This window comes from Mobula hypostoma, chromosome 1 (assembly GCF_963921235.1).
Source record: "Mobula hypostoma chromosome 1, sMobHyp1.1, whole genome shotgun sequence".
Taxonomy (NCBI): domain Eukaryota; kingdom Metazoa; phylum Chordata; class Chondrichthyes; order Myliobatiformes; family Myliobatidae; genus Mobula; species Mobula hypostoma.
The window spans coordinates 136,140,812-136,212,900 of record NC_086097.1 but is presented as its reverse complement, the minus strand read 5'-3'; the positions used below and the strand labels follow the sequence as shown (position 1 = coordinate 136,212,900).

Here is a 72,089-nt window from a genome sequence, read left to right as displayed (position 1 = left end):
GTCCTCTGAATTTTTAAACAAGTGACTTCATTCCTTCTCGACGAAGGCAAAAATCTCACATGCCAAGTCCCATCTGGAGTCTTGTGATATGAGATATTACAAGAATATGAGCTTTTGTTCCAACAAGTGTTTACCAAAGCAGAGTATTCAGCCAACATGATGAAAAGAAAGGAAAGGTCATGATGATTGCATTTAGGGCAGAGCTACAACATGGCCATGCCAACTCACAGAGCAGAGATGGGAGGCTCCCTGTTGTTGGCACTCTTGCACCACACTTGTGTTTTCTGGCTGCTGAGCACAAATTCACTCCCATGGTTGAATTATCTGCCTCCAACTCTGCTATCGCAAATGTTGTTTTGAATGCTGAAAGAAAGTTTGACAGCTGGCAGACAGAGTATCTCTACAACATCTTAATTACAGAGAAACAATGTCGCAGTTCTCTTCCTTTTCATGTTTTTCCTTATGACATAGAAAGTGGACATTCAATCCATATAGTTTGTTCTGACTCTTAAGGCATTCACATGTGACAATAATGAACCATTTCCAATTCCAATTCCATTCCCTCACTTATTTCCCTGTCACCATTCAGTTCTCAAACCAAGTATCCAAACCCTAACCACGCAGTTTAGTAACACGATAACCGCTTCGATCACTTTGCACTAAAATGGGCTTTTTTGTTGTAAATGTACTTCATCTTGTAACAAATTGTGTATAATTTACTGCTTATTTATTTTTTATTGTGAGTGCTGCTTGTATTATGCCATGTGCCGATGGTGCTGGTGCAAGCAAGTTTTTCAGTGAGCAAACCACACAAAGTGCTGAAAGAACTCAGCAAGTCAGGCAGCATCTATGGAGAGGAATAAACAGTCGGTGTTTTGTGCCGAGACCCTTCATCAGGACTGGAAAGAAGAGGGGAAAGGCAGAATATGAATTTGGCAGGAGTGGAAGGAGTATAAGCTGGCAGATGATAGGTGAGACCAGGTGAGGGGGAAGGCGGATGGGTTGGGGGTGGGGGGCCACTGGTTATGAAGTAAGAAACTTGGAGAGGATAGGTGGAAGAGGTAAAGGGTTGAAGAAGAAGGAATCTAATTGGAGATGAACCAGGGAAGATTGGGGCACTGCTTTGCCAAGCACCTTTGTCTGCCAAAAAGGCAGGATCTCCCAGTGGCTACCGATTTCAGTTTGACTTTCCGTTCCCATTCTGACATGTCTGTCCATGGCCTCCTCTAATACCACGATGTGGACAAATTCAGGTACGAGCAGCACCTCATATTCTGCCAGCACTGCCTCGCAGCCTGATTGCAGTAAATTCGATTTTTCTAACTTCCACTAATTTCTCCCCCTCCCTCCTTCCCTCTTTTCCTATTCCCCATTCTAAAATAGGGGACAAGCTCTCCTCTACAATCACTCTGAGCACCGGTGCCCCACAAGGCTATGTACTCAGCCCCCTGCTGTACTCACTGTACACCCATGATTGTGAGCCAAGTTTCCATCAAACCCAATATATAGGTTTGCTGATGGCACAACAATTGTAAGCTGTATCTCAGGTAAAGATGAGTTTGCGTACAGAGAGGAAATTAAGAACCTGGTGGCATGGTACGAAGACAATAACCTATCCCTCAACGTCAGCAAGACGAAGGAATTGGTTGTTGACTTCAGAAGGAGTAGCGGACCACACGACCCAATTTACATCGGTGGTGCGCATGGAACAGGTCAAAAGCTTTAAGTTCCTCGGGGTCAATATCACAAATAACCTGACTTGGTCCAACCAAGCAGAGTCCACTGCCAAGAAGGCCCACCAGTGCCTTTACTTCCTGAGAAAACGAAAGAAATTTGGCCTGTCCCCTAAAACTCTCACCCTTTTTATAGATGCACAGTAGAAAGCATTCTTCTCGGGTGCATCACAACCTGGTATAGACAGGAAGAAGCTGCAGAAGATCGTGAACACGGCGCAGCACATCACACAAACCAATCTTGCATCCTTGGACTCACTTTACACCGCATGCTGTCGGAGCAGTGCTGCCAGGATAATCAAGGACACGACCCACCCAGCCAACACACTTTCCGTCCCTCTTCCCTCCGGGAGAAGGCTCAGGAGCTTGAAGACTCGTACGGCCAGATTTGGGAACAGCTTCTTTCCAACTGTGATAAGACTGCTGAACGGATCCTGACCTGGATCTGGGCCGTACCCTCCAAATATCCGGACCTGCCTCTCAGTTTTTTTGCACCACCTTACTTTCCATTTTTCTATTTTCTATTTATGATTTATAATTTAAATTTTTAATATTTACTATTGATTTGTAATCCAGGGAGTGGGAAGCGCAGAATCAAATATTGCTGTGATGATTGTACATTCTAGTATCAATTGTTTGGCGACAATAAAGTATAAAGTAAAGTAGTTACCCTCTCACCTTTATCTTCTCCTCACCAGCCCAGCACCTCCTTTTGGTTCCCCTCCTCCTTACATTTTTGTTCCATGGTCCACTGTCCTCTCCTATCATATCCCTTCTTCTTCAGCCATTTAACTTTTCCACCTATCACCACCCAGCAGAGATTCATTGCTTCTTGATTGATGAGGTGGTTAAGGGTTATGGGGAGAAAGCAGAAGAATGGGGTTGATATAAAAATAAGCAGAAATGAACAAATGGTAGAACAGATTTGATGGGCTGATTCTGCTCCTATATCTTATGGCCTTATGGGAGAATTTGCAAACGCTGCGGAGACAGTGTCCAGGGTCAGGATTGAAACTGACCTGCTAGAGCTTTGAGGCAGCCGCACTAACTGCTGCACTGCTGGACCACCAGGTACAATCAGATCAAATTTATGGCCAACCTCGCCAAAAAGAGGGGGCTTTTAAGAAAGGTCCTTAAGCTGTGTTCTCCTTTAGTAATAACAGAGCATAGGACCCAGACTGTGGAAAGGACCCCTGTCAGTGAAGGGAAAATAAAATTCCAGGGATTGTTGGAGTGCAGAGAACAACAATCGAGTCTCACGTAGACAAGACAAAAAAGATGATTGTGGACTTCAGGAAGGCACAGATTGACCACTCTCCATTGCATATCAATGACTCTGCCGTGGACAGAGTGAAGAGCACGAAGTTCATTAGTGTGCATATAACAGACAAACAAACCTGGACCCACAGCACCTCCTCATTAGGTGAGAAGGCACAGCAGTATCTCTACTTTTGGTGGAAATTGAGGCCTGCAAGGGTCCCCCCCCCCCCATTCTAACAACTCTCTACAGGAGCACCATCAAGCCTGTTCTGTCTGGGTGCATCATTGTGTGGTACGGAAGCTGCAAGGCATCAGATCTCAAAAACCTGCCACCACCAAGGTCTCGTCACGAGGGCAACAAGCTTTTCACTGTTTACAGCTTACCTGTGCTATGCATTTCACATGCATTTTGAACTATATTTCAATGATATTTGTGGTAATATTTTGCTTTCTATGCTGTGTGTGATATATGTATTGTGGGTACTCTGGGGTCCCGAGGAACTTTGTTTCATTTGGTTGTGTATATGCACAGTCAGATGATAATAAACTTAAGCTTGATTTTGAGATCCTGGAAAGCTGGGAGTAAAGTAGATTACAGATATAGGTAGAGAGACAATCAGGATTAAACATTGAAAATGCTGGAAACCCTCAAAGGGTCAGGCATCTGCAGAGAGAAAACATCGGTGTCTCCAGTCATTTCAGAAGATTTGATGAAAGATTGCGAGTCTGAAGAGTTAATTTTGTTTCTGTTGCTGCAGATCCTGCCTGAACTGATGAATCGATGCTGTTCTTCAGTATCTGTAGTTTTTGTTTTTGTTTTTCAGAAAGAATTATTAGCTCAGTTTGAAGAAACATCTGCCCCACTTCACATGTTACCTTTGGTCGTTACCAATTCTTCCATCTGGTTAATGAATCCAAGGTACAAAATTCCACATTACAAAACCCTTCTCACACATGCATAAGAAAAATGATGTGAGGGGTGGTCTAAAAAAAACTGCAAAGAGCTCTAAATCAGAGAAATAGGCCCTTCATGCCATCTAATCTGTGTTGGCCTGGTCCACCTAGACCCATCTTGTGGATTCCACCTTTCCTCCCAAATTGGCTTTTTTTTCAATTCTTTCAATTTTTCTCAATCTTTTTTTTTTGAGATTTTAATCAATAGTCAGGAACAACCTGGTTATTTCCCAGGTACAGTTCAGAGATCAGAAGCTTTTTGTTGTGAGGAGAGACTGATAGACAGTTTGTTTTCCTGGGAGCAGAAGAGGGAGAGGGGATATTCAAAACTATGAAGGGCAATAGATGAGAGAAGACGTTGCCAGAGGACCATAAGACATGGAGCAGAATTAGGCCATTTGGCCCATTCCATTCCTCTGCCATCCTATCATGTCTGATTTATTATGCCTCTCAACCCCATTCTCCTGCCTTCTCCCCATAACCTTTGATGCCCGTACTAATCAAGGACCTATTCACCTCCGCCTTAAATATACACAATGACTTGGCGTCCACAATCATCTGTGGTAATGAATACCACAGATTCACCACCTCCTGGCTAAAGAAATTCCTTCTCGAAGGAATTTTCGTTGCAGAGGTATCTAAAATGAGAAGGAATAGGTTTAAGGTGATGGGAAAAGGGTTAGAGAGCTCTTAAGAAGGAATTTCTTTCTCTCAGAGGCTGGTTGGAACCTGAAGCACACTGCTCAAGAAGGTAGTGGAGGCAAAGACTTTCACAATGTTTATCAAGTACCTGGATATACCCTCTTTTTGATACTAGCACCTGGAAGGAGGTATAGGAGCTGGAAGAAGTATACGATTCAGAAACAGTTTTATTCCCATACACCATCAGATTTCAAAATGAACCATGTTCTGTACCAATGAACACTACCTCGTTATTCAATTTTTGCAAAAGTGTATTTTGAAATTTATAATTGTCATATCTTTGCACTATACTGCTGCCACAAAACAATACATTTTATGTCATATAAGTCAGTGACAATAAATCAGATTCTCGATGAACAGTAGAATTACCAAGACAGAGAAGGCTTTGAATCAACTGCTTGCTGGTAAGTGCGATTAGTATGGTTTGGTACCATGGACACGGTGGCCAAAGGGCATGTTTCTATGTAAAGGACTTTTTATACTGTAAGAGTTGTCATGGGGACCTCAGCTGGTATAAAGCATCTGCTCACATTATGGAGTACTATCTTCAGTGCATAAGACAAGTAGTATGTAAGCTTTCATATCCTGCAGTCTATTTTCTTTCAGCTCTGTTGCTATTGTCACATACACTCAGTGATCACTTTAATAGATACAGGAATTAACTAATGAAGTGACCCCGGAGTAAATGTTCATGGTCTTCTGCTGCTGTAGCCCATCCCAAGGTTTGGTGTGTTGTGCATTCAGAGACGGTCTTCTGCACACCACTGTTGTGACACAAAGTTATTTGAGTTACTATCACTTTCCTGTTAGCTTGAACCAGTCTGAGCATTCTCTTCTGACCTCTCTCATTAACAAGGCATTTTCACCCACAGAACTACCACTCACTGGATGCTTTTTGCTTCTCGAACCATTCTCTGTAAACTTTAGAGATTGTTATGTGTGAAAATCCCAGGAGATCAGCAGTTTCTGAGATACTCAAACCAACCTGTCTGGCACCAACAATCATTCCATGGTCAAAGTCACTTAGATGTTCCCTATTCTGATGTTTGGTCTGAACAACATCTGAATCTCTTGACCATGTCCGCATGATTTTATGTATTGAGCTGCTGTCACATGACTGGCTGATTAGATATTTGCATTAACGAGCAGGTGTACAGGTATACTTAAGAAAGTGGCCACAGAGTGCACTTTCCACAAAGAATGTGCAATTATCATTTCCAACAATTGTTCAGAAATTAGTTATTCAAAGCATGGAAATAAAAGAATTCTCTCCAAAGTCTGTGTTTCTCTATCTTACCAGCATATAACAGATTTTATTCTGACTGAAGTAATGTACGCACATGCACGCACGCACGCGCGCACACAGACACACACACACACACACACACACACACAGAGTAAACACACTACACTACACATACACACACTGTACACACACAAACACGCGCGCACACACTACGCACACACACATGCACACACTACACATATACACTACACACACACACACACACACACACACACACACACACACACACACACTACACACGCACACACACCACACACGCATCAGTCTCATTTAGTTATAGCTGGTGAGATGGGAGTTTTCTTAATATTTGTAAAAAGCACTTTCATTTATTTTTTATTGTGGCCTGGGAGACTTGCCAAAGTCTGAAGTTTCCATCACAGAGATGATGTACTCTAATCCAGCTGGACTTTATCAATGCTGAGTAATATTTCAGCTCTGCAGAGTCTACTCATCACAGAACTGGGACCACCACAGAGCCTGATACACAGGCTACATTCTGAAAACCAGATGTCACAAACAGTCGAAACACCATTGGGTTATATGGAAATCTTTAAGTATATGCCTATGTATTGGCAAGGAAGGAACAATTTAATTACAGCCCAAACCAGCAAAGCCTTGACCTGCTTACAATGAACTGTCTCTGTGTTACAGAGGCAGTTCATTCAATTGAAACTTTGGAATTTGAAAGTTTTAAACTTAAGCCAACGGAACTGTGTTACATAGAAACATAGAAACATAGAAAATAGGTGCAGGAGTAGGCCATTCAGCCCTTTGAGCCTGCACCGCCATTTATTATGATCATGGCTGATCATCCAACTCAGAACCCTGCACCAGCCTTCCCTCCATACCCCCTGATCCCCGTAGCCACAAGGGCCATATCTAACTCCCTCTTAAATATAGCCAATGAACTGGCCTCAACTGTTTCCTGTGGCAGAGAATTCCACAGATTCACCACTCTCTGTGTGAAGAAGTTTTTCCTAATCTCAGTCCTAAAAGGCTTCCCCTTTATCCTCAAACTGTGACCCCTCATTCTGGACTTCCCCAACATCGGGAACAATCTTCCTGCATCTAGCCTGTCCAATCCCTTTAGGATTTTATATGTTTCAATCAGATCCCCCCTCAATCTTCTAAATTCCAACGAGTACAAGCCTAGTTCATCCAGTCTTTCTTCATATGAAAGTCCTGCCATCCCAGGAATCAATCTGGTGAACCTTCTTTGTACTCCCTCTACGGCAAGGATGTCTTTCCTCAGATTAGGGGACCAAAACTGCACACAATACTCCAGGTGTGGTCTCACCAAGGCCTTGTACAACTGCAGTAGTACCTCCCTGCTCCTGTACTAAATCCTCTCGCTATAAGTGCCAGCATACCATTCGCCTTTTTCACCGCCTGCTATACCTGCATGCCCACTTTCAATGACTGGTGTATAATGACACCCAGGTCTCGTTGCACCTCCCCTTTTCCTAATCGGCCACCATTCAGATAATAATCTGTTTTCCTATTTTTGCCACCAAAGTGGATAACTTCACATTTATCCACATTAAATTGCATCTGCCATGAGTTTGCCCACTCACCCAACCTATCCAAGTCACCCTGCATCCTCTTAGCATCCTCCTCACAGCTAACACTGCCGCCCAGCTTCGTGTCATCCGCAAACTTGGAGATGCTGCATTTAATTCCCTCATCCAAGTCATTAATATATATTGTAAACAACTGGGGTCCCAGCACTGAGCCTTGCGGTACCCCACTAGTCACTGCCTGCCATTCTGAAAAGGTCCCGTTTATTCCCACTCTTTGCTTCCTGTCTGCTTACCAATTCTCTATCCACATCAATACCCTACCCCCAATACCATGTGCTTTAAGTTTGCACACTAATCTCCTGTGTGGGACCTTGTCAAAAGCCTTTTGAAAATCCAAATCTACCACATCCACTGGTTCTCCCCTATCCACTCTACCAGCTACATCCTCAAAAAATTCTATGAGATTCGTCAGACATGATTTTCCTTTCACAAATCCATGCTGACTTTGTCCGATGATTTCACTGCTTTCCAAATGTGCTGTTATCACATCCTTGATAACTGACTCCAGCAGTTTCCCCACCACCGACGTTAGGCTAACCAGTCTATAATTCCCCAGTTTCTCTCTCCCTCCTTTTTTAAAAAGTGGGGTTACATTAGCCACCCTCCAATCCTCAGGAACTAGTCCAGAATCTAACGAGTTTTGAAAAATTATCACTAATGCATCCACTATTTCTTGGGCTACTTCCTTAAGCACTCTGGGATGCAGACCATCTGACCCTGGGAATTTATCTGCCTTTAATCCCTTCAATTTACCTAACACCACTTCCCTACTAACATGTATTTCACTCAGTTCCTCCATCTCACTGGACCCTCTGTCCCCTACTATTTCTGGAAGATTATTTATGTCCTCCTTAGTGAAGACAGAACCAAAGTACTTATTCAATTGGTCTGCCATGTCCTTGCTCCCCATAATCAATTCACCTGTTTCTGTCTGCAGGGGACCTACATTTGTCTTTACCAGTCTTTTCCTTTTTACATGTCTATAAAAGCTTTTACAGTCAGTTTTTATGTTCCCTGCCAGTTTTCTCTCATAATCTTTTTCCCCCTTCCTAATTAAGCCCTTTGTCCTCCTCTGCTGAACTCTGAATTTCTCCCAATCCTCAGGTGAGCCACTTTTTCTGGCTAATTTGTATGCTTCTTCTTTGGAATTGATACTATCCCTAATTTCTCTTGTCAGCCACGGGTGCACTACCTTCCTTGATTTATTCTTTTGCCAAACTGGGATGAACAATTGTTGTAGTTCATCCATGCAATCTTTAAATGCTTGCCATTGAATATCCACCGTCAATCCTTTAAGTGTCATTTGCCAGTCTATCTTAACTAATTGACGTCTCATACCTTCAAAGTTACCCTTCTTTAAGTTCAGAACCTTTGTTTCTGAATTAACTATGTCACTCTCCATCTTAATGAAGAATTCCACCATATTATGGTCACTCTTACCCAAGGGGCCTCTCATGACAAGATTGCTAATTAACCCTTCCTCATTGCTCAAAACCCAGTCCAGAATAGCCTGCTCTCTAGTTGGTTCCTCGACATGTTGGTTCAAAAAACCATCCCGCATACATTCCAAGAAATCCTCTTCCTCAGCACCTTTACCAATTTGGTTCACCCAATCTACATGTAGATTGAAGTCACCCATTATAACTGCTGTTCCTTTATTGCACACATTTCTAATTTCCTGTTTAATACCATCTCCGACCTCACTACTACTGTTAGGTGGCCTGTATACAACTCCCACCAGCGTTTTCTGCCCCTTAGTGTTATGCAGCTCTACCCATATCGATTCCACATCTTCCCGGCTTGTGTCCTTCCTTTCTATTGCGTTAATCTCATCTTTAACCAGCAACGCCACCCCACCTCCTTTTCTTTCATGTCTCTCCCTCCTGAATATTGAATATCCCTGAACGTTGAGCTCCCATCCTTGGTCACCCTGGAGCCATGTCTGTGTGATCCCAACTATATCATATTCATTAATAACAATCTGCACTTTCAATTCATCCACCTTGTTATGAATGCTCCTTGCATTGACACACAAAGCCTTCAGGCGCTCTTTTACAACTCTCTTAGCCCTTATACAATTATGTTGAAAAGTGGCCCTTTTTGATGCTTGCCCTGGATTTGTCGGCCTGCCACTTTTACTTTTCTCCTTACTACTTTTTGCTTCTACCCTCACTTTACACCCCTCTGTCTTTCTGCACTGGTTCCCATCCCCCTGTTGTGAACTAACCTCCTCTCGCCTAGCCTCGTTAATTTGATTCCCACCCCCCAACCATTCTAGTTTAAAGTAACCTCAGTAGCCCTCCCTGCCAGGATATTGGTCCCCCTAGGATTCAAGTGTAACCCGTCCTTTCTGTACAGGTCACGCCTGCGCCAAAAGAGGTCCCAATGATCCAAAAACTTGAATCCCTGCCTCCTGCTCCAATCCCTCAGCCACGCATTTATCCTCCACCTCATCGCATTCCTACACTCACTGTCGCGTGGCACAGGCAGTAATCCCGAGATTGTAAAGCTCAATAGGCTCTTTTGAATGCCCTAACTTCCTTCTTTTCATCACTAAAATCAGAATGTTGAAGTTAAGATGGTGGCACGTTCAGACGCAGTGGTCTCTACAGGGCCAGCCAAAGGTGTTATTGTCTTTATTAATTGTCCTTTTACGATGGCAAGACACTGGTAGACATTAATTGTTTTTTACGATGGCAAGACACAGGTAGACATCAATTGTCTTTTTACGATGGCAAGACACTGGTAGACATTAAGAACTCCAAGTATTACAGACCTACCCCATTAATGAGTTGCACTTTGGTGGAGGAGCTGGACTTGATGAGGATTGTATTGCTGTCTGCTACAGAGAGTCAGTGCGTGAAGGTGGAGTGCAGTCTAGCAACGAGAGATTGTCTTAGTCATTTTTCTTGTGATCACAAGACTGTGTTGGATGTTGGTAATATGGAATGCTGCAAGTCCAGTTCTCTATTGATGGGACCAGTGGTGGAGGAGCTGCGTGGCTTCGGGTTGCAGTGCAGTCCAGACCTCGTGCTGCTGCGTTGCCTGTTTGCTGCTGTCCAGGAGAGGGGCATCAGAGTCAGTGCCTGGAGGTGGTGTGGCACGGTGATCTATATGGGCATCGGTGATCTATACTGGCACGGTGATCTATACGGGCATCGGTGATCTATACTGACACGGTGATCTGTACTGGAACAGTGATCTATACTGGCATGGTGATCTATACTGGCATCGGTGCTGCCTCCAGTGTTCGCTCGGTGGAAGACAAGCTGAATGGTGTTCGTCTGCTGACTGCTGCAGGCTTGCTCTTGCCGATAACATTTATGGATCAGCAACTTGGGCTATAGTATAAATTTTTTTGTGTGACTGCATGTTTATATGTGCTATATATGCCTTGTGCCATGTATGACTGTCGGTACTGTGTTTTGCACCTTGGCCCATGAGTAACACTGCTTCACTTGATTGTATGCATGGGTATTCATATGTGGTTGAATGACAATTAGACTGAATTTACTCAGCAAGATAAACAGCACAGGAGGAGCTCTCATCCTGAAAAGCCATTTACCTGAAATGGCATTCTCTCTCCATAGATGCTGCCTGTCCAGCTGAAGGTTTCCAGTATTTCCGGATTTGGATATTTATTTCAGGAGCCAAACCCAAACCGTGGAACTCCCTCCTCAACAGCACTGTGAGGGGCACCTTCACTGGAACACTGTGGTGCCAACATGGCATGCTGGCGACTATCTGAAATGTCGGAGGAAACCAGCGCACAGAACCACATGGTCATGGGAAGAATATTCAGACTGCTTACAGTCAGAGGTGTGAATTGAAGCCCAATCTCACAGCCAAGTAAAGCAGTACACTAACCGCCATGCTACTGTGCCACAAGTCGATGGCTCAGCCCCACCTTCTCAAGGGCAAGTAGTGATGGACAATAACTGCTAGCAATGCCCACCCGAGAGTCGAACTATCCAAACTGAATGATTTGATGGTCAGTTTGTGATCACCGCCCTGTGAGATGGGACATTCAAGATGGCACTGCGGGCCAGCGTAGGTGCTGATGGTGCAGCTTGGGGCTGGAGGCTTCAGGGGGCTGTGGATCAAGGGAGGGGATTAGAGTCACCGCAGGGACAAAGGCTGAGGGATTAATGATCGTTGACCACCAGAAATGATCTAATCTCATGGATGGGTACTGGACCTGATTACATCTGATTGGAAGGAATGGGTTCAGACTGGAGGGGAGCGTGTGACCACGTAAGTGTCAGTAATAGCTGAATTCAGTAGGATGGGGTGAGTGAGGGGAAACAGGTTAACCCTCCTGTACTAAAAACTGTGCTGGCAAAACATTTACATCTCACCACAGCTGCCCTTGCCTGCCTTCGGTTGACAGGGGTCCAAAGATTTGGTTAATGTTAGAGCTAGAGTAGGTTAAGCCTCATTAACATACTTAACAGAGCAATGCACAGCCCAGGGACTGAGTTGGTTGCCCTGTACATATGTTACAATGGATTGGATGGGTTTGAGCAGGTTGCAATGGGGTTAAGATTTTTTTTAGTATTCTGACAGCCCACTAATCCGAGACTCGTCCAGTTCTGGCAGGGGGATAAGATCCTATTCACTCTTTGTTACTAACCACCACTGCTGGAGCCTTTCCTGCCATTTAGATTTTTATTCTGTTTAATAGCTTGTAAATTCTAACTCATTCTTATTGAGTCAGATATGAGGTATTTGGGTGAGTTAAGCAAACTGCTGCAATAACCAGCTAAGAATATAACCCATTCTTCTATGTGGCTTTTTGTCTGAAGGCTCAACCTTTAAGCTTCCCATGACAGACATCTGCGCACATTGAGGGACCAGCTCTCACATTCTCCCAATCTGGCTTGCAGACTCGTCAGCATGGTCAAATAGGAACCCAGATTGGATACTAACCCTTTCAGCATGTTCCATACAAACGGTCTGTGACCTGACTCCATCTAACTGCCTTAGTTCAGAGGAGATGTGTGGGTAATTTTTTATTATGCAGGGAGTGATGAATGCCTGGAATGTGCTGCCAGTGGTGGTACTGGAGGCATATATGACAGAGGTATTAGATAAGCACATGAATATGCAGAGAATGGAAGGTTATGGGCATTGCCTAGCAGAAGGGACTAGTGTAGCAGGCTTTTAGTTACCAGCTTAGTTAGTGCAACGCAACATTGTGGGCCAAAAAGGCTTGTTCTGTGCTCTATGTTGTTCTCTGTCTTTGAGACGTGAATGGAAACTGGAGCACCCAGAGGAAACCCACTGGTCACAGGGAAACTCACAAATCCCACATATACTATGTCTGAGGTCAGGATTGCACCTGGGTCACTTGAGCTGTGGTTCCTGTCAAAGTTCATTGGAACTTCTCTCCTTAGCAACTTTTGTGAATCTGGAATGTAAATGGCTGTACCATTGAGAGCATACTCACCAACTGCATCTCAGTGTGGCATGGCAATTGTCCCGTATTGGACCACAAAGCACTCCAGCGGGTGGTGAAAACTGCCCAGTGGATTATCGGCACCTAATTGCCCATCATTGAGAACATCTACCATAAACGCTGCCTGGGCAGGGCAAAAAGCATTATGAAGGATGCATCTCACCCTAACCATGGACTTTTTACTCTTCTCCCATCTGGTAGGCGCTACAGGAGCCTCCGCTCCCGCACCAGCAGGCACAGGAAGAGCTTCTTCCCTGAGGCTGTGACTCTGCTGAACCTCTCAACACAGCGCTAAGCAGTATTGCACCCATATTGTACTGTCTCAGTACTTTTATATTTGTGTGCTGTAGCACTTACTTTTTATTCGCAGTTATTTTGTAAATAACACCATTCTTTGCATTTCTGGTCAGATGCTAACTGCATTTCATTGGCTTTGTATCTGTACTTGGCACAATGACAATAAAGTTGAATCTAATCTAATCTAATCTCATCTAAATATTGGCTCTTCCATCATCACTGCACTGGTAAAATACTGGCTTTTCAAAAGTTTGCTTTTCCCTGTGCTTGCATTATTTATTTGGGATAGTGAACCACTTAAACCAAGAACACAGTGTGTATGTAGAAATCTTGAAATGAATTTGACAGACCCAGCCAATGAATGGTTTGATTCTCACTGGTACAAGGAATAACAAAGGTCGGTGCCAATATTGCCCAAGGGCACTACAAATTGAGATCTGATATAAACAATGAGCATCAAGAGATTATCAGGAAAATGTAAACTTTTGTTTTGTTCTCCTCTGAAGTGCCAGAACAAGCCCAAATGTAGAAAATGAGTTTGGCTCGCGGAAGTCAATGAAGTCAACTCTGGTTCAGTTACCAAAATTCTCACTTCAGACGATCTGTGAGTTTAAAACATACTCCAGACTCTGGATCTAGGCTAACATTTACAGGGCAATAGTGAGGGAGTGCTGCACTGTGAGAAATGGTGTCTTTCTGATGAGATATTAAACTGAGGCCTTGTCTGACAGTCTGACAGAGCATGTTGAGAAAGATCTGAAGGATTAATTCACAGAAGAGCTCCCTCTCTTTCTCTCTCCCCATCTATCTGTATTTCCCACTCCCACCTCTCTCTATCATTTTCTTTGCTTATGTATGTTTCTTTCTACATGACTCTGTCTTTCTGTCTGATGAATTCTTCTTTCTTTCTAACTTTTTTCCATCCATTTGTGTCTCTCACCCTTCTCCCTTGTGCACATACCTTTGCTTGTCTTTTTCTGCCCTTTCTCTCTGTTTCTGATAAACACTTTCTGACTTTCTGTCTCCCTATCTCTGTGTCTTTCCCTCTCTTCCCCTCCTCTACACTCCCTCTCTCTCTCTTCTTCTTCTTCTTCGTCTTCTGGGTCACAGCAAAGATATTCCAAATAATTTCGTATCTATTTATTACAGCACATGGTACTAAGACACTAATTAAACACAGTTATATACACAATTGTGCCAAAGTATTTTTGAAAATCATTCTGTTTAATCATCCCCATGGTTTCAGATACAGAAACTAATAACAACTTCACTGAGGGAAAAGGTTTACTCAGTATCTATGGGACAGAAAGGATCAAAGAAAATGAAACAAATTCTTTCTATATTTACAATTTCTATTCTGCACTATAATTCATTCAATTTTCTTTTGTAATTTTAAGTAGTTGCTTATATAGAAGACAGAATTTCAAATCATCTGTTGATTCCAAAGTTTCTCCAAGACATTAGAGGATTATGAGGCCAATTTGAAGAATATTTATTATCAAAGAATGTATAACTTATACAGGCAGCCACAAAGCAAGAAACCTGAAGAACCTAATTAAGAAAAAAACCATAACTACTGCACAGAGAAAGGGGAAAAAAAGCACACATCTTGTAAACAATAGAAGCTATAAAATGTCATTGTGGTAGGTGACACAGAATTTTATCTTCCAGCACACCAGATAAATTTAGAAAACTATTCAATGAATCTTCTTCAAGTCAAGTCAAGTCACTTTTTATTGTCATTTCGACCATAACTGCTGGTACAGTACACAGTAAAAACGAGACAATGTTTTTCAGGACCATGGTGCTACATGAAACAATACAAAAACTACACTAGACTACAGTCCTACCCAGGACTGCATAAAGTGCACAAAACAGTTCAGGCATTACAATAAATAATAAACAAGGCAATATGCACAGTAGAGGGCAGCAGGTTGGTGTCAGTCCAGGCTTTGTGTATTGAGGAGTCTGATGGCCTGGGGGAAGGAACTGTTACATAGTCTGGTCGTGAGAGCCCGAATACTTCAGTGCCTTTTGCCAGATGGCAGGAGGGAGAAGAGTTTGTATGAGGGGTGCGTGGGGTCCTTCATAATGCTGTTTGCTTTACGAATGCAGTGTGTGGTGTAAATGTCTGTAATGGAGGGAAGAGAGACCCCAGTGATCTTCTCAGCTGTCCTCACTATCCGCTGCAGGGTCTTGCGATCCGAGATGGTGAAATTTCTGAACCAGGCAGTGATGCAGCTGCTCAGGATGCTCTCGATACAACCTCTAGAATGTGGTGAGGATGGGGGGGGGGGGAGATGGGCTTTTCTCAGCCTTCGCAGGAAGTAGAGACGCTGCTGGGCTTTCTTTGCTATGGAGCTGGTGTTCGGGGACCAGGTGAGATTCTTTGCCAGTGAACACCAAGAAATCTGGTGCTCTTAACGATCTCTACAGAGGAGTCGTCGATGTTCAATGGAGAGTGGTCGCTCAGTGTCCATTGAGATAAGCAGTCCATTGAGATTGAGGATGGATTGTCACCGCCCCAGATTCATGAGTTCGGAAGTGACTGATGAGGTCTGAGTGTGAATCCCTGACTCTTCCACAGACGGGGCAGGAGGTGGTTGACAGGGAGGATGGGTATGTAAGTTGTTTGGGGAATGATGGCATGGGAGTGCACATAGGCAGTAGATATGGAGGACTTTGCAGAGTTGGCTTTGGTACAATCTCTACAGTGCCTTGGGACACCAGCACACCAGTAGTCTACGAGATCTGTGCTCATTTTGGTTTCAGTCATCAAACAATCTGCTAGAAGAATGAGCAGCCTGTCAGTATCTGTTGTCGGGGGGGGGGGGGGTGGTGGTGTGAATTCTCAATGTTCCCAGTCAAAACCCTGCATCAAGATCAGGATCTGTCCTGGTCCAGGTTCCAGTATCTGCGGTCTCTTGCCTCTCTCTCTTCCAACACTCTATTTCTCAATGAGTCAGAAGTTGTGGTGGTAAAAAGAAGGCAGTAGTGAACTGCCTTTGACTAAAACGTTCTCTGAGAGGTGCTTCACAGCAGCACTAACCAAGATGAATATAAAAGTCTGCAGAGAGCACCGGACACACCCAGTCTATCACAGGCACAGCCCTAATCCAACATTGATATCATCCACAGGACATAATGTGTCAAGAAGGCAGAATCTGTCATCTAGCATCCCCTCCTTCTGAGTCAGGATCTCTTCTTGCTGCTTCTGTTGGGTAAGAGGTACAGAAGCTTGATGTCCTACATCACCAAGTTCAGGGACAGATGCATTCCTACAGCCATCAGGTTCTTGTAAAACTCTAACCCTACATCCGCAATGGAAAGCTACCGACCACCTCTTGCACTACCATGGACCTATCTCTGAACGTGTCTTTGATTTTTTACACTATTTTGCACATTTTTCTCTCTCCCTCTCTCATCCTAATGACTGAGGTTGGGGTGATCTTGATCCTGGACTGCAGGTGATAGGGGCTAAACAATTTCTCACTTGTCAGGTAGATCAGCCCTGCCTCATCAGGTAGCTTGTCGAAGGTGAGGACCAGCATTGCAGAGAGGAGTATGGACACAAGTGTTGGCGTGGAAATGCAGTTTGCTATTGATCTTCACTAATTCCATGGTAGATCCACTAAGTTAGTTTTGAGGCTTGCATGACATCATGAAGCAAGTGTAAAATGGAGATGAAATACGTTGTGGGAAGCTAAGTCTGAGGAAGTTGCTCCACAACTTGTGTTGGTCAGAATCTAAACCTTCAGTGAGGGTGGAGAAGGCCCCATGTTATGCTTGGTGCTGCTCCCTTTACTTCTCATGGTGAACATCATGTCCAAGGTGCTTCTCAATGGACAGGTACCATGCCATAATTTGGGACACCCAATCTCAGTGGAAAAAACCTGCTTGCATTTACCCTATCTTTGGCCCTCATAATTTAGTATACCTCCATCAGATCTCCCTTTGATCTTCTGCGTTCCAGGGAATAAAGTCCGAACCTATTCAGCCTTTGCCTATAACTCAGGTCCTCAAGTCCCAGCAACTTTCTTATATTTTTTTTTCTGCGCTCATGGGTTAAGGGTGAACGGTGAAATGTTTAAGGGGAATGTGAGGAAAAACTTCACTAAGAGGGTGGTGAAAGCGTGGAATGAGCTGTGTATAATGTGAGACTCATTCATCATCCCTGAGTCATAATATTCCCAGGAAAACTTGATTAGTCTAATCCCCTTTTAAGATAGTTTATCAATCCAATTCTTGCTGATTCTTTTTTTGGAGTTGATATCTTGCATCCATCTCAGAAGAGCAAAAATTTCTCCTGATATTTATAACTGCAGTACTGTATATTACATAATTGAGCCATCTCCATATTATCAGATTAAAGGAATTTACAACTTGAACCATTAACTCTGTTTCACTCTCTGCAGATGCCGCCTAGCCTGGTGAGTATTCTCCCTGGACAAACAAGAGAGTATGGATGCCAGAATTGGGAGCAGCGAACAAACATCTGCAGGAACTCAGTGGGTTAGGCGGCTTCTCTGAGAGAAAAGGAACTGTTGATGTTTCAGGTCAAGACCCAGCATTAAAATTTTCAGCATTCTCTCTATTTTTCATTCCATATTCACCATTTTTGGCGGATGCGCGATCAGCTTCAACATTTAAGAGAAATTTGTTTAGGTACATGTATGGGAGGTGTGGACTATAGCCCGAGTGCAGGTCGATGGGACTAGGCAGATTAATGGATCGGCATGGAATAGATGGGCTGAAGGGCTTGCTCTATGATTCTATGACTCTAGGTTCTCTTAACACAGATGCTCCCTGACCTGCTGAGTGGTTCCAGTATTCCTGCTTTTTTAAGTTACAATAAATTTTCCAAGGCCAAGAAACAAATCAATTTCTTACATGGTCTATTTCTGGAAAACGTCATTAGCTGCGCAATTTTCCATGGTTATGAATGGCTTTGTGTGAGTGAGTGTGTGTGTATATGTGTGTGCGTGTGTGTACGTGTGTGTATGTGTGTGTGTGTGTGTGTGTGTGTGTGTGTGTGTGTGTGCATGCATGTGTGTGTGTGTGAGTATGAGCCTGCATGTGTGTATGTGTATTTGTGCGTGTGTGTGTGCACGTGTGTGTGCATTGCGTGTGTGTATATGTGTGTGTGGATGTGTGTGCGTGTGTGTGTATATGTGCGTGTGTGTGCATGTGTGCATGTGTATGTGTCATGTATGTATGTGTGTGTATGTGTGTGTGTGTGTGTGTGTGCATGCATGTGTGCGTGCGTGTGTGTGTGTGTGTGTGTGTCAGAGAGACTGCATGCATGCATCAGCATAGATGTGTGTGTGCTTGCATTACCCAGGCACGTGTAATTGCTGCATCAACTATTGTGATTTGCCCCATCAAAGTCTACACCTGCAAAGAACGGGCATTCTGCTAAACCTTCCTCCGCTTTCCATAGAAGGCTTAGGGAAGATGTTAGAGGTTGGATATTTATACAGAGAGTGGTAAGTGTCTGGAATTCTCTGTGGGGGTGATGGTAAAGGCTGATACATTATGGATCTTTAAAAGACTCATAGATAGGCACATGGATGAAAGAAAAACAGAGCGTTATGAGCTGTGTAGGAGGATTGATCGTGGAGTAGGTTAAAAGGTTGGCACAATGTTGTGGGCCAAAGGGACCCTACTGTGGTGTACTCTATTATGTTCTGTTCTGTGTTCTATGAAAGAGTTTCAGCGCCTGGTCGATGATCCTGACTAACACCAGTGTCAGTAAGAGTGCGGCAGAGAAAATAGTCCACAAATCTGAAAAAATTATTTCATCCTGAAAAGTGAAGAAAAAGAAATTGTAGGTTGTGGTGAAACTTTTTCCTGGGGTCATTTTTCCAGAAGCCACTACACTTTGAATGAAAGTCTTGGGGTTAAAATTTGCTCATGTTGCACATTGCTTTCCAGGCAGAGAGTCAGTGAAGAGCTGTGTGAGCATTTAGCCGTTGATTAAATAAATGCACAGTTAGCAAGGTTATAAGTCTGGCATTGGAAACATCCCAGTTGAGTCAGGCCATGTTTGAAAGAAAGCTTTTTCAGGTTTTACACTAAATGAGCCTTGTTCTAAATGTGCAAGTTCATCCAACACATTAAATGGCTCCTTTCTGTTGACAGAAACTGCTTTCTATGTGTGAACTCAACTGGCAGCTTACATAATGTTTCAGATTTATAAATCGTTCAAATATTTTCAACCAACACCTTCATTTTTCAGTTTGCAGTATGCGTCTAATTATTAGTCTACTAAAATGCTTCCCATTCTCCAAGAATCAAAGGAGAAAATGTCAACACTTCACTTCCTTAGATGCTGCTCGGCTCACCGAGGTCCCCAAGCAGATTGCTTGTTGCTTCATATTCTAGCATCTGTAGTCTCTTGTGTCTCCAAACAAAGTAGCATTTTTCCTTCATTGACTTAATATTTCCAAGGTGTAAAAGTTAGTTGATATAGTTAGAGAGAGAATCTATTCCTTTTGATCGGGGAGCATGGAACCAGGGCTGAGAGTTAAAATCAGTTGTAAAATTAGCTGCTTCGAAGGACAACAATCATACCAGTGATTGCCCAGAAAGAGCAGGGTGAGCAGCTTCAATGACTATGGCTCAGGGCACTCACGTCTACTGTGATGAAGTGCTTTGAGAAATTGGTCATGGCGAGAACCAACTCCTGCCTAAGTAAGGAACTGGACCCACTGCAATTTGCCTATCACCACAATCGGTCCACAGCGGACGCAATCTCACTGAATCTCCGCTTACCCTTGGATCACGCAGGCGATAGTAACACCTATGTCAGACTGCTGTTTATTGATCACAGCTCAACATTCAACACAATCATACCCTCAGTCCAAAACCTGGGCATCTGCCCCTCCCTCTGCAACTGGATCCTTGATCCTCACTGGGAGTCTCCACCTCGCTGACAATCACCACAGGTGCATCTGGAGGGTGCGTACTTAGCCCACCACCCTACTCTCTCTACACCCAGGAGTGTGTGGCTAGGCACAACACAAACACCATCTATAAATCTGCCAACAACACAACTACTGCTGGCAGAATTTCGAATGGTGACAGACATCACCTGAGTGTCAACATCTCTGAGGATCTATCCTGGGCCCAACATATTGATGCAGTTACAAAGAAGGGAAGACAGTGGCTATACTTCATGAGGCATTTCAGGAGACTTGGTAATCAGCAGAGGCACTCACAAAGTTCTATTACTGTACAGTGGAGAGCATTCTAACTTATTGTATCACTGTTTGGTATGGAGGGACCACTGCAGAGCATTGGAAAAATACTGCAGAAAATAGCAAACTTAAGGCTGATTTATACTTGTGTGCACAGGCTATGCCGTAGGCTTGATTTATACTTTTGCGTAGCCCTACGCCATAACGAGCATGCGTAGTTGTGTCTGCGTCACTCTGCAATTCACTGCCAAAACGCTAGTTGGCGGTGGGGTTTCTATGCCACGTGTTGAGTTTCTTCGTGAGAGACATGGACAAGGAAATGCATTTCAAATATTTTCGGATGTAGGCAGGTAGATTTGACGATTTGGTTCATCGTCTCCAACCATTTATTTCGCAACAGTGTATAGACATGGCGGAGGAAAGCAACTGGAAATGTGTATCAGGAAATGCGATGCTACCAAGCAGACCAATCACAGTTGTTGCTGTCTGCGTCGCCGCGACATGTGAGTTACATTTTTGGGGAGGTGCACGTCACCCTACGCCATAGGATAGGCGGTACCTATGACGTACATTTGACGCACAAGTATAAATCAGCCTTCAGCCAGCTCCATCATGGGCACTAGCCTCCACAGCACTGAGGACAACTTCAAAATGAGGTGCCTCAAAAAGGTGGCATCATTCATTAAGGACCCCATCACCCAGGACATGCCCTCTTCCCATTGTGACCATCAAGGAGGAGCTACACAGTGTTCCAGGAACAGTTTCTTCCTCTCTGCCATCAGATTTCTGAATAGACAATGAATCCATGATCACTACCTCATGATTTTCCCCTCTCTTTTTATATATATTGAATTTTTTATTATTATTATGTATTGCAATCTACTGCTGCAGCGGCACAATGAATTTCATGACATATGCCAGTGATATTAAACGTGATCTCAAAACAAGAGAAAATCTTCAGATGCTGGAAATCCAAAGCGACACACACAAGATGCTGGAGGAACTCAGCAGGCCAGGCAGCATCATGGAAAATAGTACAGTCAATGTTTCAGGCCAAGACCATGGCTACACCTTCTGTTTGAGGGAAGTGGGAGGAGCCGAAGGAGAAGTTATTGAGAGTGAGGAATGGTTCCGCCAGACGGAGGAGAGTAATGGTGGAGGGGAACTGGTTGGGTCTGGTGTCCAGAAAGAAATGGAGAGCTTTGAAGCCTTCCTGGTGGGGGATGGATGTGTATAGGGACTGGACATCCATAGAGAAAATAAGATGCAAGGGGCCAGGGTGCTGGATCTCCCAGAGCTCAGGATCCAAATACTTGGGATCTCCCAGTGGCCACCCATTTTAATTCCACTTTCCACTCCCATTCTAACATGTCAGTCCATGGCCTCCTCTACTGTCGCAATGAAGCCACACTTAAGTTGGAGGAGCAAAACCTTATATTCTGTCTGGGTAGCCTCCAACCTGATGGCATGAACATCAATTTCTCAAACTTCTGGTAATGCCTCCCCTTCACCACTTCCCATTCCCATTTCCCTCTTTTACCTTATCCCCTTACCTGCCCATCACCTCCCTCTTGTTCTCCTCCTCCTTTTCTTTCTTCCATGGCCTTCTATCCATTCCTATCAGATTCCCCACTTCTCCAGCCCTGTATCTCTTTTACCAATCAACTTCCCAGCTCTTTACTTCACCCTCCCCCTGCTAGTTTCACCTGTCCCCTTCTGTTTCTTCCTCTCCTCCCCCACCTTCAAAAACATACTCCTCGTCTTTCTTTCTCCTGCCCTGATGAAGGGTCTTGGCCTGAAACGTCGACTCTACTCTTTTCCATAGATGCTGCTTGGCCTGCTGAGTGCTTGGCCTCCAGCATTTTGTGTGTGAACCTGATTCCGGAACATTTCTGCATGAGCGGTGCTGAAACTTTGGAAAATACCAAACAAATATTCATTTTAAAGCTGAGGTTGGTCGACGTTAGTGAATCAGTGGTTCTGTGTGGGGAAAGGCAGGGAGTGGTGTTAGGGGGAAGATCAATTCTGACCTGGTTGGATGATTCGACGTTTCCCATCGAGACCCTTCATCAGGACAGATAAGCAGCCTGTGTAAGAAGGTGGGGGGAGGGGAGGAAGAAACACAAGGTGATAGGTGAAACTGGGAGGGGGAGGGTGAAGTAAAGAGCTGGGAAATTGATTAGTAAAAGAGATACAGGACTGGAGAAGGGAGAATCTGATAGGAGTGCCATGGACGGAAGGCCATGGAAGAAAGAAAAGGGGCGGGAGCACCAGAGGGAGGTGTTGAGCAGGGAAGGAGATAAAGTAAAAGAGGGAAATGGGAATGGGGAATAGTGAACTGCAGGCATTACCGGAAGTTCGAGAAATCCATATTCATGCCATCAGGTTGGAAGCTACCCAGGCAGAATATAAGGTTTTAATTCTCCAACCTGAGTGTGGCTTCATTGTGACAATGGAGGAGGCCGTGGACTGAGAGGTCGGAATGGGAATGGGAAGTAGAGTTAAAGTGGCAGGCCACTGGGAGATCCTGTTCCCTGGTCCCGATCATTTTTTTTGCTCTATGGAGTTCCAGTCCCTATACACCTCCATCCCCCACCACGAAGGCCTCTAAGCTCTCGGTTTTTTCTAGACACCAAACCCAACCAGTTCCCCTCCACCACTACTCTCCTCCATCTGGTGGAACTGGTCTTCACCCTCAATAATTTCTCCTTTGGTTCCTCCCACTTCCTTCAAATGAAAGGTGTAGCCATGGGCACTCACATGGGTCCCAGCTATGCCTGCCTTTTTGTCAGCTACATGAACTGTCTATGTTTCAAGTCTATACTAGTGTCACTCCCCAATTTTTCCAATGCTACATCGACAACTGCATTGGTGCTGCTATCTGCACCTATGCAGAGCTCATCGACTTCATCAACTTTGCCTCCCACTTCCAACCTGCCCTCAAATTTACCCGGTCCATTTCCAGCACCTCCCTCCCCTTTCTCAATCTCTCAGTCTCTACCTCCGGAGACAGTTTATCTACTGATGTCTATTATAAACCCATGGACTCTCACACCTACCTGGACTATACCTCTTCCCAGCCTGTTACTTGTAAAAATGCTATACCCTTCTCTCAATTCTTCCGTCTCTGCCGCATCTGTTCTCAGGATGAGGCTTTTCTTTCCAGAATGAAGGAGATGTCCTCCTCCTTCAAAGAAAGGGGCTTCCTCCACCATTAACACTGCCCTCAGCTGCATCTCTTCTATTTTGCACACATTTTCCCTCACCCCATCCATCCGCCACCCCACCAAGGATAGGGTTCCTCTTGTCCTCACCAAACACTCCACCTGCCTCCGCATCCAAAAACATAATTCTCTGTAGCTTCTGCCATCTCCAATGGGATCCCAACACCAAGCACATCTTTCCCTCTCCTCGCTCACCACTTTCTGCTTTCTGCAGGGATCGCTACCCTACACAACTCCTTTGTCCATTCGTCTCTCCCCACTAATTTCCCTCCTGGCACTTATCCATGCAAGTGGAACAAGTCCTTCACCTGCCCCTGTAATGTATTGTGTGAGTATTCATAGCATCAGAGTGCGTATGATGTCAGGACGTGGAAAAGGGTTTAAAAAAAAATGGAAGTCTGGTAAATAAAGGTTGGTTGTTCAATCTACAGCGGTGTCCGAGTCACATCAATATTACATGGTGTCAGAAGAAAACGCGAAAAATAAAAAGGAAGAGAAGACACGTAAAAGATGTCACAGTTACAGCCACCGTCAAGTTTAAGCCTACAAGGTAATCTTGCTGAGAACTGGAAAATATGGATCCAGAAGTTTGAGCTGTTTTGCACCGCTAAAGGCGTAGCTGAAAAGATGGAGAAGGTGCAATGTGCTACGTTTCTGCATGTGGCGGGGGAAGAGGCAATAAAGGTTTGCAACACGTTTGTCTTCCAAGATGATGAGCAAGATAAAATTGAAGTGTTGAAAAAAAAGTTTCAAGATTACTGCGAACCGAGAAAAAACTTACCGTTCATCATCCGACACCGGTTTTTCACAAGGGCTCAAGGACCAATAGAGACCATAGACGCCTATGTAACAGATTTGAAGAGCAAGGCAAAAGACTGTGAGTTCGGACAACTGCATGACTCTTTAATACATGACAGGATTGTATGCGGCATACGAGATGATCAAGTGAGACACAGGCTATTGAGAGAGGCGGATCTTACATTAGAAAGGGCGATTGATGTTTGCCGTGCCAGCGAGATCACGTCAAGTCAGGTTAAAGTGCTCAATGAAGAGATTGAAGTGCACAAAGTAAAAACTGTGAAAACTAACAAGAGTAGGACAAATCCAGCTCCACAGGATGATCAAAAGGAAGTTAACTGCAACAGATGTGGTTATAAACATGGATACAGAAAATGTCCAGCCTTTGGTCAGACATGCAAGTTATGCCAGAAAAGAAATCACTTTGCAAGGATGTGCAAATCGAAGGAGCAAGCAAGGAAAATGCATGCTGTGGAACAGAGTGAGGGCAACAGTGACATGTTCACTGGCACAGTTGAAGTGGAACAGGAGGTATGCATCAAGAATATTGACAATGCAGAGATGGAGGATGAAGATGATCCGACCCAAGATCTGATAATAAACAGGAGGAAAGTGACATCTAAGCTTGACACTGGGGCAAAGTGCAATGTAATGTCGGCAGAAACATTCAACTCACTGGACATCAAAGGAAGACCATGGGAGAAGATTGGCACAGATCTCTTTCACTACAGTGGTACAGAATATCTGCTTTGTGTGGACTACTATTCGAAATATCCGGAGATCACCAAGTTAAGTGACACGTCCAGTCGAGGTGTCATTACCGCAATGAAGTCATCATTCACAAGACATGGGATTCCTGATATCGTCGTTAGTGACAATGGTCCACAATATGCCAGTGGTGAGTTCAGAGGGTTCTCAGAAAGCTGGGAATTTCAACATGCTACTTCCAGTCCAGGGCACGCTCAGTCTAATGGACAAGCAGAGAGAACTGTACAAACTGTCAAGAACATGCTCAAGAAGGCACAAAGCAGCAACAGTGACCGTTACATTCCTCTGCTTGAATATCGCAACACACCGATTGAGGGTGTGGGGTTCTCTCCTGATGGGACGTCGTCTGAAGTCCAAACTGCCAACATCCACAACTCTACTGACTCCTGGAGGTAATGCTCAAGTACATGACAAGCAAAAGTACAAGCAAATAAAGCAAAAGAGCTTCTATGACAGACATACAGGACAGTTGCCAGATCTGCATACAGGTGAAAATGTCAGAACACAGAGAGGAGACACTTGGCAACCAGCTGTGGTTGTGAACAGACATCAGCAACCAAGATCCTTCATAGTTCGCACGCCGGATGGAAGAGTCTACAGGAGGAACAGGAAGCATCTGCTGAAGACAGGCGAGAGTGAGTTTCCACGTACAGATGCACTGGACATTTCCATGTATACAGACATGGGAACAAACGACAGCAAGGGTGATGCAGACCCCAAAGACACAGAGGTCACTGGAGAGACTGACAGGGATGAAGGTCAAGCACAGTCACAGTTGTATCACACACGGTCTGGGAGACAAGTCAAACTTCCAGCTAGATACAGAGACCAGACATACAGTTTGAGGCAAAGTCACACATGTCATAAGTTCCAAGGTGTGAAATAAAAGGTTTATTAGTCTATGTTAGTAAAAGAAAATACACTGCTGTTAGTATTACAAGATACAATGCAGAATACAGTACAAGAAGGTAAGATTTTTTTTAGTTTATGTCAGAGTTGTTGCACTGTAAGAAGGGCATACCTAGAGGCATTGTTTTGGTAATTCAGTGTTGTAAAAAGAAAAAAAAATCTTGAGAAGGGGGATGTAATGTATTGTGTGAGTATTCGTAGCATCAGAGTGCGTATGACGTCAGGACGTGGAAAAGGGTTTTAAAAAAATGGAAGTCTGGTGAATAAAGGTTGGTTGTTCAATCTACACCGGTGTCCGAGTCACATAAATATTACAGCCCCTATACCTCCTTCCTCACTACCATTTCACCTGCCACTACACCTCAGAACCCCAAACCGTCCTTCCAATTGAGGTGACACTTCACCTATGAGTCTGTTGGGGTCACCTACTGTGTCCTGTGTCCAATGCTCCCGGTGTGGCCTCCTGTGAAACCCAATGTAGATTGGGAGACCACTTTGCCAAGCACTTAGGCTCCGTCTGCCAGAAAAGGAGGGGTCTCCCATGGTCACCCATTTTAATTCCACTTCCTATTCCCATTCCAACATGTCAGTCCATGGCCTCCTCTCCTGTCACGATGAGGCCACACTCAGGTTAGAGGAGCAACACCTTATATTTCATCTGGGTAGCCTCCAACCTGATGGCATAAACATTGATTTCTTGAACTTCCAATAACGCTCCCTTTCACCATTCCCATTCTCACCTTATCTCCTTACCTGCCCATCACCTCTCTCTGGTGCTCCTCCCCCTTTTCTTTCTTCCATGGCCTTCTGTCCTCTCCTCTCAGAGTGCCTCTTCTCCAGCCCTGTATCTCTTTCACCTATTAACTTCCCAGCTCTCCCACTCCTGGTTTCACCTATCCCCTTGTGTTTCTTCCTCTCCTCCTCCAACCTTAATTTGACGCCTCTTCTTTTTTTCTCCTGTCCTGATGAAGGGTTTCAGCCTGAAATGATGACTATTCTCTTTTCCATAAATGCTACCTGGCCTGCTGAGTTCTTCCAGCATTTTAGTGTATTGCAGAGCTAGGATCAGCTCTACATCAATAGAGGCTTGCATTTAATGGCATAACCACCTAGTTCAAGTCTCATTCCCAGGACCGCATAATCTTTCCCATGTTTTCTCTCTCTCTGCCCCCACTATTCTTTCTGACCATTTACACCTTCTCCTGCACCTGCTTTTCTGTTCTTGTCCCATTATCACATCCGTTTTAATTTGTTACTCTGTGCCTTTGTCATTTAATCTCTGGACTTCCACTCCCTTTTGTTCTCTCCCCCTCCATCCTTTGTTTTTCAGTTTTGAGCTTGTTGGATGCATTGAAAGATAATTGGGCTGACCTGCACCAATGAGCAGGAAGACCTCTTTTGCCAAATTGGGCTTTGCTTTGAGGATTTTTGTGACTTTGCTTCTGGGCCTAGTTTTATTGAGGGCTCACGGACCGGTGAACTTTCACAGCTTGTAGGATCAGTTTTGCTGCCAATCAATGCTTTGCAACAGTTCACATCTTAGCCCCACCCCTCCTGGGTGGCTGATGGCCGGTGAAGACTCAGTGAGCCTAAAACTCAGCTATGTATGTGAACACAAACACGAGAAAACTCTTGCAGATACTGGAGATCCAAGGCAACACACAGAAAAATGCAGCAGGCCAGGCAGCATCTATGTAAAAGTGTAAACAGGTGACGCCCAAAGCATCAACAGTTTACTCTTTTTCACAGATGCTGCTCGGCCTGCTCAGTCCCTCCAGAATTTTGTGCGTGTTGCTTTACCTATTTAAACATTCCAGCATGCTTTCCTGACACCTTTTGGACTCCAACCTGCACAAATACCCATTTGGGATGTTAAAGACAAAATTCTACTTCAATTTGAAGTTCTTTAACTTAATTCTGTACTCATCAGATCTAGAATTAGGTAAGAGTTTTCCAAAGCCCCATGTTCAATTTTTCACAGGCTCTACCTTCCACTGTCTTTCTCCAAGGGCCCAAAGACACAGAAGACTTGGTGCCACTAGGGGAGTATTAACCTCTGTTATTCCTTGTAGGATAAAGAATAAACAAGTGTTCTGTGTTATCAAAAATATTTATTCATAACTTTATCTAATACAATCTGTATTTTGGAATATGCAGCAACTTTGCTTAAATAAATATAGGGTGCTATGGTTAACATTCTAAAGGGAATGATATAGGCTACATAAAGACATCAAATGTTTGCAGATTTATGAAATTTAATGATTTGCATGTACATTTTTTGGTTATTATTTGCAATAATGACAAAAATTATCTTCTTTAAAAAATGCAATACTGCTGAATACATTAAGGAAAATTGCCATTTTTTATATAATCACCAGAAAACAGTCAATTTTAACAAGAAAATGTAAACAAAAGTCAATGTCTAGCAGACACGATGTAGTTATTCATAATCCCACATACAAACTGTGGATTCCACCTCTCACTCGAAAGTCTTGCATGCTCCTAACAATGTGTTCACAATGAATACAAATTATCAAAATCTATTTCTACCCCTTCTCCCCTCAACCAAAGATAGACATATGACTCACATCCATAAAAAGTCCCTTGGAAGTGTTCTAATGTGCATATGGCAATCTTGTTCCTGAAATGTGTCAATTAAGAGGATGACTGGTAAACAGGAAAAGGTCAGAAAAACCTTTCTGTGGAAAACACAACAAATGCAAGAGTCCTAACCTTTGATTCACTCGGTTTTTCAGTCCCCAGTTCATTGCAGTGCAACTTGTCTTTGGAATAAATCACTCAAGGCCTTGAGATTGAATCTGGTGCTTTCCTCTATTCTAATAGTGGTATACGATCATCCCTCAATAATTCCAAGACTTTGGATAAAGGTGGATCACACTGTCAATGGGATTAGGTTTGGCCCACAGGATCTTTGTTTTGCATTTTCACTTATCTTCAGCAGGCAAGGGACTGTGCCTTTCAATAACTCTCACCTCTGGGTGCTAGCTCTCTCTTTAGCCCACCCAAGGAAAGGTGTTTGTTATAAAGCACTCCTCATCCCAGCTGAGTGGACAATGCCAAGTGGTGGACAGCCCTGGGTTTCAAATTTAGTTTCCAAACTGGCTTGAACATCATCATTGAACCACCACTGATTGAGCAGCCAGTGTATAATAATCACACTTATGGACTAAACAAAAAAAGACATCTAAGACATATTGAGGCAGGGTGCAGATGCATTTTCCAGCCTCGCTGTAGTGCTTGACTGGAGACCAGATCGACTTTCACCTGCTGAGAGTAGAGGTTTCTATTTGCTGTCATTTTTAACTGCCACCTCAGAACCCGACCAGATTCTCAAACATTTCACATTTTTGTTCAGATATTCACATAAGTCATTCAAGCAAAAATTTTAACATTTGTAATAAAAACTTTTTAGATTTAATATTAAAAACAGGAAAAAAAAGGACAATAATAAGATATGCAAAATTCAAATCTCATCAGTCCGCTAGTCTGGAAAATTCAATTATAAAGTAAAATTTACATAAAAATCCTACAATTTCAGCCAAAAATTAAGCTAGAGGCACTTTCTCGGAGTGAGAGAGCCAATGGTTGCAAGTCGTGACCTTTTCACTTTCACTCCATCTGTATGGCTTGGAATTAATCTGGATTTGCTGAGGTTGTGTGCAGGAGTGAGGGACCCATTCGTTTCAAGTGACCAAACACTGTTCTCCGCCTCGCTATCCACAAGTACTGCCAGTGAGGTATTCTGAAGCATATCAAGCATTTTGTCCAATAAGGAAAACAAAGTGCAGCGACGTCAGAACAAGTCGTAAATAGTTCCACACAGATTAGTTCCTTCAGCGTGAATTCCGTGCAGACCTCACGCACTTTCATTTCTTTGGCGTGAACCCTATTGCATTTCTTGAAGTTGAAGCAGCAACGATTCATATCCCGCAGCGGCATTGCTTGATAAAGCCACCATGTCCTGGAATATTTCACTTGCCACGTGCCAATGTAAACATCATACATCGAATACCATGTCGTAGTTCTGCTTCTTGTTTCGCCTGCAGCACTTGGTAATTAAGACAACGTAGAGGGTTAAGAGCATGACCCAGTAACAGGCGTAGAGTATCGCCCCGATAATCAGAACCGTCTGCTCGGACTGGGAGAAGGGTTCCCGCGTCTCATTGTAAATGGTGTAAATGAGCCCTCCCAGAAGGATGGTGAACCACAACGACACGGGGATCAACCCAATGAAGTTCACGACGATGGTCTTCCTCCCTGACGTGCCCCAGCCTGCCTTGTTTATGGTGGCGATGGCGAACATCTTGGCAGGAAGCAGGCTGGACATGTAGAGCATGGAGTAAAGGGACATGAAGACCATGACGATGTTGCCCCGCAGGCAGCTGGCGAAGGACGACTTGATGAGGCCCACCAGCTGGACGGTGAGGAGGAACAGGAGGATGTTCCAGATCCTTCCTCGGTAGAACAGCTGGATGACGGTGGCGATGAGGAAGAAGGGGAAGAATCCAGTGATGACTGCCTCGTATGTCATCCACAGGTGGTGCTTGTGGAACCACAGGGCGTTGTAGAGCCACTCCCGGAAGTAGGATTTGCTCCAGCGAGTCTGCTGGTTCAGCCACCTCAGGTACTGTGTTGGGGTTTCAGTGAGGCACTTGGATCTTGCTGTGTACTTTGTGGCGTAGCCCAGGCTGAGCACTCGATTCGTCAAGTGCCGGTCATCACCGAAGCTGCACTGTGAGCCCAGGAACTCCTGGTTGTACCAGTCCTCCATGAACTGGTGCAGTAAATCATTCCTGTACATGCCCAGGGGGCCGCTGATGCACTGCACGCAACCAAAGTACGACTGGCACGCTCTCTCAATGTTGAAAGCCATCCAGTATCGGACACTACTGAGGAACGAAATCCACGAATCATACTTGTTGAGAATCTGTTAATTGGTGAAGAAAATCAATTGTTACTAAACATGGAGACTAAGTTGCGCTTATATAGCATCTTTCACAGCCCTGGCAGGATTTCACAGAATATCTTAGATCCAGCAATTGTGGTTTAAGTCTACGGAGGTAACATGGTTGAACGGGCTTTCGGGGAGGTGGGACAATGGGCGGTCGGCATGGACGTGATGGGACAAAAGCCTCGCCTCTGAGCTATGTGACTGATTCTAAGATTCTGTGTGGTCTTGCAGCATAGGGGCCGATTTGGGCACAGCAAGCTCCCAGAAAGAGTAACGTGGTTAATCATCAAGCAGCAGCTGGATCCACAGCCTCAACCATGTGGGTTTCCTCTGGGTGCCCCTGTTTCCTCCTGCATCGCAAATACATGCAGGTGTGTGGTCCATTTGCCCCTCTGTGTTGCCCTAGTGTGTAGGTGAAGGGCAGAATCTAGGGGGAGTTAATAGGGACGTGGGATTAATGTAACGGGCGATTGATTGACATGGACTCAGTGAGCCAAAAGCTTTGTTGGTGTGCTATCTCTCTCCATGGTGACTGGGGGAGAAGAGCTGGCGATGGAGACGCAACCACCCTGTTATCTTTGGAGATGGTGTGATGGGCCACGCGCGTTCAGATCCTTTGCATCTCATTCCGCAGAGCTGCGCTTCCCTCCGGAGGCCCAGCCTACATCTTCACGTTCAGACACCCGGAGCAGGACCGGAATCCTCTGACAGGGTGATGAGTGCCGTCCCCCCCCCATGCTCCCAGAGTGGCACAAGCTGAATGTAAGGAATTGTAGGGAGAAACTTGTGCATTTCCTTGCTGGGATCCATTGGACTTGCTTGCATCGGGAAATATCAGGCCAAAAATATCATTACAGGAGAGACTGAGAGGTGCAGTACTGAGCAATGGGTACAGTTCCCTCTCCTGCTCTGTATCCAGGAAGCGACTGTACAGCTGGCCTGTGGGTCCTCCTCCCAACCTTTCCCCAAACCCTGCCAGTATTGAATTGTTCAGCCTTAACTCAGCAAGCTTAATTCAGCAATCAGTTTCCACCCCCTCCCTTATGGCTGTGTGTCCCCAGCTCAGTGTAATTCATTGTGTACAGGAACATTCTCTCCCCTCCCTCCTGCTTCGTTCTGCCCTCTGATCTGCCCCCTTGTGTTACCCTCTTTCTCCCACCACTGGAATCATTCTTGGTAATTGCTTTATTATTGTCACATGTACTGAGGTACTGTGAAAAGCTTTTGTTTGTGTGTCATCCAGACAGATTTTTCTATACATACTGTAAGAGCATTGAGGTAGTAAAAAGGAAAAACAGAATATAAAACGTACTAGGAGTCCTTCAGCCCACAATGCTGTGCCTATGCTCAATCTAATCCCTCCTTCCTATACAGCCCATAACCCTGAAGGATATAGTGTCACATTAAAGCAGGTGGACAAAGCAGAGGGCCTCGATGTGGTAGACAAAGATCAGAGATCACCTTCACCATAAGTGGTCTGTTCAAGAGTCGTATATCAGCAGGATAGAAGCTTTTGAGTCATTTCCTGCTCTTCATCGACAGCACCCATTAAATCCCCAATTAACCTTCCCTGCTCTAAGGACCAACCTTCTCCACGTGAATGGTATGTTTCAACAAATCCCCTCTATATCCCCTTCAACCTTTGTCAGCCATACTGACACCTGGTGCCCAGTACTGCTAGGAACTTTGCAGAATGGTGCGAGGTCTGCTGGTTAAAGGGAGCCGTGCCCATCGAGAGTAGCTGCCAGTCATGACCTGAAGCTTCCTTGTGGAAAGGCTCCAAGGCCAATCCATGGAACTGGCACTGCAAGATCTGAACAAAGGGTCCCACAAAGGAGTCAGTCTTTGGGGCTGGATGGGAAATCATCCAACTTTAAGAAGGTTTTAACCCATGGTCAGTGGATGCTGGGAGCAATGGGAGAAGGGAAGCGACAACAAAAGGCTGTGGCCGAAGTGAGGAACAGAACTCCCCACACCTCCCACTGCCTGCTGTGTTCCTGAATCTCACCTTCATCCCTTCCCACAGCTCCAGAGACCCAGTCACTCTCTCAAGCATCTGAAGCTGGATGGACATTTTCTACCATTCCCAGTGACCCTTCCCGACCAGACTTGAAACATCTGAATCCTATTTTTTTGAAACCCCCTCCTAACAAAAAACTTTTTGTTGCTTTGCCCAAGAAAACAGGGTGACGGGGAACTATGGTGGTGATGGAAACACAGAACCCAGCATCTAAGTGGAGAGAGTGGTCACTTTGTTTGGTCAAGTCTTCCACCTCATTTAGTGATGGTAAAAAATCGGTTCCCTTCGCTCTGTTATAGAGGCTCTGCTCCCCTTCCGCTTACATTCTCCTTCCTCGTGGCCAGCCAAAGTCACCCACCCTTTCCCACTGCTCTCTGACACAGAACAGTTTCATAAGTAGCCACAAACACTGTCGTGTACCTGGACATCTCCACCAACTCCACCAACCATTGGATCTGCCTCCAGGATCTTCACCATCTCCACCGTTGCAGAAGGGTCCAACATGGTATCTGAGTCACACACCTGCAGAGAGAAGGGAAACCTTGTTAACCCTTTATCACGCCTATCCACCTCCTTCGCAGCATCACATTCAAAGATGGCCCAGGCTACTTCTGCAAGTCCAGTGCCTGCCAGTTTGTTCCCATTTCGGAAACTCAATTCCTTTCACTTTGATAAAGTTAAGTTTTGGAACAGGATGCAAAATGCAATGTGCTACTGTGTAGGGAACTTAATGCAGAAATGAAGGTAGAGTTCACATCACAGAAACAGGTCATTCAGTCCAACTACTCCTCCCCTCATCAGCTTCCTCCCGTCCCTCTCCAGTGCTCCTGGAGGCAATAATTAGATTACAGATAACATGTTGGTAAAGAACTGGGGATGGCCGGTTGGTGATGGAGGAAGAGACTTCCATCCGGTGATGCTAGTACACCAAGTGGTCAAGCAGCTAATTCTAAAGCAACGTAACAGGAACTGCAACATCAATGTAGTCAACACCACACATTGGTCATTAGCATATTTCTAATTTGGAATTTGTATGGCCTTGCTCTGTTCATTGAATTTTGATGACCTTCCCCTTCATTGGACCACAGGCATATTACAATATGTTGAAATGAATTTGGTTGGCAGTGTTAACAGCTGACAAACTGAAACCCCTTGTGTTACTTCCGACCTGCCATTCAAGATAGCACTGAACGAAATGGTCCAGCATCAAGGACATTATACAGTGGGTAAATATGTATTCATTTTTTAGTTTCTGGCTATTGCTCCACCACACAACAGTATTTGTTTGTTCATCAATTGCCCTTGACAAAGTAGCAGCAACAACTGAGTGATGTCAGGAGCTGTGAGTAGGCGTTGTAAAGTCCATCACATGATGTGGGTCTGGGTCATTCACATAAAGGTTGGCAGATTTCCTCCCCTGTAAATCACAGGTGAACCAGGTAAGCTTTTATGATAACCCAGTAAATCGCTAGGGCTACTTCGACTAATTATTATTCCAAGTTCCGGATTAGTAACTGAATTTAAGTTTGTCAGCGGGTTCACATGCATCCATCCCTCAAATTTGCAGCGCAAGTTGATACGGTATGGTGTATGGTGTTTTGGCCTTCATTAGTTGGAGGATTGAGTTCAAGAGCTGCGAAGTGACACTGCAGCTCTGTAAAACTCTGGTTAGACCACACTTAGAGAGTATTGTGTTCAGTTCTAGTTGCCTCATTATAGGGAGAATGTGGCAGCTTTGGAGAGGGTATAGAGGAGATTTGCCAGGATTCTGCCTGGCTTAGAGTGCATATCTTATGAGGAAATGGCTTTCTGTTTAGAGAGAAGGAGGACGAGAGGTGGCTTGATAGAGATATACAAGATGATAAGAGGCATAGATCCAGTGGGCAACCAGAGACTTTTTCTTCAGAGTGGAAATGACTATCACAAGGGGGAATAATGTTGAGGTGTTGGGAGAAAAGTTTTGGGGGGATGAAAGAGAGAGGTAGGTTCATGGACGCGCTATCAGGGGTGGCTGTAAAGGGAGATACATGGGCATATGGATGAAAGAAAAATGGAGGACAATGTAGGATAGAAGAGCTTGATTGATCTTGGAGTAGATTAAAGGGTCACACAACACTGTGGGTCAAAAGGTCAGTATTGTGCTGTATTGTTCTATGTTCTATGTTGCTAGAATGTTAATTGAAACATCTGGTCTCGGCCTGAAACGTCGACTGCGCCTCTTCCTATAGATGCTGCTTGGCCTGCTGCATTCACCAGCAACTTTGATGTATGTTGCTTGAATTTCCAGCATCTGCAGAATTCCTGTTGTTTGCATCTGTATTATTAGTCTGGTAATTTAACCATATAACACTGACAGTGGAATAGTCAAGACTGCCTACTTTGGCTGCCAGTGTCAGGGTTGTTACTGATGGTCAGTTCTTAGCCCTACCCCATAGGAAGACCATTACAGGGACTACAGCTTCTTGAAGGAAAGAATGTTGGGCAAAGTTGATTACTACTTAGCAGCAACTAGCTTGACAAAGGCTTTCATTAATTTAGATCCCATTAATTTTTCAAACTTGACTGAGAAGTTATGGGAGTTCTTCACCGGACACTGCCCCCTCCCCCACAGTTACAACCTTGCACAAGACTCTCTCACATTCCCTCATTGCCTGTGAGGCTCACAGCACCAGCCACCTGGGTTCACTCCCAGCTGTTGTCTGGGTGTTCTCTCTATGATCACAAGGCTTTTCCCCGGGAGCTTCATTTTCCTCCCACATCACAAATACACACAGGCTGGTAGAGTAATTGCCTTGCACGTGTAGGTGAGTGATGGAACCTGGATGAATTTTAAGGAATGTTGGGAGAATTAAACAGACTAGGGCAGGATTGGCAATTGATTGAAATCTGCTATGAACTCTATGGGCTTAAGGACCTGTTTCTCTGCTCTATGACTCTGTGGCTTTGATTTAATAGGCATTGGAAGATGACCTGATGAAAAATGATTTTATAATTTAAACAACAAAGCATTTATTTCTCCATTTATTTACAAATTGTCCTACAGTGCTGTCCTGTCTGGTGTCAATCATTGTCTCACCAGAACTGTGGGATCAACTTCAGAAGATTTCACCTGAGTTAAGGACAATACAAAATATGACAAATTAGTCGTATTAATATTTCTAATTACTACAAAAGACTCCAAGAGGAAGGAGAGAGAGACTTGGGAGTGGGGAGAGCTGTAGGGAGACACATTGGAAGAGGGAGAGAAGAGAGACAGGCAGTGGGGAGACAAAAGGAGAAAGACTGGGAGAGGGAAGAGGGAAGGGGGAGACCAGGACTAGGAGCAGAAAGGCGAGATTCTGGGTCTGGGGAGAAGGAGGGGACAGAGTTCAGGATTGAGGAGAGGAAAGGGGGAGAAACTAGGAATAGGGGGGAGAGGGGAGGGGAAGTGAGACCCAGAGTGAGGAAGGAGAGAGATACTGGGAGGAGGGGAGAGTGACCTTGATGGGGTGGTAAATTGGATTAGTAAGTATGCAGATGATACTAAGATAGGTGGTGTTGTGGATGATGAGGTAGGTTTTCAAAACTTGCAAAGAAATTTAGGACAGCTTGAAGAGTGGGCTGAAAGATGGCAGATGGAGTTTAATGCTGAAAAATGTGACGTGCTACATTTTGGTAGAACTAATCAAAAAGGACATACATGGTAAATGGTAGGGCATTAAAGAATGCTTTAGAACAGAGGGATCTAGGAATAATGGTGCATAGTTCCCTGAAGGTGGAATCTCATGTGGATAGGGTGGTGAAGAAAGCTTTTGGTTTGCTGGCCTTTATTAATCAGAGCATTGAGTATAGGAGTTGGGATGTAATGTTGAATTTCTATAAGGCATTGGTAAGGCCAAATTTGGAGTATTGTGTACAGTTCTGGTCACCAAATTATAGGAAGGATGTCAATAAAATTGAGAGAGTACAGAGGAGGTTTACTAAAATGTTGCCTGGGTTTCATCTCCTAAGTTACAGAGAAAGGTTGAACAAGATAGGTCTTTATTCTTTGGAGTGTAGAAGGTTGAAGGGGGACTTGATAGAGGTGTTTAAAATTATGAGGGGGATTGATAGAGTTGACGTGGTTAGACTTTTTCCATTGAGAGTGGGGAAGATTCAAACAAGAGGACATAGGTTGGGAATTAGAAGACAAAAGTTTAGGGGTAACATGAGGGGGAACTTCTCTACTCAGAGTGGTAGCTGTGCGGAATGAGCTTCCAGCAGAAGTGGTTGAAGCAGGTTCTATGTTGTCGTTTAAAGTTAAATTGGATAGATATATGGACAGGAAAGGAATGGAGGGTTATGGGCTGAGTGCAGGTCGGTGAGAATAGGATAGGGTGAGAGTTCGGCATGGACTAGAAGGGCCGAGATGGCCTGTTTCCGTGCTGTAATTGTTATATGGTTATATGGTGACAGAGGTGGGAAATGGGGAGGGAAAAGGGAAGGAGACCATGAATGAAGAGGGGAAGAACTCTACACATATTAGAACAGGTTAATAAGAATGAGACAGAGACAATGGTAGTAGGATTAGACACTGAGAAAGCTTTTGTTTCGGTTAGTTGGGCATTCCTATACAGAGTGTTAGGAAGATTCGGCTTTCAAGAAAAGTTTTTTAAAGTAATTCAGACTCTATATGACAGCCCTACAGCTCGAATTAAGATAAATGGGGACCTCTCTGACTCCTTTATTTTAGAGAGAGGTACTAGACAGGGATGCACAATTTCTCCTCTCATTTCTGCGCTATATATTGAACCGCTTGCCCAACTAATAAGACAGAGCGAAATCGTAAAAGGTGTCAAGGTGGAAGGGATTGAACAGAAAGTGGCGTTATTCGCAGATGATGTTTTAGTCTATCTGAGTGAACCAGAAAAATCATTTATAGGATTGTTTACACTGTTGGATGACTTTGGGAAAATATCGGGTTATAAAATAAATGTAAAGAAAGCGCAGGTTATGTCCCTAAATTATACACCATGCAAAAAATTGCAGGATACATATGATCTTAAGTGGGAAGCTAAATCATTAAAATATTTAGGAATAACCCTGCCGAAGGATCTTTCAATGCTGTCACAGGTAAATTATGGGCCATTAATCTCAGAGATAAAAGCAGATATGCATAGATGGAATCTTATCCCCTTTTTAAGTTTAAATTCAAGGATAAATACTATAAAAATGATTATTCTTCCTCGGTTACTGTATCTTTTCCGTACTTTACCTGTGCAGGTGGATGATAATCAACTCAGGGAATGGGACAAATGGATTTCCCGCTTCATTTGGCAAGGAAAGAAACCTAGAATTCGATATAACACCTTACAGTTAGGGAAGGAAGGAGGAGGTATGGTGCTTCCTTGCTTGAGAAATTTTTTTTATGCTTCACAGATAACCCCTCTGTTATATTGGTGTAATAGGGAATATAAGGCTGGATGGAAGGAAATAGAATTTGGATTGGTTGACAGTTTTCCTCTACAGGCCTCAATAGCTGACAAAGGATTGATGGCCCAATTGGAAAAGTTTAAAAACAGTTGGATAAATCTTGCATTAAAAGTATGGCAGAAGGTGGTTAATTCATGTGGAATATGTTAAAACTCTTCAGATGGTGTGCATATGATACCAAATTCATCCCAACAGAGGAGATAAAAGATTTGAACTATGGATAAAGAAAGGTCTTACAACCTACCTCTCATTTATACATAAAAGAGTATTACAAAGTTTCCAAATCCTGCAGGACAAACATGGCCTAGAACATAATGACTTTTTTAGGTACCTTCAAGTACGAAACCATGTTAACCAGAGTTGTAGATATACAGACCTATCAACAGTAGAATTAGAATTTTTCAAGATTCTGAATTCGGCTTGCAGTTCAATACCTAGTAAATCAGTTTCTCGATTATATAATGCACTCCCCCATGCTAAAAATGTAAACACATTGTATATTAAAGAGAAGTGGGAGAAAGAAGCGGGGTTGGTACTTTCAGAGGAGGCTTGGGGGAAGATATGCAGCTTTCAGTGGTCTTCGACTAATTCTTTGACTTGGAGAGAACATTGTTGGAAAAATATTATAAGATACTTCAAGACCCCATATCAGGAAAAATATAAAGACACAAACGTGACATGTTGGAGAAGGTGCGGCTCCAAGGAGGCAAATCATTTCCATATTTTCTGGGATTGCCCTAAATTAAGTTTATATTGGAAAGGTATTCATAGAACATGAGTTAAGGTACTTATGACCCAGATACCTCTGAACTTTGAGACACTCTATTTGGGGCATGTATTATTTCTTGAACAGAAGGAAGATAGAAAGTTGCTGCAGGCCCTTTTAGCGGCAAGTGAGAAATCAATCACTAGAAAGTGGCTAAATCCAATGCCACCTACATTAGAAAATTGGCACAAAATCATCTTGGAAATATTTAAAATGGAAAAGTTGACTTACTCCCTGAGAATTTAAGAAGAAAAAAATTATCAAATCTGGAATAAATGGATTGAATATATAACCCCAATGCGAGCAGACTTTAGATGACTCCCCTAATGATTTATACTGCTCTTCTCATCAACACAGTAATATTGCTAACCCCTGGTCTAAATGTTTACTGTTTTTGTTTTTTTTTGGAAAATAGAGAATTAATACAAGTAAAGGAAAAGATTTGGGAAAGGGATAAAAAAAATGATAAAATTAAGTAAATAAGTACATAGGGGTTGGATAATTATGTTTTGGGGCAGGAGCAAGCATGAACAAGTTAGGATATAAACACCTACAATGGTTCTTACATAGGCTTACATACAACATTTTGGACCAGAAGAAATGGTCCAGAAGAGATATATGGAAACTACTAATAATCCACTATTATTACTATTTTTCTGAACAACTAATACCAGATTAGAATTTCAACTGTACATAATTATCTATTTAAGTGTCTAATTTCTTTTTATATCATCTCAATGTGTACTTAAGAATGTATAAATGATTATAGTTTTATACATATAAAAAAAGGAAAAGGTTATACATGTGAAAAAAGTACATGATACTTGTGAATTCCTCATCCAAATAAAAATAAAAAATTTAAAAAAAAGAATGAAGAGGGGAAGGAGACTGCGAGTGGAAAGAGGAAGGAGACAGACACTGGAAGTGTGGGTAGGAAGAGACTTATTTAGACCCTGGGGTGGGAGAGCTGGTGCTCTAAATTCCAGGGTTAAAGATTAGATAATCTGCTCAGTGTGGTTAATGCCCGGCATTGTGAAATTCACATTTTTGGCAAAAATCACAACCCAGTGATGATCACCCATGCCTCTGAGTCCTCGCTGCTGCTGCCTGCCCGGGGAACCACGGCCTGGAACGTTCCTACTCTATAGCATATCCTGACACATTGGGTCTCTGCTTGGTGGGGAGCTGCTGAATAAAGCAGTTGAATTCGTCAACCGAAGGGTCACTAATGTAGGCTCTCTATTGTTCCTCCTGCAAACTGCAAACAGCTTCACAGATTTATTACAATCTGAAAGCCATTTACCACAAATTTCTTTCACCCTCACTGCAGATAGATATATTTTCCTTCTCCCATTAGTTGCTGAAAGGATCAATCTGGAACACATTTACTGAGGAAGAATCAAATTGCTACATCAAAGGCCCTGTCTCCCACACTTGTCTCCATTGTGTAGATCAACTAGATTTGTATTAGTCTATTTATGATCAGACAGCCTTTGCTTTGACTCAAGCTGAGCAATGAGATCTTGACTACGTATATATCAAGGCAATGTTTGGAGAACCCAACATCTATTTCTTATGGATCAGTGCACTTCATGAAGGATTTGACCTCCTGCGTTTAGTCTGAAGCTGCCTGGACACTAGATAAATCTTACAGGTAACAATACAAAGCTCTCTTTGACAAGTGAGAACATCCAGGACTCACACATTTTAGATTTAACATGCGTTAGTGGGTCCAGAAGAATTATTTAATAATCTATTTACTATTTTTATTTTTTTAATGAGATATAGCACAGAATGGCTCCTTTGAGCCACGTCACCCAGCAATCCCCCAGATTTAAGCCCAGCCTAATCACGAGATGGTTTATAATGACAATTAACCTACCTTGGGCTATGGGAGGATACTGGAGCACCCAGAGGAAAAACGCGCCATCACATACAAACTCCTTACGGATAGCGGCAGGTAATGAATGCGGGTCGCCTGTACTGTAAATCACTGTGCTATGGCACCACCATTTAGTGGGTGACATTATTGAAATATAAAAGATTCTTGAAGGAGGCAGGGAGGATTTTTTTCCCTTGTGTGGGAAGTGGGATAAAGGGGAGCAAGGGGTGATCCACTGACTAGAGGAGGTTTTGCTCCCTGTGCCATTACTGAATTCGGGCGGATTTGTGGTCTGCAAGGGAGTCAAGGCCTCTAGGCAATAGGCGGGGTACTGATGGGTCAGACATGATCTTAATGAATGAGAGAGAAGATTAATGGGCTGAATGGCCTACTCCTGCATCTTTCTACTCTACAGCTATTTTTAGAAATGTACCACTGAGAGTATCCTAACAGGCCGCATCCTGGTCTGGTACGGCAGTTCGAATGTTGAGGAACCCAAGAAGCTACAGACAGTAGTGGGCTCAGCCCAATACTTCACGGGCAAATCTCTCCCCACCATCGGTGGTATCTACACCAGGCACTGCCTCAAGACAGCAACATCCATCATCAATGATTTCTACCATCTGGGCCATACCACCTTCTCACAGCTTCAGCAGATAAGGGGTAAAGCAGCCTGAAGTCTCACACTACCAGGTTCAAGAACAGCTGCTTCCCTTCAACCAATCAGTTTTTTGACCAACCCACACAATCCTAATCACTACCTCAGTATAGCAACACCATGACAAATTTGACCACTTTGCACTACAAAAGTCTGTTCTTTGTTCTAATTCTGTTTTCTTATTAAAATTGTGTTTAATTTATGCTTCTCCTGTGAATGCCGCTTATATGATGCTATGTGCCTACGATGAGAACAGTTCCAGCTTCTCTGATCCTTTCGAATAACTGTAGTTTCTGCTTGCCAGACTATAGATGTTTTCAGGGCCTTCTCTAATGCCTTCACATCCTTCCAGTGAAAAGCTGGCCAGAACTGAGCACTTCAGCTGTGGTCAGACTAATGTTTTGTGAAGATTCAGCAGGTCGCCCCAGCATTGAAACTCTGTGCCATTAATCTAGCCCAAGGTTATATTTTGTTAACATCTCCTCAATTCACCCTGCCTCTTGCAGTGGGTCCCTCTGCTCCCACACCCTCATTAAGACATTGCCCTCTTCTACACCCTTTCCAAGGCCTCCACATCCTTCCTGAAATGAGATGACTAGAACTGCGGCCCAACCAAGGTTACACATATGGCTGCATTTTGTCCGCAGGGCAACCTTGAGTTTCTTGTTGTCTGCCACTTTAATCCTATCCCCCACTCCCACCTCTCTGTGACCCCCTGCACTGTTACACGGAGGCCCACTCAGAAGGTGAGGTGTCGATCAGAATCAGGTTTAATATCACCAGCAAATGCGATGAAGTTAACAAATTTCACAACATATGCCGGTGATATTTAACCTGATTCTGATAAGCTTGAGGAAGAACACCTCACCTTCTGAGTGGGCACACGGGAGCCTGCATAACTTAAAGGAGATTGAATGCAACAGTTTCAGGTAACTTGATTTGTCTGATTGCCTCAGTGGTGGCCAATTCATCCATCTTTCCACACACACTGGCTGATCTGCTATGACTCTGAACAGCACCTCACAGTTGTTACATGCTCCTTGCTTTCCTATCTCTGTGGTTACACTCATTAACCTATCAACCAGATAACTTCATCAACACTTTATTCCCATGGCTCCCTGGGTCTCGCCTACCAGAGGTATTTCCTTTGTCCTCCCCATCCCTTCCCCACCCTCCCGGTAACAAAACCAACGTTTTCCTTTTCAGTTCCAAAGAAGGATCTTCGACCTAAAACATTAACTTGCTTTTTCTCTTGACAGATGACTGACCTGCTGAAGTGTTTCCAGCATTTTTTGTTGTTATTTTGTGCTTTCATAAGATATAGAAGAATTAGGATATTTGGCCCACTGGGCCTACTCCATCATGGATAACGCTATTTTAACCCAATTCTCCCACTTTCTCCTGGTAACCCTTAACCCCTTACCAGTCAATGACCTATCATCCCCTGTCTTACATACACACAATGACTTGGCCTCCACAAATTCATCACTCACCAGCTGAAGAAATTCCTCCTCAGTTCTAAAGGGACGTCCTAGGGTACAGACCAAGAAACATTAAATGCTCCTCATACGTTACACATTTCATTCTTGGGATTATTCATTTGAACCTCCAGGGCCAGCACAGCCTCCTTAATAATAGGGTCCATTTTCAGTATCTACAGTTGTGAGATGGGGAGGGGTGAGAGGGGAGACTTGCATGAAGCAGCATGGAGCAATTGACTTAAGTAACCTGTAAATGCACCATAATACTTAACAATATTGGAATTCTTCCTGATAATGAGGAATGCTTGATGGCTGTGGACCTGCACTCAAGAGGTCTAAAGGGTGAGGGAGTATCTCATTGAAACCTACCAGATACTGAAAGGCCAGGAGAGAGTGGACATGAAGATGTTCTTTCCATTGGTTGGAGAGTCTAGGATCTGACAGCACAGTCTCAGAATAAAGGGACATCCCTTTAGACCTGAGATAAAGAGGATTTTCTTCAGCTGGAGGATAATTAATCTGAAGATTTTATTGCCACAGAGGGCTGTGGAGGCCAAACCATTGAATGTACTTTAAGTAGAGACTGTAGGTTCTTGATTGGTAAGGGAGTTCAGGGTGACAGGAAGAAGGCAGGAGAATGGGGTTGAAAAGCCTTGGTTGAATGGGGGGAGGAAACTCAATGAGCCAAACAGCCTAATCCTGCTCCAATATCTTATGACCTAAGAAGCTATTACATCAAAACAAAATTCTTTCAGCTAAATTCATTTATGGTGACGGTGCCATAGTGACTATACTTCCACTGAGTTTACGGGGCTCTGCTGCTGCAGTCCCACAGACTACAGGGGCTGAAGACCAGCTTTGCTTTACCCTCCTGTTCTCCTCCAGCATCTCCTGGTGAACAAGTGCAGGATGGAGAGAAGGTGGCAGAAAGCTCAAGGCTTTGTTTTGACCCTCCCTGTGACATGATGTCTAGACTCATTCATTCATTTCAATGCTGCACTATTTGAACCACTGGCTGAGAGGATCTTGTAACTACTCTGTAACGCCAGGTTAATCATCACTCTGCAAATAGGCTAAACTCCATCCTTCCAATCAGTGCTAAGTATTAGCAAGCGTGAGACTCCTCTGGCCAGTGCTGGCTACCAGCACAGCTTCTTGTGGGAAACCAAACCCATCTCAGGGGCTTGGCAGATTACTTTTCTGAGATGGTTTCCTGGAAGTCAAGGAGGAGGGATGAAACATAAATGCTGTCCTCTTCTCTTAAAATATGTTCAAACTAAATTAAAATATCTCCAGTTCCTTCAAAATCACCTGCTCTCAGTTGGAGATTATAATCTTTTTTCTCATCAGCAGAATTTCCTTGAATGCAGAGTGGCACAGCTGGTGGAGCCACAACGTCCCAGCACCAGCGAGCCAGGTTCAATCCCGACCACTGGTCCTGTCGGCACGTTCTCCATGACCACTTGGGATTCCCCAGATGCTCTAGTTTCCCCCTACATCCCAAAGACGAGGGTTGGTAGGTTAATTGTCTGACGTCATGTTAAGAGTGTGGGGATTTGATGGGAGTTTGTACAGAATGGGAATAGTGTAAATGGGTGGTTGATGGTTGGTATGGATACAATCGGCTGAAGGACCTGTCCCCTCACTGTATGAATTACTCTATGACTATGCAGGATACTGCATAACAATACACTAGTCCTATTAGTGTCTCATACTTCTGGGTAGCCTCCAACCTGACAGCATGAACTTTGATTTCTCTTATTTCCTCAGCTAATTTCTCCCTCCTCCCCCTTATCTTTTTCCATTCACCATTCCGACTCCCCTCTTACCCCTCCTCTTCTCCTCACCTGCCCATCACCCCCGGCTGGCGCCCCTCCTCCCATTTCTCCCATGATTCACTCTCCTCTCCTATCAGATTTCTTCTTCTCCTGCCCTTCACCTCTTCCACCTATCATCTCCCAGCCCTCCATTTCATCCTCCCTCCCCCACCCACCTGGATTCACCTATCCCCTTGCAGCTTGTACTCCTTTTCCCCTCCCCCCACCTTCTTATGCAGGCTTCTTCTCCCTTCCTTTCTAGTCCCGATGAAGGGTCTTGCTGCAGATTACTGACTTGGCTATTCCTCTCCAAAGACGGTGCCTGACATGCCGAGTTCCTCCAGCATCTAATGTGTGTTGTTCTGGATTTCCAGCATCTGCAGAATCTCTTGTGTTTGCTATTGTAGTAAAATGGTGTGTTATAGTACCCTTGTATAAAGCTCTACATTATAACATTCACCTAACAAATATGGGAGGGTTTACTGGAGCAATGGGCAAAGAATGTCTGCTACATTTCACATTGAGTTCTTTCACAGTCACACAAGTTGATCAGAACCATTTCCAAGGTCAATAGCCTTACTTGTACATAATCCACAGTCCGACCCAGTGCCTTGAACGCAGTGTACATAACTTCTCGCTTGCCTCCCCACTTCTGCATCACGCAGACACTCTTGTTGGATCTGATCAGCCTCGTGAGGTACTGCATGCTCTCCCTGTGTGACTCCTCGCTCTCCTCTGGTCCCCGCTCGTGGAAGTTGCTCTTCCACAGGTAGCTGGCAGAGCTGTCCCTTCCCATCACCTCGCTGAATATCTCCATCATGTAGCGGTCGTCCTCGCTGTTCCCATCAATGACCATGATCACGCTCATTCCCGGGTAGGACAACCTTTTGACGGAGAGTAAGCACTTCCTCAGGTAGTCAGGGTCCTCCTGGTAGGCAGCAATGCACAGGGCCACTGTCTTGTTCAGTTTGATGGGGGTCTCCAGTGACCGCTTCATCTTCCGGTGCTCCAAGAACGCAAAGAAGCTTTGAATAAGGAGGTGGAGGGCTAAGATAGCTCCATATAGTCCGAAGGAAAAGTAGTAATTGTCCGTGGCTATGAATTGATAACCTACGATATAAGCAGCTGCGATACCCACCAGAAGAGCCAGGCCAAACAAGGTGGTCCCCACTATCCGCAGGATGGAGGAGAGGCTTTTGCAGCGCATCTGTAAGGTCAGAGAGAGAAGAGTTTTAATTTCTAGAAAGTAACAAATTATTGATAAAATTTTCTCGTCATGAGGGATAAATTTTGCTAGAAGTGGTTAATTGGCCCAAGGTCATCTAGTTTTGCTTGACTAGAGTCACTTTTAGCTGCAATAACAAACCTTGTCCCCAGCCACTCCAGTAGGGCTCCCTGCACCACAATCTCCCTCCCTCCTCTTTCTAAAACCTCGCTTCTCACTCTCTCTCTCTTCATTCTAATTTTACACCTCCCTTTATTTTTACCCAACTCTGCTACTCCACCACTCTCACTTTCCCCTCACTCCTTTCCACCCTCTCTCTCTCTCTCTCTCTCTCTCTCTCTCACAATCTTTTCCCTTCTGATCTCTCAACCACCCTCTCTCCTACACCCTTTCCCATTCTCTCCCTCCTCCCCCCCGTCTTACTCCCCTTCTCCTTCCTACCTCCCTTTCACTCTCTCACTTTGTCCTCTCCACTGACACCATCATTTGTCATTTTCCAACAAGTAGATACAGGGAATTAAAATATGGCAGCAGTCCGTAGAGAGGTTGTTCTCTCTGGGGCTGGGCAGGAACCGTTCATCAATAACTCCGTGGATTGTGGACATCTGTGTTCTAGTGAGAGGAACAATGGTATAAAACCTTAATGGGAGGGTTTCACCTTTAGTGGGGCCTTGTTACACAAAGGGTGGGGTGAATTTGTAGCTCTTTCCCTTAAAAAATCCTCTGTGACTGTAGCCCACCTATGAGTTAAGAATTTCTAAATTTAAGTCTTTTAACAGGCAAGAGCATTAAAGGTTACCGATGAGGGAATGTTGCTACTTTACCCTTTACAGTGTACCAATGTTATGAAGTGATCTGTATGGATGGTTGCAAAATAGAGTTTATCACTCTATCTCAGTATATCTGACAATAATAAGCTAATTACCAATAGTTTAAATAAGCACCATGGTCAGCATAGAATTTGTGGGCCGAATGGCCTGCTCCTGTGTTGTACTGCTCTATGTTGATGCAATCACAAAGAAGTCACAGTAGAATATAATATGAGGGCATTTGGTACGTCACCAAAGACTCTTACAGATTTCTGCACATGTACAGAGGAGAGCAGTCTCACTGGTTGCATCACAGCTTGGTATGGAGGTCCTATGACACAGGGTTGCAAGAGGCCGCAGAAGGTTGTAGCCTCAGCCTACTCCACTGCGGAGACTCCCTCCGCACAATTTGAGGGCACCTTTACAAAGTGGTGCATTAAGAACATGGTGTTCATTGCTAAGAACCCTCACCGTCTGTGACATGCTCATTTCTCATCACTATCATTGAGGAGGGGGTACAAGAATCTGATGACCTACACTCAATGATTCAGAAACCACTTTGTTCCCCTTTTCCAAAGAATCTTTGAACGGTTTATGAACCAATGAACACTACCTTGTTATTTCCTTTCTCTTTGCACTATTTTTTAAATTTTAGAAATGATAGCAATTGTATGTCTTTGCACTATACTGCTGCAGCACAATGTAACGGAATGATAGACCAAGTTGGAAGGCTGAATGGCCTGATGCAATTGTTACATTTTGACTTAGCTGATGCTGTGATTTGAAAGTGCAAATGTTCACCAACACATGAGTTAAATCTGGATCCTAACAGCAAACTGCTCATGAGCACTGAATGATGTCGGAAGACCTAAATGTTATTTTTTCCCTCCCCGAGTCTGTGTACTGAAGGGGAGAGCCAGCAGGCATGCTACTCTTGCCTTGCTCATGTCTAGCTGCCTATATTTATTGGGCCTTGGCCTGTGTTTCGTGCTGTAATGTTTGCTTTTCCATTTGTCTCTATTTATGTTACCTTTCAAGAGACAGTGTTCTTTCTGTTGGCTTACGCTCGGCCTTTTCCTCTTCAAAAATGCTTTAACGTTAAACTGGCAAATGTTTTATGCAAATGCAATTCAACTCCAGGTACACATTCCCAGGGTAATCACCCAGTAATAGCCCGTGAAGTTCTGATAATGTTTTACCCACTAGCAGAGCTCCTGCCTGATAACTGCAGGTTCAATCCTGGCCAGATTCCCCAGCATTTAACGATGGTTTAGGCTACGGACCCAGTGGGTTTGACTGGGACAAGAGGAAAAAGGTACAATGGGTGGCAAGCATGGATATGATGGGCCGAAGTGCCTGCTACTCAGATTCTAAGATTCTATATGATATAACAACATGAGAGTTAATGTGGGCACAGCAAGTTCCCACAAAGACCAACATGGTTAACAATCAGGGCAGCACAGTGGTACAGTACAGCCAGTAGACCCACTGCCTCTAGTTCCAGTGGCCTGGGTAGAGTCCTGACCTCCAGCACCGGCTGTGTCTATTCCCTATCATCACAAGGGTTTCCTCTCTGTGTTCTGACTTGGTAGGTTAACTAGCCGGTGTAAATCTGTACTGGAATCACCAGATTGATTCCTGAGATGGCAGGACTTTCATATGATGAAAGACTGGATCGACTAGGCTTATACTCGCTGGAATTTAGAAGATTGAGGGGGGATCTTATTGAAATGTATAAAATCCTAAAGGGATTGGACAGGCTAGATGCAGGAAGATTGTTGCCAATGTTGGGGAAGTCCAGAATGAGGGGTCACAGTTTAAGGATAAAGGCCTTTTAGGACTGAGATTAGGAAAAACTTCTTCACACAGAGAGTGGTGAATCTGTGGAATTCTCTGCCACAGGAAACAGTTGAGGCCAGTTCATTGGCTATATTTAAGAGGGAGTTAGATATGGCCCTTGTGACTAAAGGGATCGGGGGTTTGGAGAGAAAGCAGGTATAGGGTTCTGAGTTGGATGATCAGCCATGATCATACTGAATGGCAGTGCAGGCTCGAAGGGCCAAATGGCCTACTCCTGCACCTAATTTCTATGTTTCTATGAATTGGGGAGGGCTGGGGGGCGTGTGAGTTGATGAAAATGTGGAAAGAATAAAGTGGGTTAAGATACGATTTGCAGGATAGTTGGCCATTTGAGACAGTGTGGGCCGATAGCCCATTGCTGTGATGTATCTCTCTATCACTCCCTCTGAAGATGCATTCATTAACAGATGGCAAACTCTGAAGGTTAGTTTCCACTTTGCAAGTTTGGGACGCCTGCAGTTGGTATTTGTTGGTGAACCATTGATCAGAGTTGAGAAACGTGATTATTTTAATTCAATAGAGTTGGAGACTCTGTCCTGAAATAATCAGTAACAAAGTCAACCTTGTTTAATGAGATGACTAACTTGACTTCCTGAAGTCTGTAGCCAGAGCCGTAGAAGGGCTTATATTTCAGACTCCACCCCCTCACCTCACCCACCATCAAAGGGACACAGGTCTCAATTATTTAACAGAAGCTACGTTTAGGCAAACATACCATTATTCATTTTTCCTTTGGCCATTCTGTATGTTTATTCATCTGCTGCCTTAGAGGAGGCTCACGTTGAAATGTCATCGCCCTCATCTGGCAGGCAGACCCCTGCTCCAAGTCATTGGCCCATTTACAACATATGTTGATTAAAGAAAAATCACTTATTTGTGGCGAGCATGGGAGTGCATTACTCCTGACTGTGAGTCTCTTGTCTCCTGACCTCTCAGTTAGTGAGGGAATATTAATCATACCCCATGCCAGGTTTGCAGTGTAGAAGGCTTGGTTTTTCCATTGCTTATTGAGCGAGGATATAACCCAAAAAATAATAATCATTCAGGTGGTGAGTAAAGGTGAGTAAGATCTTTCAAAATATTCCTGAGAAAAACACAACACAGCAGGCAAGTAAACACTGTTTTTATGAGCTTTGGTGACAAATCTTTACAAAGAGGAATCAGCAAACTAAAATTATATTTAATATTAAATTGTGAGATTACCAAGTGAAGGAACAAATGAAAGAGGATGCCTTGACTATAACTAATTATTCCAGTATCTTGAACCAAATTCCTAACGTTTATCTCCTGATTTGGTTTATAGAATCACAGATAGTGATGGCTTGCAAGGTTGCATTTTATCCTAATCTATCCACGTTGACCAAAAACAAAATCACCCCAGCCCTCAGCCCATGGTCCTGCTCTTTATGGTGGCTCAAGTACTCAGAGGTGACTTGAAACGTAATGCTGATTTCTCCCTGAAAGTGGCTGCACAGGTTGGCTGGGGGGTAAAGCAGACATATTGTATGCTTGCCTTCTTTAGTCGAGCCATTGAGCTCAAGAGCCAGAAACTCATGTTGCAGCTTTATAAAATTCTGCTTAAGGCTGATTTATATTTGTGCATCAAATCGACGCCATAGGAACGGCATAGCCATAAACCCTACACAGTGCCTACATGGATCCTTACACCGTAGCCTAACGCGCACCTCTCCCAAAATGTAACTACGCATCGCGGCAACGCAGACTGCAACAACTGTGATTGGTTTGCTTGGTAGCATTGTATTTCCTCCTACGCTGCAACAGCTTCCCATTGGGCAACTGAAGGGCAAGGAAGGAACTCTGGCTGCAATGCTTTCCATAAAGCTTTACAGACCTCCGAAATTATGGAGGACACATTTCGCTTTTACAAAAAGACGCTCACTTTAAACTTGTTTACTCCGAGAAAGACTACCATGACCATGAAGCCCTGCATGGGCAGGTGTGTGCGCATGCATGACATGTGCGAATTGCAGAGCGACGCAGACACACCAATGCAAAAGAATAAATGCTCACAACAGCGTAGCCCACTTGTGTAGGCTGTGGCGTAAGCTGATACGCACAAGTATAAATCAGCCTTTAGGCCCCATCCAGAGTATGGTATTCATTTCAAGAATGTGGAGGCTTTGGAGAGGATGCAGTTTGGTTTACCAGGACGCTACATCATTTAGAGGACATGTGATGTGAGGAAGCATTGGACAACCCAAGGCTGGCAGAGATTGAGGGAACATTTGATAAACACTTACCAAATTATGCAGGTAAAATTAGACAGGTGGTATCTTGAGGACATGAGTACTAGAGGGCATGTCTTTAATGTGAGAAAAAGTGCAAAGTTGATGTTTTTACACAGAGAGTGATGGGAGCCAGGAATGCACTGCTAGGATGGTGAAGGCAGAGAGCAAAGGAACATTTAAGGGACTGTTAGACAGACACATCAATATGTAGAAAAGGGAGGAATATATAGTTAATGTATTATCATTTCAGCATGTAACTGCCATTTCAAAGAATCCACAGCAGCGCCTCTACTTTCTTAGAAGTTTGCAAAGATTCCGAATGTCATCTAAAACTTTGAAAAACTTCTACAGATGCGCGATGCATATACTGACTGGCTGCATCACAGCCTGGTAAGGAAATACCAGATGGATATAGCTCAGTTTATCACAGGTAAAGCTCTTCTCACCATTGCACACATCTACAAGGAGCAGGCCATGCTGTCTTCTTGCTGCTGTCGTCAAAACGGAGGTACAGGAACCTCAAGTCCCACACAACCAAGTTCAGAAACAGTTATTTCCCCTCAACCGTCAGGCTTTTGAACCAGAGTGGATAACCTCACTCAACTTCACTCGCCCCAACGTGGAACTGATTCCCACAACCTATGGACTCATTTTCAAGAACTCTACAACTCATGTTCTCAATATTTATGCCTTGTCTTTCTGTATTTGCTTAGTTTGTTATTCTTTGCTCTTCAGTTGCTTGTCCATCATTGCTGTGTGTGGTGTTTTTGTTGATTCTATTGTGTTTATTTGTATTTACAATGATTGCCCACAAGAAAATAAATATGGTGACATATACTGTATGTACTTGAATACATTTTCTTTGAATTTTAAATGTGTGTGGAAAAGGGTTTAGATTAATTAAAAGTCATTGGTTTAATTAATTCAGTGCAACGTCGTAGGACATAGGGCCTGATTTGCTTCTGGAAAAGTCCAAAACTAGAAGGCATCAGTTTAGGGTGAGAAGGGAATGACTGAACAGGGATCTGAGGGACAAACTGCCAGATGAAGTGGTTGAGGTGGATCCAACAGTGTCATTTAAGATGGACTTGGATAAGTAAAAGGAGGCTTGGGGCTTAGAAAGAGATGTGGCAATCACAGGAAATTAGTTGTGTGGGCACCATATTCACCGGGACTGGTCGAGCTGAAAGGTCTAGTCCATGCTGTTTGCTTTACGACTCTATGACTCAGTTTGGAGCCAACCAAGAACACTGAGAGTTCAGTCAATTGAAGAAATCATCAAAGTATCAGTATAACTTGTGATTATTTACTGTTCTCCCGACTTAACAAGAGTATGTGGCTTCAAGGGCTGGGTGATGCAGGGAAAAATGAGCTGAGATATGAGCTCAGTTTTGTATATACAAGGATAGTGCAGGGATGTATATACTCCATGTCAGCACGGTACAAAATCTGACAGAGCAGAAATAAATATACAAACAACAGGAATTCTGCAGATGCTGGAAATTCAAGCAACACACATAAAAGTTGCTGCATTCACCAGCAACTAGAAATAAATATAGTTCAGTTTCAGAATCAGAAATAGAATCTAGTTTATTATCACTAACTTTAATGACATTAAATCTTCCCATTCCTGATGAGGGGTCTTGGCCTGAAATGTGGAATGTCTATTCTTCTCCATAGGTACTGCCTCACCTGCTGAGTTCCTCCAGCATTTCGTGCATGTTGATCTGGACTTACAACTTCTGCAGAATCTTTTATATATAACATGAAATTCGTCGATTTGCAGCGCAGTATAGTGCAAAGACATGATAAACTACTTTAAATTACAAAAAGAAATAGTGCATAAAACAAAAGGAACAATGAGGTATTGTTCACGGGCTTATGGACCATTTAGAAATATGATGGTGGATGGGAAGACGCTGCTTCCGAATCATGGAGAGTGGATCTTCAGACTCTTGTATCTCCTCCCCAATGGCAGTAATAAGAGGAGGCCATGTCCTCTGTGGAGCTATTGTGAACATTGTTATCTTAAAAGACTCTACTTACAAACCCCATTAACAAAATTCAGTTAACAGTCTTGGTATTAAAATGTTGGTGTGTTAGGAAAGGTTATTAAAATGACAAGGTCACTGTTTCAGGATCAATCATCACCAGACCTGATGTAAGTAGTTAACCAGAAAGTGTCCTGTAACAACATAAGTCAAAGTGGCAAACATTCCCACATGAAATAATGTCTCTAGCACACACATTTGTTTGGTAAACCTCTAATTTCAATGACACAACGCATACAGGGAATTTATTGCTTGCTGTTGACACATTGATCCTATGAGGAAAGGTACCTGAACCCCAACATTAAGTGGTTTCTCATTCCGCAGATGCTATATGACTGATCGAGTTCTTCAGGAATTTGTGTTTGTTATGCGATGATCAGTTATTGGGGGGAAAGGCCCTAGTGCTGCCTAGATCACTAATCCTGGATTTACAAGCAATAGAACGGTAATGTTTGGTCAGCATTAATAACTCAGGCTTCTGAACCAATAACACTGTCTGCCATTATTTTGTTGTAGTTATTTGGCTTTGACCACACAGTATGCTGAATATGGGGCAGAATGTAATTGGTATGGTGATTAGGAAATGGCTTTGGAGTCTGTGCAGAGGTTCAAATGGAGCCGATGCTCTTTGTGCCAGAAGTGGCGGGCTCAAGTCCCACACCAGCTCAGCTGGAGAAATTACATCCGTGAACTCGAGCACTTGTGGGAGGGTCTTCTCTGATGACACTTGCAACACTTTGGAGCAAAACTGTAGGCATTCCCTGACCCATATTTACATCCCATCCGCGCCCCCCCCCCCCGCCTTTACAAGCCACAAAAGCCGATGATCTGATACTTTCGTGCTCCTGTCTGTGGAAGAAGCTTGCTGTGTACAACCTGGTTTGTGGATTTTTAGGTATACCATGAAAGCTTTATAGTCAACACCAAACTTTCTCTTTAAATCAGCCCTTTTGGCATCAGGAATCTATGGAAAAGCTTGCAGATGTATAGCACCTTACACGTCCTCAAGCGCGAATATACCGGGGAAGGTGCCGTTCCTCTCCAAGCCTTTCTAAGGTGCGCTGATTCCTAAGGGTTCAGTGACTTGGTGACATGCGAGGATTGGTCTTGAACAATGACAGCAGACACTCCTCACACTTTCCACTTGGCTAACTTGGATTATAGCTTCCTTCTTTTGTATGAGCCAAGAGAAATCCTTTTCTAATAATGCTCAAATCAAGCTCTGATGGTAATCAGGGCCATCTGCGAGGCGTAATCACAGCCTCTGCTGAAAGTCCCACCCTGCAGATGGGAAGTTAAGGGTCACATCTGGATCTGATTCACTGAACTAACCCAGCAACTGTGTATGTAACAATCAAGGCTCTATATCTTGAGCCTTAACGTACTTCTAAATAGTCTCCGACTTTACAGATCCCATGTAATTTCATTTCCCAATAAGGAAAGAGCTTGGGAATCAGGTGATTGTAACCGAGAACATTGTCGACAATTTAAAGAGTTGGGTCTGTGATTGGAGCGAAGGAAAGAATAAAGGATCAGAGCAGGATTATTGAGGGTCTGCATAAGAGGATAAACACCAGTTGGCTCCAATTGCCTCTTCCTGTCCCGCACTTTAATTTTCAGCGCCATTGTGTTTGACTCCTAACCACTCAATATAGCGTTCAAACATTATACTGAGTCAAAAATGATCCATAGTCTTCTCTCCATTGCAAGGCACCAGGCAACATTAGTATTTGGGGTGTCGATGGAAACATTTAAACACTGGATTCTCCGCACGCATTGACCAGACTACACAACCCCAGTTCTGTGATAATTACGTCTCATCATTCATTTCAGACCAACCAGTGGAACATTTAAAACTTCAGCAAGGATTAAACCAACAGAGAAAGCCAAAGGAAGATTCAAAATACTGCTGAATTCTAAAACGCAAATGGAAAAACACTGGATAAACTGGATTGCATCTATCTTTAAATGAGTTGGGTTCCACGTCTGCACACCCTCTGGTTTTTGAGAAACACTACTTTCTTTGTAAAGTCCTTAAGCATTCAAAGCCAAATATAATTCATTTGACAAATCCTCAGAAGCCCGTCGATTCACAAGGCTGGGTTGGTAACTAGTTGGACGTGTTGAATTCAGTCCATTCAAAGCCTACCAGTAACTGACCTAAGCGCTGCCAACACTAATGCACCCCATTAGAAATGACTAAAAAGTGGTGTTTAAATCCAATAAAAAAGGGGCAGAATTTTTTTTCAATACCCAGCATGTCATACAGCGTCTGGGAGAGAAAAGCATGGTTCTTATTTCAAATCTACGACCTCCCAACATTCCCGTTTAACGTAAACTGTAGTATTGTTCGTTTTACTCTTATTTACAATTCTAGTGGTATGAAAAAGCGCCAGGCCTGAATACGTGAAACAAGTTCTTCTGAGCAATGTAGTTGTTTTCCATTCCAGGCAAGTGGGGTCAGTGGCGTGAATATTTAATCTTCAGAGGCTGAGAATGTTAGAATTATGCAATAAATGGGGATTTTGGGCAGCTGGTACGAGGTCAATTGGGAAAATTCTGAAAATAGCAATATTTAATCAGTGGGATTATTCAGTCTGGTCGACTAGAAAATGGAATGTCCAATGGATAGCAAACTTCAGTGGATGTCAAGATCTTTGGTCACTGGGCATATTCCATGCCCATTAAACTGGCCACCTCATTTCACATATCACGGAGGCCACTGAGCTTGTTCACGCGTCACTCCCGGGGGCTCCCGAATCCCGAGGGGAAATCCCCCTGCAGTCAGCCAATCAGGTGGCTGGGCGTGACGTGGGTTGGGATTGTGACGCGACAAAAGAAGGGAGGAGGGGGGCGTTTCCCCTGCTCGGCATCGCCACGAGGTTGCTTCACAATGGGGGAGTAGGTGCTGGGTGGAAAATGCCCTGCGCCCGTTTCCCCTCTTCTGTGTAAAACTTACAGGGTTCAGGGAAGCAGGTCTGGCACCAACCCGTTTTGCCTTCGCTTTTCTGATCTCCTGCAGGACAATTTGCAGCTACAGCCACACTGTCAAATGAAACAACGTCCTACCCCGCCTCCAAATCCAATTAAGCCTCGGCAGTTTTCTGTACGGCGGTAAAATAAGGATGGTTTGAATTGCATCATTTACTTAACCCTGGTGTAGTTAATTAGCATGCTATTAAACTTCAAGAGAGCCGATCATTAAAACTTAACCAAAAGTTCGTACTCTCGAAATCTACCGGTAGCTCGCAGCTCTCTGTGAGTTATCCTTTTTTTTAAAAAAAAGTTTATAGCTCTTCCATCCTCACTAATGCTGGATTTGCCAGATGTTTGCTGAGTGGGTGTGCGGAGAAATTTGTCTAACCCAACCCCAGCCACGGGCCTAACCCTTCGCGTACACCAACGCTGTACGGTTTAACAAGCAGGCTCCTGCACACGGGCGCCTTCACTTTCCAAGCGGTCACTAAGAATTAGAAAGGTTGCTGCGATCAACCGTTAGCAAATCAAAATTCAAAGCAATAAATTCTGCAAATGCTGGAAATCAGTGGAGTGTTTTCTTTTGCAAATAATAAAAAATCTCGTCCGTCGGGTAATTAAAAAACAGTTCACCCACCTTGCTGTATCCTCTGATTGAAGTGGTCTTGCTCTTGAGTTAGGCACAGTTGTCCCGTGTTTGTGTCTGTGTATGTGTGAGGTCTTCAAGTCTCAGGATAGAGTCAATACTTCATCTTGTGCTCGGGGGGCCACTTGGATCATCCGGCACATACACGTCCCCAAAAGATACTGAATAGAATTTGTGCAGAACTCACGCACAGGGGGAAAAAAAAGCAAGACCTTCTGCAAATTTTCACTTCAGTTCAAATCTTCAGTCGCAGTAGCAGAGGGTTAAATATTATTTCCCCCAGCTGGTGAAAATTTATTTCAGCATCAACCTGGGACGCGTCTGTTATCAAAATAAATAAAACTTAAATATGTTTAGAATACTCGCATTCGTTTTTCTTTGCATGCATTCACAGTTAGTTTCTAGCGCGCCCAGAGATTAAATCAATGCCAGGGTGAACCAATTCTGCGCAAAAGTTACTTTCCTCCCACTAAACCGTGCGTAATCTTAATAGGCTTCTTTATTCTGGTCCCCTCCTCTTCCCTGCACTGACTTTCTCTAACACTAGTACAGCCCAAAGGAAGTTCCGCGTCTTTTATAACATTTTTTTGGTCGGTGAATCGATGGGGTTTCGGGGGGAGGGGGGGTTCTAAAACCCGCCCACCCGGCAAGCTGAGTACAAATCTTCCCTGGAAACCAATCCTTCCGATACCTTACTACCTGGATGTTCTTTAACACTTTTAGTCTGTTCGTGCCGTATTTCTGAGCAGGGGAACATTTATATTTTACCGCTGTCACTGACCAAGACTCAACGTGCGCGCGTTTTGTCCGTAAGAGAGAGAAAGAGGTGTCTCTGAAACCGAATATGACTACGTGTGTGTGTGTGTGTGTGTGTGTGCGCGTGTGTGTGTGTGTGTGTGTGTGTGTGTGTGTGTGTGTGTGAGAGAGAGAGAGAGAGAGAGAAAGTGCGCTTCTCAGTTTATAAGTGTACGTTGTGTATTGTGTGCCTGAAAGAAAGGTGTGCACCTTAAAATCACCTGTCTTTAAACTACCTGTATTTCGGATTGTCAACCAAGACTCAGCGGAATAGAGAGATGGGCCAAATGGCTGCCTTTCTACCCTCTATAATTCTGTCTTGGGCTACTGGTATCTGAGGGGCTGTCTGACGGCAGCGATACCTCTCTCACATGGTGGAATCATCCACCACATACAGTTCTTCACCGTTCGGTCCTTCAAGACAATACCGGCTCTTTGAAGGAGCGTTATAATAATCCCACTGTCCTTCTCTTTCCCCGGACCCCTGCAGGATTATTTCCCCCTCATTGTGGACTTGATTGAGGCCATTTACTTTTTTTTAATATATAAGTTTACATCTCCGCTCTGTTAACGGGGACGGCTCTATCGAAAATACGTTGCAACTTTAATTGTAGAGCGCGGCTGACCAGACCCATTCATTCATATGTGTCTACTCCCTCTGTAATGATCAACAGAGGGCGTCCCAGGCGGTCTCCTGCATATGAACCTCCGGACACAGCACGATGTCAGAGCTCCGCAAACGGCAGCAAAACCAGAGCTGTCAGATGGCACGAATAGTTCAGTGCCAGGCTGTAGTTGCACGGCGCAGGACAGAAATAACGGGCCGGTTGAGCCTCTGACCGTTGCTAGGCGTGAACGATGGGCCGAACTGCCTCCTGTGCCGGAGGATATTGGGTGTGCGAGGGAACAGCACAGAAACGGGCTCTTTGGTGCTCCTCGCCATATTGAACGGTCGATGAAGCCATGAACACCTCCTGGTTATGGCTTTTATTTTACACAATCTGTTCGTTTTGTGGTTTATAATAATGTCAGGTATTTGCACTGGAGAGCTGCTGCTGCCGTCGCAACCCGAATTCGACCGTCATGTCGAGGGACACCAATCCCAGGTGCGGGCACTAGGCAGAGCCGACGTTGAATTCTCGACCAACAAGCAAGGTGCTGGATCTGAGTTCAGATGAACCGTCGCGACGGGAAGCACCAAGTGTCTATTTTCTTCCAGAGATGCTTCCTGACCCATTGAGTTCCTCCAGTTTTTTTACTGTTATACTAATCCCGTTTGCCTGTTTCCGGTCCATATCTCTCAATGCCAATCCTACCCATGTATCTGTGCAAACACTTTTTAAAGCTGGTACCACCAGGCTCAAGGACAGCTTCTATCCTGCTGTTATCAGACTCCTGCACGGACCCTCAGTTTACCAAAAGATAAAGCGATGAAGACCAGCTTCATTAGTCACATGTACGTTGAAACGTCCGGATAAATTTGTCGTTTTGTGTCAACGCAATCCGATCATTGTGCTGGGGGCAGCCCTCAAGTGTCGGCCTGCTTCCGGCGCCCACCATAGCGCACCCTCAACTCACTAACCATCACCCTACCCAGAGGAATATGGGAGGAAACCGAATCTCCCAGAGGAATCCTGCACAGTCATGGGGAGAAAGGACACACTCCTTACAGACAAGGACAGAAGTTGAATGCTATCAGACACTGGTGCTGTAAAGCGATTGTGTTACCGTGCCAACCCTCGATCCTTGTTGTGGCCCTTACACCTTACTTGTTTACGTGCGCTGCAATTTCACTCCTATTGTGACACTGCATTCTACGTTCTGTTTCAAATAAAAGTTTCACTGTATCTCAACACATGTGACAATAATAAAATAAGTTCAGACAACGAATTGTACCCCCACCCCCGCCGCCATCTCGGGCAGCTCGTTACTGATTCCCACCACCCTCTGTGTGAAAGAACCTGCCCTGTGATTTAACCCTGCAGCTTCTCGTGCGTCAGGAGTCCCAAGAGAGCAACACAATCCACAGGGGCCAAGATGCGTCCATTTGGCCTATCACTGTCATGGCAGATCGTAGCACGCAGTCCCAATCAGTTTAACGACCAAAGTGAACATTATTTTAAGGTGCTCAGCAACGGGAGAATGTCTGCCCTGGGAATGGGTCATGGAGGACCAGGGACTGCATGTGCTGGAAAACAGAGCCACACCCCACAAGAGCAAGTCACAGTGGGTCAGGCAGCATCTGTGGGGTGACTGGACACTGGGATTTTTCGCTTATCCTGCCAGTAGATGAGAGATTCTGTAGAGGCAGGATTGGGGATATCTCACTGGGGCTCTAAGGTACAAGAGGCTGCAGATGCTGGAATCTGTAGCAACAAGTCTGAGTTGAAGTTTAAATTTATTGTGATGGCCATGAATACCCTGAGTATAAATGCCATAAAAATGAACTTTTTTTCTGCAGCAGCATGGTACATTACAAACATGACAAACACACATTTCACGAGCATAATATAAATTTAAAATAATATAACTAACAAGAGCAGTCCAGACGAAAGGTCTTCTCTGAAATGTTGACTGTCTGTTTCCCCCCACAGATGTTGCCTGACCTGCCGAGTTGCTCCAGCATCTTCCCTGGTGCTTTGAGGTGCCTAGTTTGTGTATTCCATGACGTACAGGAGGCAGAGACCATCGCTGCCAGAAACAAGAGAAAGTCTGCAGACGCTGGAAATCCGAGCAACACACACAAAGTGCTGGAGGAACTCTGGAGTTCTGCCGAAGGGTTTTGGCCCGGAATGTCCACTGTACCTTTTTTCCAAAGATGCTGCCTGGCCTGCTGAGTTCCTCCAGCATTTTCTGTGATCATTGCTGCCAGGCCTGCCCAAGGATCTCAGGTTTGCAACTGAGGAACTCAGGTTGGGAACTGAGGAAGGCTTGGGCCAACCAGACTCCAGCCCACACCAATGAATCATACAGCGTTGGGTTCCTCCTGCCCCTCCTTGGACAGAGTTTGCTCACCCAGCACTGACCCCAGCCCTGGAAAGTTCAAATCTTCAGGCACTTTCCTGTCAGGACAGACACAATCATGAGGGGGATGGATAAGGTGAAAGGTCACAGTCATTTTCCCAGGGTGGAAGAATCCAAAACTAGAGACCATAGTTTTAAAGTGAGGGGAGACAGATTTAAAAGAGATTTGACAGACACCCATGCTCGGGTGACTCTGGAGAGGAAATATATGGTGTCCATGGGCACCTCAGGGATATTCCTAACCCTAATGCTGAAACTCTTGCTCATTCCCCGATGCTCCTTGCCTTAAAACACTCAAGCACTGAAGGCAGTGGGAGGATAGTTTAGGAATCACTGATGTACGTGATGTTTGGAGCTTTTATTATGTTGCCTGGAATAAGGACCCATCCTTACAAAAGACCATCGCAGTACAAGGAGCTCTGTCTGGATGCAGCTGATGTGAGGAAGACCCTAGGCCATGTCAAGCTGCAGGGTCTGATAATATACCCTGGTGGCTGCTGAGGGACTGTGCAGCTCAGCCAACTGAGCTTCTAGCAGACATCTTCAAAATCTCTCTGGGAGAGTCCATTGTCCCCTTGGGATTCAAGGTATCCACCATCAACCCAGCAGCTAAGAGGGCGACAGTAATTTCCCATGATGACTATCATCCAGTACACTGACTTCAACAATAATGAAGTGCTTCGAGCAGCTGGTTATGAATCACATTAAATCCATTCTTCCTGCTACATTGGACCCTTTCCAATTTACTTCTCACTCAAATCAGTCTACTGATGATAACCATAACCTCTGCCAGTCCCATCAGAAAAATGGTGCTCACATGCCAGGATGCTGTTTATTGACCAGTATTATTATACATTCAATATGTTCATATGCTCCATATGATAATACATTCTATATTTTCATACATTCAATATGTTCCATATGATCGTAGAAGCTGGTGGGCAAACTGTCCTCATTGGGTTTTAACACCTCTCCCTGTACTGGATCCTGGACATAAAGGCTATTGTCAGTCTATACTTGCAAAAACATCTCTCGTTCTATCATGCTGAGCGCCAGCGCTCCCCAGGGCTGCATACTCATCCGGCTGCTGATGCATGACCACATTTTTAGATCTGGTTCAAACCAAACTACCAATTTCACTGATGACACAACAGTGGTTGGCCTCATCAACAGCATTAATGAGACAGCATACAGTGAGGAGACAGAGCAGCTGGTAGACTAGTGCGATCACAGCAATGGGTCTCCACGTGAACAAGACCACAGAGAACACTGTGGACTTTAAGAAGGTACAGGCTGACCACTCCTCACTGCACATATACGGCTTCTCCGAGGAGAGAGTTAGGAGCACCAGGTTTCTGGGAGTGCACATAACGGACGATCTCACCTGGTCCCTCAACCCCACCAGTTCGGTCATGAAAGCGCAGCAGCAGCTCCAGTTCCTGAGAAGATTGAGACGAATGAGTCTCCCCTCCCCCCCCCCCCCCCCACGTTTCAACCAGTTTTTACAGGAGCACCATCAAGACCATCTGCATCATTGTCTGGAAAGGTCATTGCAAAGCATGTGACCGAAAGTCCCTACAAAGGATTGTGAGGACGGCTGAGAGGATCATCAGGATCTCTCCTCCACCCATCAGAGATATTGATCAGGAGCACTGCATACGCAGGGCCCTCAGCTTTGTCAGTGATCCCTCCCATCGATCCAATAATCTCTTTGACCCCCTACCATGAGGCAGGAGGTACCGTAGCATTAGGACAAGAACTGTTAGGATGGGAAACACCTTCTTCCCCCAGGCTGTAAGACTACTGAACTCCCTGCTACCACCCAGGTCTCATCACATATGAAGAGCCAATAGTTTTCTTTTTAACATTTATCATACTGCATATGCACCTTATCCGTTAATTTATTTGAGCTGATGTTACATGATGTGTTATGTGTGTGAGTTTTATGTACTGTGTTGTGCACCTTGGTCTGGAGGAACGTTGTATTGTTTGGCAGACGACATATGTATGGCTGAGTGGCAATTAACTTGAACTTGAATTGCTCCTCAGTTAGAGCTGGATACTGAAAGGCCATGAAACAGCAAATGACCCAGATGAGGTACATCACTAAAGATAATCTCTGTAGTCACCAGTGAAAAAGAGTGGACCTTTCTCTGTGACTCTCCCCAGCTCCTAAGCCCCTTCTGTAACCCACATGGGTCCCTACACCCCTCCCTATCATTATAAACCCCTCAAACCCTTGCATACTCTGTATCTCATAGTCCATACAACCTTCACAATCCCTGTAACCTCTTCCATCCCCTACACCCCTCTATATCACTGTAGCCCCTTCTGCCCTTACTCCCCTCTCTGTCTCTGTAACTCTGCCTGAACCATACACCCTTCCCTATATCTGTAAACCCCTCTCACCCCTACCTGGCCTCCCACCTCTTGTAACCCTCTCCAGTCCCTACACCCCTCCTGATCTGTAACCCCTCCAGTCTTCCAGCCCTCACTAACACTGTAACTCCTTTCAGTGTGTTATTCCACTATTTTTACTCGAGTATTTCTTTTTGCACTGCTTTAAACTTTACAGTCTTTGCATCATTCTGTTGGTCTGTGCTCATCGCAGCATTTATTGTTCTATTTATTTTTACCATGTACACTGTTTACTCTCTGAACTTCACCCAAGCAAAGAATTTCATTGTACCCTGATCTATATGGCAATAAATTCATCTGAACCTGAATCTGAGGAACAGCACCTAACCTTCTGACTGGGCAGGCTACAGCCCTTGGGACTCAATATTGAATTCAATGACTTCAGATAGCCAGCCTTTCAGTCTGCATTAGCAGGAAGGCATTAAATTAGTGTGACCTTACCCATTTGCAGTGACAGCACTAACGTCAACATGCAGAATCATAAGGAAGAAACAGAGCTGGAAACAGGCAGTTCAGCCCATCGACTCTATCAACCACCCATTTACACTTATCCTATATTAACCCCATTATTTCACTTTAAGGATTCTTTATCTCATTATTTCATGTTCTCATTATTTATTGCTATTTATTTACATTTGCATTTTTCACAGTTTGTTGTCTTCTGCACTATGACTGATCTTTCACTGATCCTGTTTACAGTTACTATTCTATAGATTTGCTGAGAATGCTCGCAGGAAAATGAATCTCAGGGTTGTAGATGGTAACACATATATACATCGATAATAAAATTTACTTTGAACTTTGAACTGTATTTAATTCTCCCCACACTCCGGTCAACTACCCCTAGATTCTACCCTAGGGATAATTTTCAGTGACCAATTAACCCAAACCAACCTTCATGACTTGGAGATTTGGGAGGAAACCAGAACACCCGGAGGAAACCCATGTGGACAATGGGAGAACATGCAAACTCCACACAAGCAGCATCTGAGATCAGTATTGAACCAGATCTTTGGCACTATGGAGCAAGAGGACTTTGTACTGTGCCAGTGGTGACACGTGGTTCCTTGCACTGGAAGACCAGTGTGCTTCAGATGCAATGGAGTGTTCCTACCACTGATAGCAGTTGATGTTATGCCTACCTTGCATTTCTAGGGCCTCATAATATTTTTTACAGGTCATTCTTTCTTTGCTTTGATCTTGCACACCTGGCACAAGGTGAAGGAAGAACTAGGGTATAAGTTATCTGAACATTACTTGGCCTTTGTTGTAGAATTGTTAACAGCTAAATCTCCCAATCATACACATGTGGTGGAATCATAATACAGAGGGAAGATCTGACATAGGACAAGGGTGGATGCACAGCACCTCATTCCATCTGGATAGCCTCTGGCGTGGCCTACCCAGATAGAATATGGAATACTACCTAACTTCAGTTCATTTCTCCTTCCCACCCCTTCTCTCTTTTTCAATTTCCCATTCTGGCTCCCCTCTTACCCTTCCCCTCTCATCTGCCCGTCACCTCCCTCTAGTACCCCATTTCCTTCCCTGTCTCCTACGATTCACTGCCCTCTCCTATCAGGTTCCTTCTTCTTCAACCCTTTAGCTTTTCCACCAATCACTTGCCAGCTTTTCACTTCTTACCTCACGACCCCTCCCCAACTTCCTTCTCAGCTGTTTTCACCCATCAGCTCCAAGCTTGTACTCTTACCCCTGCTCCCACCTTATTACTCTGGCTTCTTCCCCCTTCCTTTCCAGTCCTGATGAAGGGTCTTGGCCCGAAACGTCAACTGCTTATTCCTCTCCATAGATGATGCCTGACCTGCTGAGTTCCTCTGGTATTCTGTGTTTGTAGGTCTGACACACTTGGCAATCTGTGGCTCAGCGGTTCAAGCTGTCCCTCTGAATCAGGAGGGTGTGGGTCTGAGTCGCACTGTAGAGACGAGAGCTCAGTGTCAAGGCTGAAACGCATAGAAGGTTATTGACTATATTCTTCCCCTCACAGGGAACAATGCCCCATCCAAGTAATCCCACACCCCTTATTACATTCAGTTACCGAAGATTAGACTTAAATTTTAAATTAATAGCTAACTGAGAATAAATTGCCACTTACAGGAGAGAGTTTTTCTCCCTCTCTCTCTCTGTGGGAGTGTTTCTGAACAGACCAGCTCTAATTTTCTGACATTGGCCTTTAATTTTTCCAACCATAAAATTAGTTTCTCTTTTTAGACTCATCAGTTTCCATCAATAATTACGAAAACGTTGATTACCATTAAATCAAGAGTTTGAGAATTTATAGTTTATTTAACCCTCCCTGGTGATTTAACACATATGGCTCCGGCATCAGTCTGGATTTATGCACTGACCTCTGCAATCAACGTCAACACCACTGTGTGCGTGCGAGTGCTTGTAGGTATATATATGTAGATGTGTTTGCATGTGTATAAGCATTAGTGATATACAACTTATGTATATGTGAATCTGTGTGTGTGTGTGTGTGTGTGTACTTCTCTCTCCAGGGGAGCTGTCACATTTCCTTGTCCATTCCCAGCATTTGCTATTTCACTTCTGATTTCCGCGCTCTTCTCAACTTGCCTCTGTTATTCCTGGAATTTATGTTGAAGGCCAACATTCACTGTTGAATTCCTACATTACAACACTTCTGACATAGTTCATTGGCTGCAAAGTGCTTTGGAGTATCCTGAGATTGCACACGTGTCCTAGGTTAGTGCAGTTTCTTTCCCCGTTTGAGGGTGTCAATTCATGGAGAGCTTTGCTGGGGACGAGAGCCAATTTGTTTGGGAAAAGAGGAGGGCGGGAGTGAAAAATAGTTCTGGAGAGAACAGAGCTGCAGGTGTTTCCGAAACACTGTTCCAGGATGAGTCAGCACCTCTGAGACGGGATAGAAAGAATAGGGAAAAAAAACTACCCTGCAAAAATAGTGCATATTGACAGCCATGGTTAGGTTTGCCCTGTTGTTTATAGACATTGACTTGGCAAGTCTTAGTCATAGAGTCATACGGCAGGGATTAAGTCCTGCCAAGTCCATGCTGACCATTGACTAGGCGTTCACACTGATCCCATACTAGCAAATTAGTCTTCTTTGAGATGAACCCATGAACCTTAACTAAAGCTTTATTGATGATTCCAGACCTGATTCACCATTTATTGCAAGGAAGAACACAAGAAAATAAAACAGGAGTTTTCCACTATGTCCCTCAATTCTATGTGATCATGGTTGATTTGTCCTGAGCTCCAGTACTCTTCTAAGCCAGTTCTATAGCTCCTTGATCTTCCAAATATTTATCCATTTCCATCTTAAAGATTTTGAATAATCCAGCTTCCAGACCTTTAGAGGTAGAGAAGTAGAGCAATTCGCCATCTTCTGAGAGAAGAAAGCTTTGTATAACTATCAAATGCATTGATTGATGGCTTGGTGATGACACCACTGGCGTTCTCAGTTTAATCCTGGGATCATAAGCCTTGACCACATGCTGGCGTCTCTGAGTTAGGACCAGGATCCCAGGACTTCTGACTTCAGGCTGAGAATGCCTCCCATAAGACCATAAGACACAGGGGCAGAATTAGGCCATACAGCCCATCAAGTCTGCTTCACCATTCGATTGTAGCTGATTTATTTTCCTTCTCAACTCCATTCTCCTGCCTTCTCTCCATACCCTTTGATGTCCTTGAAAGGTTGGGTATACTAGACTTTAGAAAGGTGAAAAATTGCTTCCACGCTGACATGTTCCACCAGGTTCAGGTTGAGAGAGAAACTTCACTTTCCACCAACATTCCAGGCAGAAAGTTGCACACAGTAACAACTTGCTACATTTTTAGAGAGTCTGGAATGGTAAATAAAGTGCTGGGTCAAACAGATAGAAGGGCTGCTAGAGGAATTTCCCCACTAGCTTTGTTCCCAATTGCCTATAATTTCCAGAAACCATTTTTGCTCAGAGGAAACCTATCTGTCTTTAAAATAAGGATATTTCCAAAGGTAGGGAACTCACCAAAAAGCCACTGACTTTTATCGCACTCTGTTGGAACAGAGCGGGAGGACGAGACAGATAATAATACTATTACGATTTCGTAATGTACCAGCAACAAGAGGTGACAAATTGAGTCGGGTTTTAATATTAAAATCACTATATTTATTTACATCTACTCAAAGATATAGAAAATTAAACTGCTTTCTTAAACAGAAGTTAACAGTGTTATGCGTCTTTAGCTCCCTTACAGTCAAACTTAGAACCCGTTCTTAACAAATCTTACGCAAATACAGTCATAAAAGTGGCAGTTCAGAGCATCCCAGTAATTCACGAAATAGGCGAGAGGGAAGATTTGTGGATTCACAGTGCAGTGACGAGGCGATCATGACAAATTCCAAAGTTTCCACGACTAGCGAACGAAGAAACGATTACTGAAAATCCCAGCCGAGGAATATTGTTCCAAGGTCCACGAAGAGCGATTTTACAAGGTGACTGTCACGAAATCCACACCCATGGATCATACGAAGGACAGACACATCTCCACGATGCTCAGTGTGCCGCTGATTAACTCAATCCCTTGGGTTTGGGTAAGCATTAGACTTTACCCCTCTCGTTCATGAGCTGTTCCTGGATAGCTCGATGTCTGCAATCTTCACTCTCTCTCTCTTTCCTTCAACTCCTTCTCAGCTCTATGCCCACATTACTTTTGTACTGTCAGCATACGTCATAAGGTTAACTTTATATAAATAAATATATTATATATATAATAAACGAAACTGTGGACTCCCAATAAAATGAAACTGGGGATGCATGATGCCCACAGTAAACGGAACTATGGACTCCCAGGAAAACAAAATGTAACAATACATTAACTCTCAATATCCGACCTTCAGACGCAGGTGCACCGCCATCAAGTTACACCTACAGCCAAGAATTGCCCACAGACAAAGCAACTGTACAATGACTCATCCCCATGACATGCAGATCCAAAAGTTTCAATGAAGCAGCTAAGGAAATTCGTATATTGCTTGTTTTTTTTTTAAAGACACTCATCCTATTTTAAAAATAAATAAAGGCAAGTTTGAATACTTGACCTGATAAAATTACTCAGTGAAATAGAAGAGGAATTATGAGGTAAAGTCCTGGAAATTAATGAAAGGAAAACCGAGAAAACGAATGAGGAGTTGGCCAAAGCACTTACATAGTAGCGGAGTGGTCTTGACACATGATTAATGTGGAATTTCACCAGAATTTAAATACAGTGATAACACAGAATTCTACCTCACTGGATGTAAAGGATTGTTGCTGGGAAATGATGACAGCATTGAAAAAAATGTGATTATATCATCAAATTTCAATTTACATTCCATATCTCTGATTTGACTAATATGTCCAGTTGTTATATTTCCAAGTCTGCCGATACGCTAAGTCCAAGCAGGAGGTGAACAGGATGATATAGAGTGGCTTCACATGGCAGGTGTTAAAAATGGGAGATTGCTCCTTTCTGTGCATGAAGAGGAGATTTTTAATGCTGAGGTATTGGACAGTGTTGACACTCAATGAGACTTGGGTGTCCTTATACACTTGTCACTGATAGATAACGTGCATTTGTAACCAGCAATTAGTAAGCCAAATGATACATTGGTCTTTATTACGGGAAGATTTGAGGACAGGCTTGAAGATTTCCCACTACAATAGTAATAAAAAAGGCACTGGAGGAACTCAGCAGGTCAGGCCGCATCTATGGATGGAGAGTCAAGACCCTTCACCTACACTGGACAGATAGGGATAGATAGCCAGAATAAAAAGATGCTGGGAAGGGAAAGAGCAATAGCTTGTGGATGATGGGTGGATCTGAATGAAGAGTGATGATTCTCTTTAGTACAGATTAAGGATCTTGATCTGAAACACTGACAGTCCATTTCCTTCCACAGATACTGCCTGATCCTTTGAGTTCTTCCAGTACCTTTTATGTTGCTCCTGATTCCAGCATCTGCAGTCTCTGATGTTTCCATTTCATTGCAATTGTATAGTGCCTTGAAGAGACTGCCCGTGGAATGCTGTTTACAGTTTTGGTCTCCTTACCTGATAAATGATGGACTTCCATACAGGAAGTACAACCAAGGTTCATCAGAAAGGGGAGTTTGCCATTCAAGGAGACTTTGAGACTTCGAGGACAATATCTTGGTGAACCATGAGCCTTCTTTACCATCATATTCACTTGTGCTGTCACTTTCAGGGAGCAACAGACTTGCACCCCAAGATGCTTCTGTATATCAATGCTCCAACAAGTCTTAACATTTACTGTATACTTTCCTCTTCCGCATGACCTCATGGCCTCCCAGAATGCAACACTTCACCTCTGTCATTTCTCCACCCCAATTTCCAACTGATTTTTATTCTGTTGTAAGTGATGCTGATATCCATCGATAATTCTGTTAGTTAGTATTTCCAGATGACATTAGACCAATTAGCAAGTTGGACCAAGTTGTGCAGTCTGTGTCCAGGGATTAAAACAGAAGGAAGACATCCCGAATTCTAAGGGATACTTCCTGAGAAAAAGAAGATCAATCCAGAGGCTGGATCCAGTTCTTCAGAGACATTAATTCATTCCCATTACATACAGTTTATGAAAGCAATCTGTATCAGTAACGATGATCATAAAACTGTCAGACTGTTGTAAAAATCTATTTGGTTCATTAATATCCCGCAGGAAGAAAACCAGCCATCCTCACCGAGTCTGGCCAACATGCGCCTCCAGACCCAGTGCATGGCCGACTCCTGGGTAAGAGCTCCAGCAAGTCAGATTAAAGGCTCCTAAGCAGACCATCCTTGAGCTATTCCCATTGAGACACATCAAGTGCTGCTGGGAGGCCATTAACTCAGTGAAAGATGGCACTTTGGTCTGCCCGAAACTCATTGGCCCTCCGGCACAGTGAGATGTCCGCAGAGGAGACCTGCCAGCTGGCACTATCAAAATTGCAAGAGTACGCGCTGAGGGATGCACGGAGGTTTGGTGCAGCTAGCGCAGTGGCTCTGTGGGAAAGGACCACGGCCTCAGCTCCTTCTGCTACCACACAGGAAGGTGCTAAGTTGGGCGAGGAAAACCCTCAAAGGATGTATGACATCTGGGGCCACGTAAGCGGCAACAGTATTATGGTTTTAAAAATTAAGTTAACACTACACAATGTAGTGACATGGATGTAATTGTTTTATACTATTTCTTGTTTTCCATGTATTTTTTATTATGAATAATTTAATTTTGAAATAAATAAAAGATGCATCAAACATTGACATTGCCAGAAAAGTCCATACTTCATGAATAAGCATAAGGAAACCCCTGTGACATTTCCTCAGTTCTAAGGGCGGAAAGGAAAATTCAACCTGCTTTTAATTACCAGGCTATCAAAGAGCTGACGTGCAGGCAGTTCCTCTGGTATATCAATGCAAGTGTTAATTCAAGGCAGTAACTTTACTGCTCTGTAAAAGCCAGCATCAATCTTTTCTGTTTGCTGATGGAAACCATTAAATATTTTATGGAGATCTCTGCTCGTTTTTAATAAATGCTCAACATGAAATTTCCTGCTAACAACTTCAGATTACTTCCCCATAAAGCAGATGTTGTGGCAACAAAATCATTTTGAAGGGAAGAGCAGGTCATTGTTAGAATGTAAAGAGGGGACAGGAGAAGGCTTGTCCCCTCACACATTTTATACTTTCGTAGTTGATCTTTTACCTCAGTGCTACATTCTTGCCCCTTGTTTGTTGAATGTCTATCACAGCACATGTGATGGAGGAGGAACTCAATGGGTCAGGCAGCATCAGTGGAGGAAAATGGACAATGTTTCAAGTGGAGACCATTCATCTAGACAAGCAGTTCCCAACTTTTTATATGCCGTGGATTTTGACCATTAACTTCGTCCATGGACCCCAGACTGGGAACCCCTGAGACTGAAAGACAGAGGAGAAAGAGGTAGTATAAAGAGGTGGAGGGAAGGGGTGGAACATTATGTTATATAGATTAGGTGGGGAGGGTTTATTGGGAGAAGGACGAGTGGGAATTGAGAGGTGATAAGTGGTCTGAAGTTGATGCAATCTAATAAGGGATGAAGGTGGATCATGGAATAGAGCAAGGGAGGTAAGGAAGGTGGATTGGAGTACTGGGGAGGGGAACCATTGCATGAAGGGCAGATGGGAAGGGTGGAGGAGAGAAAAGAGCCAGGGAGATGGAAGCCAGGTCGATCAACAAGGGAGACAAAAGAGTGTGGGAAGCAGTTACTGGAAAATCAGAAATCCAATGTTCATACAACCATATTGTAGGTTGCCTGGGTCCTAAATGAGGCACTTTTCCTCTGTGGATACCTATAATCAATGCAGCTATAGAATGAGACTTCGGCAAAAGGTGTGCATATGTATTCAGATTATAACTCAAGGAAGGCTTGTACTTCTGCCTCACCAGTCCCATTATTCCAGATCTCTTCACACGAGAGGAAGTAGCCTTGCAATGAATGAACTAGATAGCAAGAGTCATTGGGCTCACAGAGAAATGCTGGCTGACTGCAACACAGCAAAGCTGCATGCGACATGCTGGAGGTAAATCATCCGTTGTGCACCTGTATCCACCAGTGCAACCAGGGTCACCCTGCGATGTACACTGAGAGGCTGCAAACTCCCTTCGAGTCCCAGCACACCTTTAGTGCATCTGAGAGGGGTCTTCATTAGAGTGGCCTTACATTTTTTTTTCCTGTATGCATCTGTTATTAAATAATTAACCATAGCTAGATATTCATTAAATGAATTTGATTTTTACTT

The 72,089-nt window shown here is 44.0% G+C and overlaps 1 protein-coding gene across 1 annotated transcript; it reads right to left on the bottom strand.

Moving 5' to 3' along the window:
* Positions 1-28,304: 28,304 nt before the first annotated feature.
* has2 (hyaluronan synthase 2) lies at positions 28,305-57,571 on the bottom strand. The gene is made up of 4 exons (XM_063038320.1): positions 57,043-57,571; positions 45,816-46,442; positions 33,601-33,702; positions 28,305-31,136 (listed from the first exon to the last, which is right to left on the bottom strand). The coding sequence occupies exons 2-4, from the start codon at positions 46,440-46,442 to the stop codon at positions 30,207-30,209; spliced, it is 1,659 nt and encodes a 552-aa protein (XP_062894390.1). The 5' UTR covers positions 57,043-57,571; the 3' UTR covers positions 28,305-30,206.
* Between the last annotated feature and the right edge of the window lie 14,518 nt (positions 57,572-72,089).

Coding starts and splice junctions, on each gene's coding strand:
- has2 (XM_063038320.1), bottom strand. CDS start 46,442: ATGCGCTGCAAAAGCCTCTCCTCCATCCTGCGGATAGTGGGGACCACC. Junction 33,703..45,815: donor GGACTGTGGATTATGTACAA/GTAAGGCTATTG, acceptor TTCTCTCTGCAG/GTGTGTGACTCAGATACCAT. Junction 31,137..33,600: donor GAGTTGGTGGAGATGTCCAG/GTACACGACAGT, acceptor ACCAATTAACAG/ATTCTCAACAAGTATGATTC.